The sequence below is a fragment of the Pseudorca crassidens genome, chromosome 3 (assembly GCF_039906515.1).
Source record: "Pseudorca crassidens isolate mPseCra1 chromosome 3, mPseCra1.hap1, whole genome shotgun sequence".
In the NCBI taxonomy this organism is placed as follows: Eukaryota; Metazoa; Chordata; class Mammalia; order Artiodactyla; family Delphinidae; genus Pseudorca; species Pseudorca crassidens.
The window spans coordinates 70,323,953-70,396,041 of NC_090298.1; the positions used below are offsets into that span (position 1 = coordinate 70,323,953).

Here is a 72,089-nt window from a genome sequence, read left to right on the forward strand (position 1 = left end):
AACACAGGAAATATTGTGGAAAACTTTGATTGGAATGGAGTGACTGAGGAAAACAGACTATGAGGAACACCAGAAATAACTATCATGCATAACATAATCTTCATAAACTGATTGTGTACAAGTAGCTAAGCCTATAAATAAAGAAGAAAACATCCGACCAAGGAGGATATAAGATCAAATCTTTAAATTCTCAGCATATAGTTCAGTTCTAGGATCCCAATTTTCTGAAAGTTTCCTTTTATCACATATGAATGTGCAGTGATCATTTCATTGGCTCTCTTCAATGAGTTTATGAATTTAAAGAACTGTAGACCAACAAAAGGGGTAGAAATAATGGAGTAAGCAAAGAGAAAGTGTGACTAACAAATGGAAATTCTTTTCCTTATCTTGAAGAATCCCTCGAAAAAGCCAGTTTCTGGTCTCTGAGTCTCACATCAGCTTTTCTGAATCAGATTTTTTTTAAAAGGCATGCTGGGGTAGGGAGAAGTATCAAAAAAAAAAAAAAAAAAGTTAACATACAAGATTGTGACCAGTAGGGGGCAGGATGGCTTTAATATTTACATCAAGAATATTTAAGAGGTGTACAAATGTATTTGCATAGATTCTGTGACAGATTACAAAAGTGGCTGCAATTCAACACTCCTCCCTATATCCATGCCTTTGACAATCTGACACTTAAGCTCCTCCAATCTAGAAGCAGACACTATGTCCCACCTCTTGAGTCGGAGTTTACCTCGTGCCTTGCCTTAGCCACTAGAGTCCAGGAGCAGTGAGGCTGTAGAGTTCTGAGCCTATGGCTCAAGAAGTCTTGCACATGCTCACTCACTCTTCTGGAACTCTGCCACTACATATGAAACAAGCCCAGCCAAGCCTAGCCAGATAGGTGCGTATGGCCAACCTAAACCAGCCAGACTCCAGCTGACCAACTAACTAACTACAGTACATGAATGAGCCCAGCCAAGATCAGTCAAGCTTGGCTCAGACCAGAACTATCCAGTCAATCCACACAGAGTCCAAAGCCTAATAAATGTTGTTTTAAGCCACTGAGTTTTGATGTGGTGTGTTAACAACAATTGTTAAGTGGTTCAGTCTCCAAACAAAAGTGTCATTTCATGTCACCTTTGTCATATAAATGCCCATCGAGCCATTCACTTAGAATTTTTTTCAGTGCCAATTCTATACTGGCTGTTAGGGCACAGACTATTCAACAAGCATTCACTGAACATCAACTTATCACTGTAAGTACTTAGAATGAAAAAATGAGGGCAGAAAGGTATACTCTCAAAAAGTTAGTTTTCTGGTAAGTAAAAACAGACGTTTGGGGAGTGACTACAAAGGAGTAGCACAAAGAAATTTTAGGAGTGATAAAACTAAGAAGTGCGGTGTTGCACACATAACTATTTGTCAAAGCTCTTAATACTGTATACCACAGTGAATTTTTCTGTACATAATTTTTTTAAATCAACTAAGATATGAGAGAACCAATCGAGTAGTATAACAAATCAATCCCATAATCACACTGAAGGAGGTGGAGAGAATAAAGGGGCTGACCTGAGTAACTCTGGAAAACAGCGTTTTGACTGATACGGTGAAATTTTAAAAAGAACTGTCACAAATATTGTACTTCTGTACGCTAGATAATACATTTTTTTCTCACAGGAATATGGATTAGTAATCCTAAAACTATTTTATATAAATAATAAGGTTGAGCAAGTAAGTAAATGTATTTGTAGTGTTAAGAGCTAAGCTTCTCACTGTCAAGAGAAATAAGGTATAAATAACAGGGAAAGATCAAAATGAACTGTTTTGTTCAGTATGAACTCATCAGTATGAATATCATATCAGTATTAATTTGTCTTTTTTTAACACTGTATAAAGAGATACAAAAATATAGATGTGTGTATGCATGAGTAACTATACATACATTTCCTAGCTCTGTCTTCTGAGAAAGCCTCAGCAGAAAGAAGTCACTAAGAAACAGTGACATCCCAGTAGGAATTAACACACTTAGGATCCAGATCTTGGTTTCTAAGGACCATTTCTAATAAAAAGAACCAGGGTTCCTTGGAAAAGTAGTTGATTCCAAGGCTAAAGGCACATAAAATACAAGATGAGCCTGAGGCATCTTGGGGTACTGAAAAATAACTAAACGAAAGGATGGGAGGATACGGAAAGGATACAAGCACCAAAACTAAAGCATCCCAAATGGCCAAATCCATAAGTTGAACAAAATAAATAATATTGGCTTACAAATCCAAAGAATAAAATAAGTACCCTTGATTTAAGATATTTACCAAAAAATAGTTTTTTATAAATAAATGGAGCTGAAGGAACAACTCCTCTTTACTTACAATTAATAAAGGTACAAGGAATGAGGGAACTGGACAATAGCCATTAGAACACAACAGTAATAATTGCTGCAGGCAAGATCCACTGATGAATGCTAAAATTAGTGGGTAAAAGTTAAGGGAAAACAGAATATTTGCCTAATTTCAAAGTTCTACCCCTCCAAAAATAAATATTTGTTCATTACAAACAGAAAAATTATAACTTTACAGTGGAGAAACATGGTAGACACCTCCTTAACCAAGTGACCAAGATTAATATTACCAGTGACAAAACATATCTACATAATGTACCCTCATATCATGCACTGAAAAGGATATATATCACCTTTCTGGTAATAATGTATTACCTCAATATAATCATGAAACCAAAACATCACACAAACTGAAGTTAAGGGACATTCTCCAAAATACCTGGCCAGTACTTTTCAAAAGTCTCAAGGTCATGAGAGTCAAGGAAAAACTGAGGAACTATCACAGACTGGAGGAGACTAAGGTGATTAGACAACTAAATTCAATGTGGGATTCTGGATTAGATTGCAGAAGAAAAAGAACATTAGTAGGAAAACCAATAAAATCCAAACCAACGCTCTTATTTAGTGAATAGTATTGTATAAATGTTAATTTCTTCATTTCTCCAACTGTGCTCTGGTATTTCAACATCAGGGGAAAGGTGGGTTATGGGTATACGGAAACTTTATATTATTTTTGCAACTCTTCCATAAGTCTAAAACTCTCAAGAGGTTTAAAAACACATCTCCTAATTAATTCCATTTTGTAGTAGACACCACTAAGGTAGTTTAGAGCATGTCTATGGCTTTATATACACCAGGTTCAAACAAGTAGAGTTTTAATATATATTTATTTATATCTTTTCAGACGATCAAATACATCAATAGAAATTTGGACTAGCTTGCCAGTTTAGTTGGGTCAACTAAATAATGCTAAACCTCCATTTGTTCATTACATTATATGGACACTGATCAAAATACATACTTAGTTTTACTAGTGTTTAGTGTCTTTGGCATTGAATCAGGAGAATATGATCCCTATACCATTAAAATCCCTATACCATTCAAGCACAAGAAACTGAACTAAAATAAAGTATAATAAAATAACAAAATAAACCATGAGCATATAAAGTGTGAGAGAGACTATGATTGGTACCAGTATAAAGTAGTATCAGGCAAAACAGACCTCGTCCCTGTCCTAATATAGTTTATATTTTACCACTAAGATGATTCAGTTCTTTGGGTTTCTGTTAAATCTTCCAAGACAATTATCAAAAAGTCTGTAATTGCACATGAATGTCTCAAGGACAAGAATTCCATCTTCTCCTTCCTTTAAACCCAGTGGAGTGTATTATGTATACAACTTAAATCCTCTATAAATGCTCTTGGGTAGTTGACCCAGACTCAGGATGTGCACACTTCAAAGGCATTTTTGTTTCAGTCTATGAGAACTCATTTATGCAAAGGTAAAAGATAGCTTTTGAAAAATGTTCTCCACATTACAGATTGTAGCAAATTGCTCAAGTTGGCCATGCAGCTTACCTTTCACCATGTGAACTAGAAGACCAGCTGCAGAACTGTCAGAAACAAATTACCTGTTAACACATCTACTTCTACCCAGCAAGAATGGAAGATTCCCTCTCCTCTTTGGTGATTCTAATTGTCAGATATTGATAAACATTATTGGGTAAGAAACTATACAAACTGATTCATCATTAGTACAACTGAGATCTGTGATTTAAAGACTAAGAATAAGTTGAAACATCTGTTCTGTTATGGAAATTATTCCTAATGCAGTTTCAGGTCATTCACTACCAAGTACCTCCTTTATTGTACTCAGCACTGGTATTATTTTCTGATTTGTAGCATTCCTAGTTCTATGAAATATGTACAATGCAGGTAACTCTTGATTCATGGAAATAAAGAAGTCTGAGTAAATCAGGGTCCCAGGAGAGTAATCAAGATGATCAGAGAGTTTGAAATCTTGTCTTATGAGGAACAGTTGAGGAATCAGTTATGTTGAATCTACAGACCTAGGGAGGATGGGATAACATTCTTCAAGTATTATATTCATCACATGGAAATAGAATTAGACTTGTTATGTACCATGTAATTCAGAAGAGTAGATCAAGGACATTTGAAAGTTACATAGGAGCAGTTAGCTAAATACTTAGACGTAGGTTTAGCTATAAACGCCATAAAACCAAAAATATAACCTATCTTAGAGGAGAGAGAATTTTGTTCCTCTCAAGTAAACAAAAATCAGGAAATAAACCGTTCAGGTCTTTGGAAGACTCCACAATTAGAAACCCAGGCTCTTGACATCTTCAACATGTGGCTCTAACTCAAAGTCTAAGATGGTCATTCAAATTCTAGCCATCAAGTCTGCATGATGTCCAGCCAGCAGGAAAGGAAAAAAAAGGGGGTGAGAAAGGGTTACAGCTCCTCTCTATTTAAGAATATTTCCTGAAATGTATGTACAAGTCCCATTTATATTCCACTAACCAGAGTAATGTCTATACTCAACTGCAAGAGAGGCTAGGAAATATATATTTACTCCAGGCATCTGGCTAATAATCAGAATTCTACCACTTAAGAAGGAAAAGAAGAACAGATATTGTGAGACAACCAGTGGTCTCTGCCACATGGATGTCAAATCAATATAGAAAATGTTTTCTGACGAATAGCTCTAGAATGATAGTTTCTTGGGAAGTTAAATCTTACCCAACACTAGAGCTATTCTCAGCAAAAGCTAAATGGTCACTTGCCAAAAATGCCAAAATGGAATCTAAGCATCTTTAAAGGTTTGGGCTAGGTCACTTCCAAGATTCTAGTAAACCAGAAGAAATTAAACTACAGATAAGACAGAACCATAAACCATTGGATTTAGCCTAGATTTTATAAAAATTTACATATTAACAAGCATGTCAACTCATTTCAGTCTTTTCCCCTTGTATTAATTTGTTAGGACTGCCATAACAAATTAGACAAGGTGGCTTCAACAACAGAAATTTATTTTCTTATGGTTCTGGAGGCTGGATGTTCAAGATCAAAGTGTCAGCAGGTTGGTTTCTCTTGAGGCCCCTCTTGGCTTTCAGGTGCTTGCCTTCCTACTGTATCCTCACCTGGTCTTTGCTCTGTTCATGCACATCTCTGGTGTCAGTTCCTCTTCTTATAAGGACACCAGTCATATTGGATTAGGGTCCCACCTTTATGACCTCATTTAAACTCTTTAAAAGGGCCTATCTCCAAATACAGTCATAGTCTAAGGCACTAGAGTTTAGGACTTCAACATACAAATTGCAGGGCAGGGGGTAAATTCAGTTCATAACACTCTTCATTATTTTCACACCTGCTCTGTTGTCAAAAAGTCGAAGAACACTGAAATAGACAGCAGGAAATGAGTAGGATGGAAAAATCCAAAGTATTGATGTAGTTTGTATAACAAAACAAGAGACAGTCCCAAAAAGTAGTGAGAGGGGTTGGGAAAATAGTGAAAGGCAGATTTTTGCCAAACCCAACTGTACCATCTTTTTCTCTTAAGTATACCTATTTCTACATCTATTTCTAAATATCAAATATCAGAAATCTGACCAATGTGCCTAGCCTGAGAGAATATTTAGAAAATGTATTAATTACCTTCATCACGTACTTTGTCAAAATAACTAAATTTTCATTTAGCTAAGCAATCGTAATTATAACATAACGGTACGTGTGTTTATGAAATTAAACTCTTATTTGAATTTCACAATTCTCTCCTTTGCAAGAGTGAGCCAAGCTTAGCCCATTTCTGTGCAAATTTCCCTAATTAGGGCATATATACTGTCATCATTAATGGATTTCATGGATTCCTTCATTTAACAAATATTTATTGAATGATGTTTATGTACCAGAAACTGTAGCTACAACACATAAATGAGACCTTCACAGCCCCTGACAGTCCTTGCTCTCAGAAAGCTTATAATCTGGAGAGATGTGCAGACAAATTGACAAGCAATTACCACACTGGGTGATAAGAACACATGGGGGCATGCAGGGGTGCCTCGTCTGGATCTGAGAGGTCAGGGAAGGATTCCTAAGTAATGTTCAGTCAGGCAAGGGAAATGGGATAAAGGTCACAACCTGGTGCTGTTCCTGCATTCCTTTTATTCCCAACTTCTTTTTAATTTTGAAAATGTTCAAAGCTATAAAGTTTTAAGAAAAGTACAATAAGCATTCCTATTTGTTTCACTTAAGTTCACTAATTGTTATGTTTGTCACTTTTGCAGGATCTGATTCTGTCTCTCCACATAAGGCCATGTGCACACACACATACTCCAAAATGGCAAAATCAGTTACCTGTATCATGATGTCTTACCCCTAAGTATTTTAATGCTCTCCTATGAAAGTTATCACACCTGAGAAATTTAAAATTAAATCAGTGTCATCTAATATACGGCCCACATTCAAATATCCTGAATTGTGCTCAAATTATCACATATATTTTTTTCTCTTTTAACCAGGATCCAACCAAGGTTTATCCTAGGTGGCCTATCAATGGCCTAGCAAGAAGCAGGAACAATCCCTCCCTTCAGAAAGAAGAGTCGTACCCCAACTTCACTTCCCAAAGAACCAGGAGTCCCAAATCTCCAGCTGTAGGAAGCTGGCATTTCTTATCATTGCCCCGAACAGCTAGCGCTGACACTCAGACTCCTCAGCGCTTGAGCCGAAAATACTTCCCTCCCAGTCCCCCAACCATGAACTCTCACGTTCACCTCACAAAAAGGAATAGCCTCAGAACAACAGGGTCAATCTCCTGGTGCACAATCAAACAGGGTGATATCAACTGTGCCCTGGCCCAAATACACCTTCCACAGAATGCAAGAGACTCGAGGAAATATGCACTTGATGACCTGGTGCCCAGGAGTTGTAGTCTGACCAAGTGAGTATGCAGTAGTCACCCAGAGCCTTCTGCATGAAAACACCCCTGTGAGACATTTTAAAACAGCTGAAGTTTTTTTCCTGTTCATCTTGGTATTGAGCCTAGCACAGTGCCCGAAATATAGTGGGCCTTTGATAAATGTTTGCTGAATGAGCAAATTACAAAAGGGAAGCATAGCTGTTCATCATCTTCCAAATGACCCTACAAAGTGTTGCTGCCCTCCGCAACAGTGCACATTCAGAAGTATTTATGAATCTGCATCATACTACAAACATGCAGTTTTACCACCAGTGAATTTCCTCCATCCCAGTTTGCAGTGAATAAAATGCCAGTGTGTTTTCACTGCTTCCCTGCATATGTTGGTAGTAAAATATTCACAACTTAGAGAATTATGCAGTGTGTTTTCAACAGCAGCTTTTGAAAGCCACTTTTTCCATTAAAACTGTCAGTTCGGTAATACAGCCATGATTTCAAAGCAAAGGAGCATTATGGCGCAAATCAAAGATAGATTACATATTTTATGTTTACATATTCTAGGACCTTCACGGTGTAAAGTCGTTGGATTTTTTTTTTAGGCTTTATGTAAGTCTCATCCATTTTGGAATTGGAATGCATCACCTTTATTATGAACCAAATAAAACCAGTGTATAATATATGTGGTATTGCTAGGTATTATACTTGCATTATTTACAAGCAACTGCAAGGGGAGAGGGTGGCAGTGAGAACTGAAAAGAGCCATTCCCTGTTGCTTTTTTAATTAATTAACCCTTGTGTATCTTCTATCTTCCTTATAATCTCTCAAGATATGCAGATATATCCCCAAAATGTCTGATTACAACTAACTTCTGGTCAGATAACAAAGCTAACCATTAAATTTATAACCATAGGACCTGAAAAGTGAGAGGAAGTTCTGATGCTATTTTTTATTAGTAGAAAATATATTAATATCACTGAAAATTAGTTGTAATAGAAAACTATTACTGGGTTTGTGGTGCAAAGAAAAAATTGCTTGGCAATAAGACAGCCTCTATCTTAATTATAGGTTCAACGCATACTTGGCCATGCTCAGTTTGCAGGAAAAGTAAAAGAAACTAAAGCTCTTAAAATAACAGTATTTGTCCATAAGTGGTAAGATTCTTCAACAACACATGAAAGGGACAAGATGATAGCCTGTTTAAATCGTTAGATAATATGCTTCAGAGATTTCCATCTTTAGCAATATGGTGGCAAGTGAGGACTGTATAAATTAAAATACTGGAACAGTCTTGTTGTCTTAGATTCAAATTTGATGGGAACTATTTTATTTAAGCATCTCTTCTGGTCATCCAGACCCCATAGGGGAAAAAAACTGAATGAAAAAGAAATGGAAACAATGCAGCCTCATGATTAAGAATATGGGCTCTGGAACAGGCTGAGTTCATACCCTGGCTCTGCCACTTACGAGCTCCTTTAAAATCCACTAAGCCCCTCTGTGCCCCACTTTCCTGATCTCTAAGTGGGAGCAGCAGTTAGTTTGCCTAACCCAATTCCATTCCTGACACCTTTCTCCCTCATCTCTGGTAGGTCAAATAGCTAATGACTTGGTTACCGGACTCCTGAACAGCCAGAGCTGGTCATATATATGATGTCATTTTGGCTACAGAGAGATGATGAGTCTGATGGGAGTTACTAGGGAAGCATTTACTTTCCTGTAAAAGGGATGGTGATAGCTGGCTCCACCTTTCATCGTCTTGCCTTGAGCACAGATGTCTTAAATTGTGGCAACCATCTTGGAACTAGAGGGAAAGGCCTGGAGAATCCTAGAGAGACTGGCCTTGACATCAATGAGCCACAGAATAATCATCCATAACTGCCAACCACCAAACTTTTTTTTTAATGTAAGAAAAATAAACACCAATATTTAACTTATAAGTTGAGCTCTCAGTTACTTGCAGCTGTAAGCATTTCTAACTCATGCAGTGGGATTAGAAATAACACCTGCTCCGTAAGAGTTATTTGTAAAGATTAAAGGATTCACATAAAGCACCTAGCACAACGCCAGCACAGAGGGATTAACTGAGTAAACTATTACTAGCTAGTAATTTAATCCAGCAGGACCCTTTGGGGCCTTCCTGGGACAGACCTCTCCCCCAGATCCTCTGCTTTGGCTCCTCTCTGAAGTACCTAGAGAATAGTATCACATGCATATTTCCTGAGTTTTTCAGTTGCTAAGAACCATCACCAAATGGAAGAAATTAACGACTTGATGATCTTGAGCCTGTAGCCCCCAGACCTGCTAGCGCATAAAGATGAATAATGTTAACCGCCCTGTTACCTCAACATCAACCAGAGAATTGTGCATGAGCTGATCGTATACCCTGGGACACACCTCCCTCACCTTGCCTTTAAAAACGCTTTGCTGAAACGCTTCACGGAGTTCAGGGTTTTCGGGGGGGGGGGGATGAGCCACCCATTCTCCTTGCATGGCCCTGCAATAAACCTTCCTCTGCTCCAAACTCCATCTAACATTTTGTTTTGTTTGGCCTCACTTGATCACAGTAAGAGTACTACACTAGTAGAAGTAATAGCAGTAGTGGTATTATATTTTAAAACCTGCTAAGAAAAAGAATATACTTCTAACATGGTAAACTTATGTGTGCTGCCTTTGGAGCCGTGAGCCTAGCTAGAGTAGAGAATACCCAAAGATTCCAGCAAGCCTCGGGTTGAGTTGGCCCTGAAGAGAATCCAGAGCCCTGAAAGAACTAATGTGGCTGCCAAAGGGGCGTGGCCTACAATCAGGGGTTACCTCAGGCATGCAGAAATCTGGGCCAGCACTAAAATCCGTTGTAAAAGAAACAACAAGAAGGTAAAGCAGAGCATATGCAATTAAGAATGACAAGAAATTTAGTTTATGAAATATGGAGTTAAAGAGTATGAAAGTAAAATACATACATTCATAATAAGGCTAATTCAATACAATCGCATCAAGCAGAAAATGACATGTAACTTACTTCTAAACAGTGTATTTTAGAAAACGTGTTCCTCAAAAATTGCTAATTAAAAGAAGTTGATCTTCCTCTCACCTTAGCCACAAAGAAGACAAATATTTGCTTCTCTATAACCACTATGTAATTCAGGCTAATCATTAGAAGTACACTGACTGCCAGCTTCGCTTTGGCAAAAGACAAAGCAAAATTCAGATCCCTACGATTGTCACTGAATAACCAAATGGCAAATTCCAAGGTATCAAAACAAAATTTTTTCCATAAAAATGCACTACTTTGTTTCAGAGCAGTGAGTCCATTTCTGAATGGCAGAGAACCTGATGTTCTGATATGCTTCACTACAGTGTTTACAAGACTTTGCTTGCTATTACTGCAGGCAGAGGAAATAGAAAGGCAACAGCAACTAAGCAGCAGGGTCGGAAGAAAAGCTGATGAAAACCTGCACTGGTCTTGCCCACACATTCACAGAGAGACTGCTTCCGTTTCCCATGCCCTGGTCTCTGCCACTGAGCGGCAGGATACTAGATACAGGCTTATTCCAACGCCTACAATCGCTCAAGTCGATAATGTGCAGTGTGAAATAAACAATATTATGTAATTCCCCAATATCCAGTTGGCCCTTCTGGAGAATAGATCCATTTCCTGTCTTCTGAGTAAACAGTGTGCAATTCAAAGCTCTGTGCCACGCTGGCCCATTAGACAGAGCTGTCCCAGAGCTGGCAGCACAACTGTAACCAACACAGTGCCCCTTTCTCCTTGCTTCTTATTCATAGTGGTGTAAGGATGAATTGTTAGCTTTAACTTTGAGCTTCCTGGCATTGGTCCATTTGTATCACCACCCTGGCATTATTTGAACAGTGTGCTTCATATTTATGAGCTTACAAAATTTCTGGTCTCCCGCTTCTGCCATTCTTAAGAACCATCAAGGGAAAAGGGTGTGACCATAAAAGCTACTGTGTAACAAACCTCATTCAAATGCAGGCAGGGTATTGGGAATCTTAATTCTATTAGAGCACGGACAATGAATGTATTTGTGTTAGTTACTTTCCCACTTTGAGGTTAAACAAACCAGTGAATGGGACTCCGGGTGGCAGCAGAATGAGCTACTGCATTGGATGACGCAGGCAGACAAATGCCAGGGAGCATTTTAAAAAAGCAAGTCTCTTTCCTGCCTTCCCATGACTTTTCGGCAATTTGGATTCCGTAAGTGGAAATGAATAGCTCCAGTCCTCCAATATCTTCATTCAGCAGTTTGGTTCCGAGGGTCATGTGATGCATTTATCTCTATGGCTGCTTCTAAGAAAATGTACCCCATTCAATAAGGGTCTGAATAAACTATAGTAAATGTGTTCCGTCTACTCTTAAATTGGTATCCTTTCCTGAATAAAGTTCTAATTTGCAATAATTGCCAGACTGAATAACTTGTCCACAAACCTCCTACTAATGCCACCACAAGCCTTCTTTCCCACAAATGTGATTAACTGAATAGAGCTGGGTTTAAAACGCCACCCATACACACACGTGCCACACCTCTGATGATGGTACAGGCTCCAATACAGGTCCTCCTCCATCGCAGCCTCCACCGTCCTTAATAAGCTTCACTTACGCTAAAGAGGCGCTGCCACACACTGTCTCTAGCACCCACCCAAAACTTTTACCTCCCACAGTTACTACGTCTGGGATCCAGCATGATTTTTAAGTAAAACTGGAGGAATATGGCTTCCATTTGCTTATTTTTCTGAAAATCTTCAGGTAGAGGATCTGGTACAGGATATGGGCACTAGAAATTTCACACTATATTGCCAATAACCTGCATTGCAGACCTGAAGCGGTGTTGACCACAACAAGCATTATTTAACAAGTATCAGAAGAGCACTAAGAATTATACCCTTCCAAATCAGGCAGGTATGGACTAATCAGACTGAATACAGACAACAGCAGTAAGAATAAAGAAGCTAACATGGTTGACATGGTATAAGAAGATACTTGGTGTGTCAGGGTTTTCACAGGCCTTCAAATCCAGTAGGAATCACTATAGATTCAATAGTCCACCCCTTACTTCGAGAAATCGCTCCCCATACAAAAGGATATTCATTCCATTCTTAAAATTTCACTAGAGAAGGAGAACGTAATATAAATCTTCTCAATTACATGCAGTGGTTCTAATTTGCAATAAATTTTAAAATTTTCTCTAAGACTCTTGGTTTGCATTGGTTCTCACCTAACTGGCACTCAATAAATATTTACGTTATCATTGATGTTTCAAAAAGTAGTTATTAACATTAATATAAAGCTTGTTTTTAAAAAAAGAAAAATTAACTATGTGTTGTCAAGATTCTAGTCAAAATTTTATCCTTCAAATTTGCTAATCACTTAGGATATCATGAGGGCATAGAGAAAATACCAAAGTTTATCTGCAGCTGGTCCCATGGGAATTCTGCCACTTGTTTTTTTCATCAAATACTTAGAAAAATGTATCATTTTCTCAATAGGCCTAAGGAAAACAAATACAAAAGCACAAGAAAACTGGCCAAAAGTATGCAACTATCTCTCAAGAAATGGTAAAATCCTTAATTTCAGACCTCTGGGCTCCTAGGTTTTTGTTTTGTTTTGTTTTGTTTCAGTTTCTAAGAACTATAGTTATAATGTTTGCTCTCGGATCTATAAAGAAACAGTATGATGAATTAACTGACAATTTGTAAACATAAGGAGAGATTTAGGCTTAAAAATGAGCTAGGAAGCCCATGACAATTATGGCTGTTAAAGTTTGTCATTCAATAGTCACTTTTAATAAGTTAGAAATACATTTAGCAATAAACTCCATCAGGATAGAAAATAAGTTATTATCTTTTTAAGCAGATAGAGACAAAATCTACAGAAGCAAGTGAACAAGAGCTGTATAACTCTGACCCAAAACACATCTTTGTCTGAAATATACAGTTAATTTATGCAGAAAACAGCATCACGTATTGGTGGTTGAAAACCCTCCCAAGAGTTCAGGGTTAAAATATCTGAGTCCTGTCTTCTGATCTTAAATTTTTCCAGAAATGCTAATAAATATAAATCCATATTTGTAGAATAGTGGAAGTTACAAAAAAAAGTATTTTAACCAGGTTTAAACTAGAGCAGTTTATCTCCACTTTGTAAATCCCAAGAAGCATGAAATACTTTCCTACATGTCTTCTCCCACCTCAAAAGTGCTGCTCTTCCAGTCAAAATAGCATATAATATTTGGCTATCGGATAACTTCCACCTGCCAGTTTTATCAGGATTTGGGGCCTACCTATATCACAGTTCTCCTGTGTCAGTGAAAAGTCAGATGCAAATGCTTTCTTGGCATGATGTATCTCTGTTGCAGTTAAGACAAACACATTTAAATTTTAATGTCCCTCGGGTCAGGGAGTGTATTTAGGCATTTTTTTTTTTTTTTTTTTTTTTTTTTTACTGTATGTAACAAATACATGCACATTTGAGGACATAATAATTTTTCATGATAGAAACTGCAAACAATAAAATCTTCATACATAGAAAATAGGCAGAGCATGAACAGTGACTATGGCAGTTTCTGTTTTTTCAACCAAGTCAACCAACAAAAGCAGGCCTGTTCTTTTTGAGAAAGTATTTCAGCCCCAATTCCTATTTAGCCCTTGACCTCAAATGTGACTGACAAGTGGAATGGTGAGTTGGGAATGCGAGCAGACACCTGTCCACTGAGGAATGGACTGGAGCCAACAGCTCCTTACACAGAAAACTACTAAAACAGCCATTGTAGAATGACGACTTTTCATCACCTGGGTCAGATACAAGTCAATAACCTAGAGGTGAAAGGCTGTCCATCAAATTCCAGTTCCCAATTCCCAGGTCCATTCAGTTCCATCTATTCAATTTTAAGGACTCTCTTCTATAGGTTTGTGCAGAAGAGGCTATGTGATTCAATAGTATTCAGACTGTTATTATTTATGGGATGAACTGAAAGGATTATAGATTCGATCACAATTAAGTTCTCCCCTAATGAATCTGCAGGCTTTAAATAATCTTCTCAAAGTGCACATCACTTTTCTTTTCTCCTTAGACGCTCTTGAGAGAAGGCACACTGGGTGATTTCAATGGTAGACACTCTCAGCCCTGAAGTGGATTTGACATGTAGACGAGGCTGCTAAGCCCAAGACTGTGAAGTCCACACTAGTTGCAGTGTTCCTGATGTGTGAGCACGTATTCATAAATTAGCAGCCCTAGTGTTTAATTTTCATGCAAGTACTTGTGTTTACTAAAGATTAGCATTTTAATTAGTCTATATTTTTCTCTCAGGCAACTGGCACGAAGAGTATTTGCAGATACCTGACTAAGAGGATGCAAAGTAAAAAAAAAAAAAAAGAAAAAAGGGGCATACAGTTTTATTCAAAAATCCTAATTAGCTAGTCATTCCCTTAGCATAAAAAAAATGACATGAATTAGGTAACCACTGAGATTTTGTATTTGAATGTTTTGGTTTGAGGGTTTTTTTTTTTAATTTTTTAAAATTTTACTTATTTTTTTAACTTTACTTATTGATTAGTTTTGGTGGGTTTTTCTTCTCAATTATAACTCTCTAGAGAGTTCAGCAAGTCTTTTCTCTCAGATCTCTCTGTATTGTGTATTTGGGTCATGCTTGGAATATAAAACATTTTGTCTCCTCCATTTTAGAGTGTAACATCATGAGGTGGCTTTAATTTAGTTAATTTCTAAGAGACATCAAAAGAAAATGATTGAGATACTTCAGCTCTGTTTCAAGTCTTTTTGCTGCAATTGGGTAAAATCTTCATTGTGAGGCTCTTTTAATGGAACACACGGAAAAGCGAAAAAGTTGCTAAGACATGACAAGAATCCTGAAAGAAACAGAGGGGCTTCACCTGGAAATGCTCGCACTGATGGTCACTGCAACGAATTTGGTCCCTTAAAATTCCTGCTAAGGTCTTTTCACAGATCCAAATGCAGCAATTCAGAGGCTGGATGTAGTCAGTCACGGGACACCAGCAAATCATTATCACAGGGGACTTCACTTTCTCCCCTGTTACCAGGTCATTAAAATTGAAAGCTTTTAAAAATTCCCCTATTTTTCTGTTTTTTCCAGGTCTAACTTCTTCTATTCCCTATTTGATAGTTTTCATTTTGTTCAATAATATTCCCTACTTTAATTGTCTTTTTCTGATATTACTTCCCGATAATAGTATGAGATTTGTACTTGCTTTGTAAATTTCTTGCAAATTTTCTAAAACAACATGCTTGGGAAGCATTGCTTTTTGCTCATGAATAATTTGTTTCAGAGGGCCTAGAATCTATGCATTGACCAATGTTTAATAGGAAAAATCTGAGGTTTTAGAGAATGTATCTTTAACACCGTAAAAGAAATTTTTGCTTTGCATTTTTCCATGTAACAGTTAATTTGAAGAAAAAAAGATGATTTTAAAAATTAGCCATAGAGATGAGCATGGAAGTAGCCTATGATGTAAATGTCATATAGACTTTTTAAAATGTATACTGGAATCTGATCATCTTCACTGGCATAGTTACAACTAGCTGTCACATATATATATTGTATGGTGTTACATACAACCATGTGGGGTTGTTATAATATATAACATGACAGGATACACAGTAAATGGCTCTCTGAAGAGGGCAGAGACACATCAAAGTTTTCATGAAATATAGAACAAATGAAAGGGCAAGTGATTAAACATAGTTATTCTCTCTCCTTTCATAAGATTAATCAGAAAATAAAGCCTCCAAATTTGGGTCCCCTGCAGTATCCTTTTTAAAAACTTAAGTGTCTGTGGGAAATCTCGACACCCATACGAAGACCCCATCTATTTTATAAAGTACAATGACCCCTCATTTTTAGCATTGAAAGGGGACAATTTTTTCCACACAAATGAATCTTAGCATCAAAACTTTTGTTGACTTAACTCTTTAAACTCCTTCTGAATTGTACTTCATACTTCCTTGCCTTCTTATACTGATTACACCGATGTAATCATTTTGGTGACTTGGAGTCATAATAAACATCAATTATTGTGCAGTAAGACTCTTATTGGCTATGGAGTTTCTGCTCTGAAAAGAAATTCTTCCGTACAGCTATTTTTATTTTCTTCTATTTATCTATTTAGCTGCATCCTCAATTAGTTTCAGTAGACGAATGATCTCTAGAGAAAAGAGGTATTCATATATTCAAAGATAGTTAAAACTCAATGCACTATCTTCTGACCACCTGATCTGGTCATTTTTAATCTCCAAGGAATTAACCACCCCATGATCATCTTTTTTCCTGCTACCTTTATAAACAATCATTGGTTAACAACAGATTCTTATCTTAGAACTAAGGAAAAACTGCAGCTGATTGACATCAATCTTAACCTGCTGCTCATGCAGTCACCTTCAAGACACTGAAGGACACTTTGGGACCTAGGCTAAGAAAACGTAAAAAACACAACCACTGATAGACACTGTGTGTACAAGCAGTCTGCACCTGCATATGACATTAGAATAGTAATAGCAACACAGCTTAAATGTTTTGAACTGTCTCAGCAAGTGAATATCGAGGTGCCAGCGAGTCAAAACTAAAACTCACAGCCCTTCTACCCTAAGCAGTACGTAGTCTGTAAAGTAAAGCATAAATTATTTCTCTAAACACAAGTAGTTTCTCACGTAAGATGACCAAGAGCAATTTACAACGCTCTCTAGAATGAAGTGCTTATCCAGAAAATAAAGAAACTCAACAAATTTACATAACAAAATGAATAAATGTTTGGTAACCCCAGAATTGCTAAGTGCCCTATATAATACCACTTTGTGCCCAGACTGTCATCTTTCTGACTCAGTTTCTTCTGCATCTGTGGAGTTGGGGCTACCTAGAAAGGGACAATTCCAGTCTTGTTTAGGGAGTTAATAGTGATTTAAAAATGTGGTAAATTTATCACTTCAAATGAGATAATATATGCACAAAAAGGCTATGAAAACTTGTTGAGCATCATCGTAATGATTAAACTCAGTAAAAGGGCTTCCCTGGTGACACAGTGGTTGGGGGTCCACCTGCCGATGCAGGGGACGTGGGTTCGTGCCCCGGTACAGGAGGATCCCGTGTGCCGCAGAGCGGCTGGGCCCGTGGGCCGTGGGCGCTGGGCCTGCGCGTCCGGAGCCTGTGCTCCGCGGCGGGACAGGCCACGGCAGTGAGAGGCCCGCGTACCACAAAAAAAAAATAAATTAAATAAAATTAAAAAAATAAAGTCAGTAAAAAAAAAAAAAAAAGGTATTTTTAAAATATACTTATAAAACAGACACATGCTGGATATATTTCACTGCTTTATACTGTTTTATGCATAAAATTTCAGTTGTGAATGTTATTTTACAAAGTAATATACCAAAAATATAGTATTGATAGAAATGTGAAGTGAATCCCTGTAACTATAGCAATAAGAATGTGAGGGCAATAACATATTTGTGAAAGTAAACCTCTTGAGGCTTTCTCCAAAACTTTCATCAAACTTCAAAAATGGATTCAATAATTTTAACAATTAAAAGGAAATTGCTTTCAATGAAAGGAAGAACAGCTTCATACAAGTAAGGTGATAATATATTCCTGGGGGAAACAGAACCTTTAAGTCTTCCAACCCATAGTCCCCTACATGCCCCTTTCCACTAGCTCCTTTTCATTTTTAGGGTCTCAAAATAGGTATCACTCCTTCAGGTAACTTTCCCTAGAGTGTCCCTCTGAGAACAGCCTGCATTTCTTCTTCCACGACGTTTTTCCCTGTGTTACAGCCATTGCTTCTTTCTCTCCCCCAATAAACTGTAGAAGCTCTGGAAAGACTTTGTCTTGCGGTATCAAAAACAATCTGCTGAATTAAACAGGAGGCCCTGTGCTAGGAAATAGGAATGCAAAGAATACAGCAGAGTTCTTGACCTCAAGGAGCTTGCAGTCCAGTGAAAGAGGCCCCGCAACTCAAATAAGGGGAATATCCATGGTGAGTATCAATAGAATGAAAGAGGTGTTTGAGCAGAATGTCAAGAGAGACTTTCTGGAGAAAGGGAGTAGAGAGAAGAGACAGCCAACTATTAAGTCACAGAACCCATCTGGACTAGATCCCCCTCAGAGTAGAACTCCAGCAAATTTTAAATTGAGACCATAAATGTCAACGTAATTATTCAGAATTAAGTTACAGGAAAAGCTGAAAGAGAAGTTCTAGAACATTGCTAAACTGTGTTTCTCAAAACACAAGCATCCCGGTAGAACAGTTAACAGTTATTTAGAGGAAAAAAAAGATTAAAAAAATCTTTAGCAAAGATACTTGGGAAATATTGTTACGAACCAGACTCGTTTCGCCCAACACGCAGCAAGCCAGCACGCTGAGATACGGAGGTCTGCAACAGTTTCTTCCGCAAAGCAAACAAGCGAGAAGGCAGAAAAATAAACCTTAGATCTACCTCCCCGAAGGCAAGAGGCTGGGGTATTTATGAGCTAACAAATAAAGCGGCTGGGCGGTCTGAGGCATGGGGGGCGTGGAGGGCGTGCGGGACGTGGGGAAAGGTGATTGGAAAAAGGTGCAGTAATTGGTAGTCAGTAATTGTGGTTTTGCTCATATGTAACTAAGCTACAGCACGTTCAAACGTGGAGACTCTTAGTATGATCTAAGGGTGGAGTTTTCAGTCCTGCACTGTCAAAAGATCACCATGCGGACACTCAGGCATGCCCAGTTGGAGGGTCAGTGGTCCTATCCAGTCTTAACCAGCTTAGCTCAAACTAGACACAGCTGACTCCAATTCCTGGGAAACAACTCGGGGCTACGAGCGCCTTGGAGGACGTGGAAGTCTTTTGTAACAACAATTAAAACAACCTGTGAAAGCAGGTGAAATAGATTTGACTAGTGATTACCCACAGTTTCAATATTACATCATATACTTCAACAGGGGGATTCACAGGGCTCATTAGATTAATACAGGCTCTAAGTAGCCCTATGGGAAAGAAACTTGTTGAACTTTCTCTAAGCCAAGTTTTCCAAATTTATTTCATCAGAGAACCATTTTTTCACAGACCACCACTGCCATCTCAATGGATATGATTTGAAAACGCTGATCTAGACATGCATATGTTAGCTACGTGTTGCCGTCTTCATCAACATCATGTAAATTATTGCTTTTATTAGAGTATACTATTTCAAAAGATGTGTACAGCATCAGTGAGAATCACTTCAGAAACTATAGCTAGGGATAATGAGATCTAACTTTCTCATATACATGGAAACCATAGTTAACACTTCATAAATTTTATATTTATATATTAGTTCCCCATATAAAAACATAAAAAATTTCAGCATTTAGCAAAGGTGATGTGGGACACAGGTACCCAATTCAATTTTCATCCCTAATGCTGAGACAATGGAGGCACATTCTCAGTGACTTCCTGTGGAACCCTGAGCAAGTCCCTCTCTGTCTGGTCTCTACGAGAAAGGAGAGACCTGACCTGGACTGTTTCTGGATGCTCTGACATCACAATCATCCCACATTGATGCTTTAATATACATGTTCCTTTACATAGCCAATTTTCATAATTGAAAACATGATAATCATTAATTTTTAATTGTTTCTTTTTATTTTAATCACCCCTTCAATGTTAACAAAAGTCTTTGGTGGATAGAAATGTTTAAAAAGTGCTTTTGGTCTCTTAAATGATTGCCTGGGCATGTTGTGTCAATCCATGGTGGACTGCTACTTTCACTCATGTAGGAAAATTTTGTTTCTAACAGTGGGCCAAACTACTAAAGATTTTTAGTTCCACTTCACTTCAGTTCTAGAAAAACTGTATTTGTTCCATCACAGTCTTTAAGTGTAGATTACATAATGTATTCCTAAATTAAGTTATAAATTGAACATCTAATCATGTTTGCACAAAAAAATCAAGAACATGTCTTCAGCTGATAGGAAAATTTAAAATAGCCCTGTTAAGTACAGGTTTTTCACCATCCAAAAGACAGAATTAGTTTCTCAGAGATTATCACTCTGTTTTTCAGAAGAAACCAGGAGATAACATTAAATGACGAAAGATATGAGGGCTACAGAAATCCAAAAGCTGAGAACATAGTGAAGACTAGGTTCTTCAAACAAAATCGGAAGCAGCAGAGCACACCAGAAAGTAATTAACTGGATGAGAGAAACTGTCCTCATTATCTGTTCCACTGAAGGTCAGTATGACAAACTCATGTTTAGGCAAAGTGAGGTAACTGATTCTTGAATATTTATAGATTATGAGTCTCAAAGATGAAAAGGTTTGGTTTGGTGCATTTGAGGTCCATAAAAGAACATTACAGTCTATTGCATTCCTCTGAAGGCAAGTTAGGTAGGCTCCCATATGGCCCTTTTTTTGAGAGTTCTATGCTTGGGAAACAGAATAAAATTTCAATTCTGGCCCATAAATCCAAAGTGGTTTTTCAAGGTTTGAAGATCTTAGTCTTTTTGAATTACAAGTCTGCCCTGCTTTGGCACTGGAAGGCATTCATGACTGCTGTCAAGGTGAGATAGAAATTGATGGATTGAAAGTCCATGTTTCTTTAGCCTGTGCCATTCAGACTTTGCTGGAGAGGGCTGGGCTTTATTAAGTGTTCATTAGTTCTAGGACTATGGGGCCATGGTTGATGCCTTTTACATTGATGAATCCCCTGATTCACTTATGAGGTATTAGAGATGAGAAAACCCAGGCAGCCTGGTTAACCCTCACTATAAATGAAATAATCTGTGTCCTACGAGTGCCCTCCTTAAAAAGTAGCATAGTTTTAAAGTTTTTATTCTTCCACGTTTGCCATATTCAGAAATAATGTTGTAATAAAGAAAGCCTAGAGTTGTCAGCCTCAAAAAAAAAAAAAGAATATTGACAATTGTAAGGAAAAAATAAATGTTCTAAGAGTAAAAGGTCATCTTTGGAAAATTTTCGCCCTATAAGATTAGAGGAAAGCTATACCCACTTTTGTGAGAAGTAAAAATTCCCAAAGAAGAATCCGTTAAAAATGGTCATAGCCGGGGCTTCCCTGGTGGCACAGTGGTTGAGAGTCCGCCTGCCGATGCAGGGGACGCGGGTTCGTGCCCCGGTCCGGGAAGATCCCACATGCCGCAGAGCGGCTGGGCCCGTGAGCCATGGCCGCTGAGCCTGCGCGTCCGGAGCCTGTGCTCCACAACGGGAGGGGCCCCAACAGTGAGAGGCCCGCGTACCACAAAAAAAGAAAAAAAAAAAAAAATGGTCATAGCCAAGAAAGGCAGAAAATGGCTGCAGGGTTGAATTTAAGAGTAGAAAACAGAGACTTGCCATAGAGGGAGTCTGGTAAGGTCCCAGTAGCATGACTCTGGGACAAAAGATAAATGATGGTAGAAATTTCTTGGTGAGTTTATCTTGGAGATTTGAGAGTTGCAAATCATAAAGAAACTGGAATGTGATAAAACTATTAAAGTTAGAGATGAGTTATCAAACTCTAAAAGTCTTACAGTGGACCCCATAGTCTTAGAAAATTGTAGGCAAGGCTAACCTTCTAGTAATGCCCAGAGAGCATGGTGTGTATTTTTTAATTGGCTGAATCCAAAGAGGGAGTTAGAGACTATTCAGAAAACAGGAGACAGGTCAAATAGCATAGTTTGTAACAGTGGCTTTTAACCTTCTTCATTGCCACTTCACTCACCTGGGAAACTTTTAACACATACTCAAACCCAACCCTCAGAAATTTGGATTTTGGGTCCAGGTTGGGTCTCCAGGCAACCCTGCTTCTTAAGTGCTCCCAAGTGATTCTAAAGTGCTGCCAGGGCTGAGAATCCCTGGGTGACAACAGGGAATTCTTTAAATTGAAATACCGTCATTTTCAGAATAACAAACACATGGCAAAGTGGCTGCTCTAAATATTCAGACTTAGAAACTAGCTAGCTCTCACTTACCTTTCTAGCCTTTTCTTTCCGCATTCACTCCTCACTCTAACCATTCTTCCCACTATCCTCCAAATGCACACAGATTTTTTATGCCTCCACTCTTCTTCCATGATGACTCTTCTGCTTCTAATACATCTTACCTGTCCAGCTTCCTCTTCTCCAGCTGGTGAATTATACTGTTTTGAAAGGTTATTTGAAAGTCACCTTTTCAGTGACGTTTTCTCAGCAGTCTTCTTTTCCTTTCTCCATGATTCCATAGTTCTTTATTCAATCCAGAAGCCTACCACATCCTATTGTATTATAATTCTTTGTTCAGTTATCCATACCTGGGAGACTAGCTACAACACTTACAGCCTCTACTGACAGCTAGTCCTTTGGCAGCAGTATTTTGAACACATGTTCTTACTTTCTCTGGCTGTGGTTGATTGGATCACGGCTGACAACTGACCCAGTCCCAATCATTCCAAGGATAAGCAAAGAGGCATGAGCCAGGATTCAAATGCAGGTTCAACAGATCCCAAAATCTGTGTTTTTTGTTCTGTGTTTCATTGCCGATTTTTTGTGTGTAATAAAAATATCTATAATAAGGGTAGGATAGATCATTAAAAATAGCATGTTTATCATAGAAAATTTAGAAAATAAAAATCGGCTAAAATAAAATTTAGATTACCTATAATCTCGTAATCCAGAGACAATCAAATTTTTAACATTTGGGATATGAGGCAAATTGTTAATTTGGGGGAACTATAGATATAAAATTTTATATATATACACATACAGAGAGAGAGACAAAGGGAGAGACAGAGGGAGAGAACGTTGATTGTATATAGTAGGGAAAAGATATTTTAAAATTATGTATATAATTAACACTCAGGGAATGAAATATTCTTTTATAAAATAGTACACAATACTATATAATAGTCTATATTATGAAATTATCATGACTTATTGTTGGACATTTACACTATATCTAATTTTTATAGGTAATAGTGCAATAAATATCACGGTTAAGTCTTTGTATTTATTCTTAGCTATTTTAAAAGACATATTAATAAAAACTGAAATCTGGGTTAAAGAGTACCTATATATACTTTAAGGATTTTTCTACAAATTGATCAGCTTCCAGAGGGCCTGTGTGCCCATTTCCCCATATTCTCTTCAGCACTTAATACACAAACTTTAAAAAAAAAACTTTGCCAGTTTTGTAAGTGAAAATGATATCTCACTGTTTTAATTTTAGTATCTTTGATTATTATTCTGAGTATTTTTTCTTTTTTGAGGAAAGGCATTTTTATTTCTTCACTGTGAACTTATTCCTTTAGCTTCTCTTCTTCTTGAATTGTTTTACTTATTGATTTGTAAAAGCTCATTATGCAGTAGTGCCATTAACCCTTTTCTGACATATATGTGAAAATATTTTTTTCTTATTTTATAATGTACACTTTTATTTTATTTAAGATGCTGTCTGATCCACAGACGATTTTGTTTCCTATTGAATTAAACCTATGAATTTTTTCTTTGTTGGCTTCTGCTTAGGGATCACTCTTAAGATTTTTCCTTGGCCCAAAATAATTTAAATGTCTACCTTATGTGTGTGTATATATATGTGTGTGTGTATGTTTCTGATTTTTCTGGGTTTTTAATTATGTTCCATTGATCTGCCTACATTCCTGTGCTGACCTACTCTGTTAATCATTATAGTCTTGCCAAATTATTAAGTATCATTTAGAGTACTCCTCCCTTTTATTAATACATTTTTAATTAACTATTATTGCTTGCTTATCCTTGCATATAAATTGGAATATCCTAAAAATTCCTTTGAAGTTTTAATTAAAATTTAATTAGATTTAGAAATTAACTTGAGATATAGCACCCCATTTTGATCTCAGTCATTGAAGATAGTGCCTGAAACACAGTTAATTCTAAATGAATGATAAATGTTGCTTAATTTAAACAGATCACTTTACCAGTTTATACAGTTAGTATGTCAGGTCTGTCCCCTACAGGAATGTAAAGTATATATCTATATGTATATATCTTTATTTGTATTTTGTTTTACATCTATATCAATAGAAAGATTCAACCAAACTGGCATGATTCTTTTGGGTTAACTGTATGAGTAAATAAAGTAGTTCATTAAGTGCTTCAGTATTAATCACCAAGGCAAAGGCCAAATTCTTTTGTTAGTCCTGGACTATCTCTGTAATTAAAAAATTTAATTAACCCCACTACCTTGGATTTGGATGAACAATATTCTTGGTGAGGTGGGCAGAATTCTCTGATGGCCCCCAAAATTTCTACTCCCTGGTGTCCACACACCCTCTACCAGTTAGTCAATCAAACAATACCCCAGCTAGGTACTGCTCTGAAGGGCTTTTGCAATTATAATTAAGTCCCAAATCAGTTGATAATCCTGAGTAGACCTGACCTAATCAGGTGAACCCTTAAAAAGGAACAGGGCTTTTCCTAAAAAAGAGAGATTCAAAATGTGAGATGGATTTGACACAAGGAAGTTTCTCGATTGCTAGTTTATAGACAGAAGGAACCACAGGGCAAGGGATGTGGGTAGCCCTAGAAGATGAAAGCAGCCCCCAGCTGATAGCCAGCAAGGAAATGGAATCTTCAGTCCTGTGACCACAAGGAACTGAATTCTGCCACAACCAAGTGAGCTTGGAAGAACAAAGCCCACAAACATGTTGATTTCAGGCTGGTGAGACCCTGAGCAGAAAACCCATTCTTGCTGTGCCAGACGTTTTACCTACAAAACCATGAGCCAAAAAGTGGATGTTGTCTCAAGCTAAGTTTGTAGTCATTTGTTATGCAACAACAGAAAACTAATATCCTTGAAATGCAGCTTGACTCCTACTTCATTATTATCCCAGATCTAAAGATGTTAATGTGACTTAAATCCAACAATAACTTAATTGCCCTACTGGTCAGAATTGGATACATCAAGAATCACTATCAAAACCAATATAGAATATTTGCAGTAAGGCAAAAAGCACTAGACTAGAAGGGATTCAGCAATCCATATTGCCATTACAATAACAGGGTGCGTGAATGGCATCCATCATGCTCTAATGTCTTTAATAATGAAAAACATGTGAGAGTTTAAAAAAATCTCTAAGGGTTCTGCACCTAGGCAAGGCCTTGCTGATTAAACATTTTAAAGTTATCTCTTATCTACATTCTATACCCTCTCATGATCTACCTCATCCTCTAATGCAATTTAGAGAACAAACACTGGGAAACTACAAGTCACACTTTTTTTGTAAAGTGTGTTTCTAGAATAGTGACATCTCAGTGGCTCCTTAGGCCCTTCCAAACACGTGATTGACAAAAGCCACTATTCAAGAAGGTTCTCATGTGCATTAAATATTAGAAGTAAGGAACAATACATGGAAACAGCAGAAGAGTTTCATTTCTTTTCAGAGAAGAGAAGTATTTTAAAGGTTTCACCTTGGTCAAATGATTTCAGTCTTCCTATACAGGAAAATGCCGAAGCAGATATACGAAGGCATAAGCTATCACAATCAGTGAGTGAAGCTCACCTATTCTATTGAATAGAGAAGTACCTCTTACGCATAAACACATGGCATGTGCACGCACATGTGGCAGCTCAACAAAACCTAAATGAAAAAAAGAAAATGACCATGGAAAACTTGGGCATATAAGGACATTATTTCCTTTACACAAAGCATGCTTCATTCTTTGGGGACTCCTCCAAAAAAATGAAGCCGTCTCTTTAATTGGCTTAGTAGTTATGTTTCAAACGAGGTTATTTTTTATAGCGGCAAGTTCAGCTTTCTTCCCTAGTAAAGTAGTTCTGAAAATAAAAGAACTTTCTTTAGCCAACATCCCTTCTATCAGTAAAGAACAGTGTAGCTTCTAGTCAACGACCTTAACCTCTCTTCTTCATTTGCTGGCCTTTTATGGGGATTAGTGGCTCTTTGAGTTGAGTCTCTAGAGTAGCTTATCACCTCTGACAATGGAAAATCAGGGCTTAGACTCCTCTTTTGAGAGGATGAACACAAATATCACCTTTATGGTGCAAGTTTAGGTTACTGGTGCAGGGTGATGTATATAATGAGTCTCTTAACCCTCTGTACCCCTTCATGCAAGCTCCTGGGATGAAAAACTACTTTACTCTGGCTTTCAACTAAATTGAAACTACAGGATCTAGCCCGATAACCACCACCAAACCAGCTAAAGAAATGTCCTGTTGCATGCAGACTAACTTTATAGGTAGTGTAGCAATATAAGTGAAAGGAAGAGGAAGCAATCCCACTTCTATACTATAAATTCTTTTTCTTCTGCCAAGGAACAGGATGGGGCCGCCCTGCCCAAATCCTCTTCAAATGTCACCCGATCTATGTTGAATCATGGTATTCTTGTAAACTCATTGTTCCACTCTGGAGCTACCCTAAACATAAATTCTTTTAAAAACCATCTACTATAATAATGCCTTCAACCACCTGTTTGAATAAATGATAAAAGGAAGCAAACTTGAACTAGAGTGTGAATTATTTTTCTATTTCCCTAATTTTTTAAATCTAAATTGAACCTAAATCATATAGTCATATTGACTCGGGTTTTGAGTCCAAATGAAAATTTTTAAATCTCCATATTAAATGCTAGTTGGTTTAAGAAAAAAAAAGAAAGTCAGAAAAACATTTGGTTTTCTTTCTCTCCAGAATCCTTGGTGGAAGATGATTGGAGTGATGTGCCGTCAGGGTAATGGGAGAGATAACAAAGGGATTATTGTAGGTTTGAAAAGCTACCACTGACCACTGCAAACCTGAAGAGGCTGTGAGAGCTTCGTGGGGCACTCACAGAGATCCAGGAAGGTTGTTTGGGACTCAAGTCTGTTTCTTTCTTTCTTTTTTTAGAGAACATAATGGAAATGATGCCTGTCTGTGTTTATGACCATTTCCCTGAAAATCTAGGGAAATATATGCTTTTGGCCGGAAATTGACTTTTGGTAACTTAGCCTCCTGATGGAACTTGAAAGAATGCTTCTACGTTTCCTGAATGTCCTAAAATGATGTCTGGAATGATGGACTTTATTCTGGAAAAAGAAAATCAGAAGTAAATTGGTACCAGGAAGGTGATCCTCTAAAGAACCTGGATATTTGCACTAGTAAACTAAAGTATAATATTATCACTTTTTATAGATCAACCTCTTTAAAGTAATAACCTATCTCAACTGAAACCATGCAAGAAAAAGGGTCATATATTTTCATTCGGTTTCTCTGTGCCAGGCCCTTCATGTACATGATCACATTTAACTCTCACAATATCCCTGAGAGGTAAGTAGTATTATCCCCACTTTAACAAAGAGGAAATCAAGGTTCCGGGAGGTTAAATGACTTATCCAAAGTCATACAGCCTGTAAATAGCAGGAGCAAAAGTTAACCCTTAATCTCCTGCTATTGATTTTATAACATGAGAACTTCCAGAATAAAGGCTTCACCCAAGCTGGTCCTAATAGATATAAATATGTATATCAGAAGGCCATGCATCAGCCCTTCACAGAGCATCAGATCAGAGAACTGGAGGATTATGTCTGTTCTTAGGTCAGAATAGGAAAAGGTGAACAAAGTGGAATAAATTATACCAAGAAATAGCAATGATGAGTATTATCAAAGAGACCAATCAAAAGAAATGGGGAATATAGCAAATAATACACAATCAATCAACAAAGCAATAAATAAAAATAAAATTTGAAATAAATAATAAAATTAGTAAAAAAATTTATAATAAACATGACATTGTTCTTAAATATTTCTCCTTTATCTCCTCTGCCCTACCATGCTACATAGAAGTAAGATGACCATGTAGATTATCAAATTAGGATATTTTTGAAAATTAAAGGAGGTCCTGTTAAAAGTTATTCTCGTTCAACACATGTAAGCCAGGACCCTAAAACACTGTGACAATGAAAGATGATGAAAGGTTTTATTCTATGGCAGGTAGTTGCTATCATAGTAGGGCTGATAATAAGCAAAACACAAATTTCTTGTATCTTTAGTACTATCAAACTTCCCCGGGCTTCCCTGGTGGCGCAGTGGTTGAGAGTCCGCCTGCCGATGCAGGGGACACGGGTTCACGCCCCGGTCCGGGAAGATCCCACATGCCGCGGAGCGGCTGGGCCCATGAGCCATGGCCGCTGAGCCTGCGCGTCCGGAGCCTGTGCTCCACAACGGTAGAGGCCACAACAGTGAGAGGCCCGCGTACCACAAAAAAACAAAAACAAAATTCCCTACAGTTTCTAACTTTTTTCCCCTAAAGTTACCAAAATGTAACCTTTAGAAAGGGAAAAGATCTTACGAGGTATTAATGACTAAATATATTACCCTCCCAGGAGTATTTATATTTTAACACATAACTCTTTCTTCAGCCAAAGGAATGAATTTCTAACTGTAGAGTATCAGGTATAAGCAGCACAGGTATTTGGGGAAGCCAACAGGCTCCTCAGCACCTGTTAAAACATACCATCCACAGGTAAGAAAAGACCTACTTGTTAATTCACCTCCAGCTATAAATACAACTGAGACTAACTCCAGGGATATGTCTCTATGAAAGACCAATGTTATTTGGAAACAGCCATTGAGCAATTCAATTGAAGTTGTAAAATATAAGCCGGAGAAAGCCTTGTAGGTCTCAGCTCTCGATCTTTTTTTCTATTGACAACTTGAAACGTTGTCATTAAGAAAACAGTCCTGGTATTTTCCTAGGACTATGGTGGCACAGATCAGACACTGAAACATGTTTAATACATTCAGTAAGTAATGAATGAGTAAGTGACATAAGTGAATCTACAGCTAGAGATTGAGTTAGGCCCCATCCAGATCATCTAACTCCAAGAGATGCACTCCTTCAACTAAGCAAGACTCAATCTCAAGTTCTTAAAAGTAGTTGCATTATACAGAGGACAACAACTATTAAAACAAATCACAACAAAATCTGCAATCAATAAAATCTTCCCTTAAAACTAGAAAGAGAGAAGTACATTTATAAAAAGAGAAGTGAGTATAGAGAAATTGGGATTTAGAGATGGATGCACTCATGAAATAGACAGCAAGAATTATATCTGATAAGAAGATTAATAAAAAGATGAAATGCTTTAAAAATAGGATAAGGATGGAAAGAAGATTGAATAGTAGATAGAGAAGAAAGACAAAAAGAGTGTTGTTTTTATTTAGTTACTATAAAATGAATGATTCTATAAAAAATAATTAAATGAAACCATATGACAGAGGGTTTGAAAAAAGGAAGAAAGAGGAGCATCAGTGCCGAGGATTAGAAATATACAAACTTATATCACATAGGAGGAAGAGAGGAAGAGATATAGCTTCAAAATCTATGACAGCTGATAAAGGAATGCAGAATCAGCAAAGGAAATATGACTTGAAGTAACAGATAAGCAACAGAATCTATCGGAGAGAAAATCCAAGCATGACATTTTAAAATTGAGCATAATTAGATGGAAGGAAAGCAAACATCAGAAGTGATAAAGGCAAATACACAAGACCATACACCAAAAATAATGGTAATAAAAGAACAAAGGGCAGAAAGGAGGGGGGAAAAAAAGGAGAGGAAAGAAATACAAAGTAAATTTTTTTCTTCAGAAAATTCTCTCCTAAAACTTCCCATTTCCATACGCACACTCTGTAAAGAACCAGACACGCAACTCTTTTCCCAGACGTTGAGAATGTCTTTGCCCCCAGACGTCACCCCTAAGCCCCCCTTGCAAAAATTCTCCTGGGAAAAGCAACTGTTCAGGCAGCAGTGCCTGGGTTGGTCCTTCATTAGAATAGTTCCCACAGGCATGTGTCCTCGCTAATACACAGGAATCCCATATGGCACAATCTGGATCTCGCAGAGGTGGAATCTGCATAAAGTAGGACGAAGCCAGAGCCTGCACAAAAGCGGAGACATGCGTGTAACGACATTGGCTCCGTGCCCTCTGACCCAGCGCTGCGCCTGTTCCCACACTTCCAGCAAACCCAGGCAAGTGTGTCCAAGAGCTTGTAGGTAGCAGCAGTCTGTCACGGGGTGAGGATGGGGCTGAAAGGAAGTCCAGAATTAGTCCCTCGACAGTGAGCAGATCAATTTTCAGGCAGTGCCCTGTCAACCAAAAAGAAAACCTACGTGTGGCTGCAATTAACCCTGTTAGCATGTGTCTAGCATTGTCCTACTGCCAAGCAGATGACCCTGCAGGGAGATGACCAGAGCAGAAGATTCCTCTGATATACCAGTTGTCTGCAGTTTGTGACTAGAACTGATGGACTCAACTAGTAAATGTTTCTTTTGTGTATGTGTGAGTATATATTTTGGGGTGAAGTGGCCTTTGTTGTTGTTATTGCTATTGTTTGCTTCTTTTTTTTTTTCATTTTTGATGTTGTCTTTATTTTAAGTAAATCCACCTTGAAATAAAGTTATACTTATATCTCCAGTTCCTGGGGAAGTAAACAGACTTCCAAGGATTACAAATTAGGTAAGTACACACGGTACTGGAAACTATTAGGAAAAAATGCATAAACTTAAACATATTAACTAACAAGCATCTCTTAATAGAAAGCCACATAAATGTACATACACACACACACACACACACACACACACACACACACTCTAGATACCATTTCCCAGCTGTTCAGTGCAAGAGAATGAGGCCAAAGCTACCCTCCCAACGTAGAGGTCAGATCTCCAGCTTGTGCCAGTGTTTGTGGGATGCTTCATACTCCTTGAATGAAAGAAACTAGAAACATTTAAACAGTATAAACTAGTCACTTCTTGGTACCACCTACTTACCTCATAGTTGGCATTTTGATCATTACAACTCAAAAACACATGGAAAACTAGGACAAAAGTTCATGTTTAAGTTCAGGGATGGGCATTCTATTTTTTGAAACAAAAATGCCTCCTCAATTGTCATGATCTTTTTCTACATACATTTTAAATACTTCAATGCAAAGGGCTTAGGTGAGGCTGTAGGAAATGTAATTGCAAACCTCCTTATTCAAGTTTTTTCTTTTTGGGGTTTGAAAAAAATATAACATCACAGAATCTTTATCTTGATGAAAAAGAAATTTTAAACCTTTTCCAGAAAGTTTTTGTTTGTTTGTTTTTTTTGATGTCCACCGAATGCTTGCAAAGAAATAAGGGCTGGGAGGAAGTGCACTGAATTATTCAGGAACAAGTGGAAACAACCATCTCTCCTTGCCAGGCATCCTGGGCTCCTAAGAAATGGAGTAGTGGGCCCTCCCAGTTCACACGTTCTCTCAGTGCTCCGAATTCTCCGCTAACAGAACATCTTCTTTATGAAGTCTATGCAGTCCTGATTTGCTATGTATCTTCATATACAACGTAAAACCCAGGCGGACGGCCTCACTCGAATTTTAAGACATACCACTCACAAAGTGGCAAAAGAAAGCTGTTGTGGGAGCCACTAAAAGACAAAAGAATTTATTTGTTAGGAAGCTGCAAGCAACAGTTATCATAAACGCCCACTCTGCCTACCTCACGTTGGGGGACAGTTGGCAGTGCTGCCAACTACAGGGTCCTGCAGCCCACTAACCTCACTCCCCGGAGCTGGGAGCTGCTTCTACGGGAGAAGAATGGCTGTCCTGTTTTGTCAGAATATGTCTGAAAGATTCCAACATGGGGTGGACAGTGAAATAAGAAACCAAGAAAGGATGGGGGAGATGGGTAAAAGAAAATTAGGAACATTATTTTTTAACATACTTAATAATAATACGTAATTTGAAATCACAGAAGGGACTTGTTTGGTTTTGGTTTTGGATTGTTTATTGGTTGTTTTCTGAATCGTACCATAATCATATTTTTAATCAAGAATACTGCTTAAACATTGTACAATTTTAAGCAGTTTTTCAGCATATTGTATTACCCTCTAATACCTTCTAATACTTTTCTAAGCATATTATATTGACTTCTAATCAGAGTAAAATGATATAACATAGTGCCCATCGTGTCTTTATCAAGATGTTTACTACAATGGTTTCTAACAATATTATCTTCTTTTATCAAGTAACTTAAATTTAAAATATACCAAGGCAGATTGTGTAGATAGGCAAAATTCTATACCTGAAACGATAGATTTTTACTAAGTTGAATGTTCTGATAAAAAGCTTGGAAGCATTGAATGTGTTGTAAGGCCTTCGGCACTCAATTGAAAGATGGAGTGCAGTTATACTTCTAGGCAGTTTGCTGGCATGATATAATTTGAGGGATACTGGACTTGTCCTCCATCAAAATAAGACTCCTTCACTGGGATGCCAAGAATGACATCACCAGTGTTGTATTTCTTTGGGTTAAATGATACCTGCTCCATGCGTTTGCTTTTAAGATGTAGATACCCAACTAAGGCCGGAACTGACAACTCCAACACAGTAAAGTTAATGAGAGTTGTAAGGACACTGCTTCCTTGGAATAAGAGGGATCTATGGAAGAGGGAAGGAGGGCACAACCCTGACAAGCATTAAGATTCACTGAGGGCAAAGGATGCCCACTTCACCCTTATACTTGAGAGCTATTCTCAAATTCTTGGTATAAAACTGCAATGTGGTCAGGGCCACCCTCATCCTGGGCTGACAACAGGGCCACTGCCATGGGCGAGGGGGGCATTCACTTACCTATAGCATCCTGTGGTAAACCTATAAGGGTCGTTTTTTGGTCTGTCTACATAGAACTTTGAAGGATTTTTTTTTTGTAGTATTTGGTATTTTTTTGTAGTATTGGCATTTTACAGTATAAAACTCACCAAGTTCAAATTTGATTTTAAAGCCACTCAATCTTTTTTTAAATTGATGTCCATCTGTTCATGGCTATTTTCAGATGAAAACAGGACCATGGTCTCCTCAGAGTGATTTTCCCAATCCCTGACTCTCGCTACAGTGCTCTAAATCCATGAAGATTTTAGTCAATTGTCTTCATAATCTGCCCTAGGATTTCTCAGTTTTGCTCTTAACATTTTTCCAATATATCAGTGGTCTTTTAACAGAAAGCATTTCAGAATAGGGAAGAGAAAAGTTAACTTTTTTGGACCCACACTTAAAGTCACACCCTCCCTAAAATTCCACACCTGCAACAATAAACAGGCTGATTCTAATGCACTGAGGGGTGCAGCCTTTCTGTGCCACTGTCCTGAAGGGCTCTTGCAAATTCAGATTCAGCCGTCTCTCCCAGCCTCCCATCCCATCACCTCAGCAACAGAAACCCTCGGATGCACAGGTCACTCCTCCGCAGCTTTGACAAGATCACATTCCCCATGGGTGGTCTGGCTTTTACAAGTGTTTGGGCACAAATACATTAATGTGGCCTTTTTAAAGCAGCTGATTCTTCTATGCTTCCATGGAAAAATAATCATGCCAGTGCTCTACTTTCTAAAATACTTTTCTTAAAATTGAGCAAATCCAAATACTGCACAATTTCAGATTGTTGTTGATTCCCAGATTCCCATTGCCGTTCTGCCATCCCATCAAAAGCTTATGCATTGTATTCATGTTTTCAGCTCTGCTGTCCTTGGAGCATCTCCATGCTTTGCTGCACTGCAACGATATTTAGTATCCTGTCAGTTCCCCCGTGGCAAGGAATGCAACCAAATTTTTTGCTACTTAATCGGAACAAACTGTGAGCACTTAGAAACCAGACACAGGAAGGACTGTTCCTGACTACGATATCAAAATGCTTCCTAAATAGGTAAAATTGCTTTGGCCTATTGATAAGTAAGATGTGCCCTTAAATTTTTATTCTAATTGAGAAAAAAAACAGTATTTCAAGAATCAGCTTTGTATTGATATTTGCAAATGAAGTTAATTCAATTTAGATTAGACACTGGGCACTTTTTTCATATAACAGGTTGTTCAGAGTCCCAGAAAATATTAAAATATTTTCTCCATGGTTGGAAGGAAACATTATTTGCAACAGCTGTAACCTGAAGGCAAAAATGCCTAATTCACTCGTAGATTATTAAAAAGCAGCAGGATGTACTCAAAATGAAAGGCCCTTAGTTCTTCAGATTGAGGTGACTAGTTAAGGACAGAAACAGCAGGACTTTTCAAGGGTTCTTTTTGAGGTCTGAGTTCTAAGAAAGTAGCAAAGGCTTCTTAAATTTCCAGTGGCTCAGGAAAGAAGCTACCAAATTAAACTGATTGCTTTTAAAAGAAGAGAAAGAAGGGAGAGTGAATAGTGAATTATTCACAAGGGCCAATTAATGAAAATGTATGTGTGTATGTGGATGTGTGTGTGTGTGTGTGTGTGTTTAAGTAGCTGGTTTTCACAAAACACAAACAGGTGGGTCAACTCAAAAGGAAATCTAGAATGAAGGGCAAGTGGACATAAAAGTCCGTTTTAGATACCTAGCCACCAACTCTTGAATTTCCGGTCTGTTATCAAAAATCAGCCCACCACCTCCTGTTTCATGGCTATACATCTTTTTCAGGCTCGACCACCTTGTCCCGAGAGACATTCTTTTTTCCTCCTTGGTTCTGTCCAGCTTCTATTTTACTCTTTTTTCTCTTCCCTGTAACCTCTGTCATTTTACAGCAGACTCTTGCTCTGTGCCATGACCTTGCCCGTGTTCTTTCAGGTCAGAGCTCCTTAACTTCTCCCTGACCCTGACTCCGGTTCTGGCTTCATTCTTGTCCTAGAACTGCTTGCCAAAGGGCTTCCTGACAGCTTTCTCTGAAGGTCGGGGGCAGTGTCAGCATGACTAAACAGCCCAATCAGTGCACATAAGCCCCTTGTTGACAGCATCTTCCCAGAGGTGGAAAGCACGAGTCAATTTCGAACTTGAAAATTTTGCATGGTTTCCAAATGTCCTGAATGTATTCTCCTGTTTCATGTGATTATCGCTTTGCAGCATGCTGCTGGCTACCTAAATCCCATGCAAATTGCTCGGAAGAGGTAGACTCAGTGAAAAACACTCTCCCAAATGTACCATTAGAACCAAGGATTATTCCCTACAAATCTAGCTCTAAGAAATGAAAAAGGGAGGTTATTATTAGTTTTAATATTAATCACAACTATTAACTGTTAATTTAGCCTAAATCATCTGCAAGGGAAATCTGTGCTGCTTGCTTGTTAGTTGAGTGGAGTGCATGATAATATTCTGTTGTGTGCTATGTGGCATACTTGGTTGCTAGGTTACCCAGAGCATCAGAAATTCAGGGAACAATGTACTTATATCTTTTTCAATTTTGAAAAATAAAATAGGTATTGACATAAAATACAGTGTGGCACTGAAGTAATTTTGTAGTGGAGAGATCAGAGGAAGGGGGCCTTTCATCTCGGTGACAGCAGTTTACTCCTCGTTGTGACTTACTGAGGGCAGTGGCAGGACAGCACAACAGGATGTCAGTCTCTGGAAGAATGCCTGTGGTCCCTGTACCCCAGCAACTGTTTCTTGAGTCAGGCTCCCCAAAGCCATCCAGCAGCTGCTGTTCTGAGCTGTGTCAACTGGTCCTACAGAAACCCATGACAGGCCCAGTGATGTATGGGCCTGCAAGGGAACAGCCAAGCCTTTCATGTTCAGAACAAATATGACAGATCTGGCTAAATTCCTTAGCCGGCTGGGGCCATGCCGAGAGCTTTTTTTCCCTTAAATGATTATTATTATTATCACCTTCCTACTCAGAGATAATGTCATAATTTACAGTCAGGCATTGTGTGACCCAAATGATTGATGCCACTTGGATGTGAATTGGTAGAGTTAATAATGGTCTTTCAGTAGGGCCCAGCATGGGAGGAATCTCTCTCAGAAAGGCCGTCTTCACTTTGATATTCTGCTCAAGACAGGAAGGTGGACTTCTGGGAGCCAACACTCCATCACGCTCTACTTCTGAAAGCATCCCCTGGGCCCTAGTGAAAACTAGGGATCGAGAAACCTCAAAAGCTCCTTTCTGTTCTTTCCAGAAGTACTTTTGATTTTGTGTAACCTTCAGCAGTGGATGTCACCACAGAAGACCCATTGAGATGTGTAGCCTTAATTCTCTGATGAAACAAGAAGTGGCCTTGGAAGGTATGTATCAAGACTCCAGACAAGGAATCTGCCCCATACCCTGCAGCACTATTCAGTGGGAACTCTAACTAAAGTAGATCGCTTCCATGTTCTTTATTCAACATGACCTTGGACTAAATGCTAAGAGGGAGTCAACAATGATTAAGGTCTTTTTATCAGTTTACTTGTTATTTATTTTAACAATGATTAAGATAATACTCTAACGTTTAAACTGATTAAAACCAGTTGGAGCTGGTGTAGTAAATTTAAAGAAAGAAAAAGCAGAATGAGGGAGATTAGCATTCATTCACTCTGTGGTTGGTACTTCAATGCAATTTTGCAAAACTCACAAAAATTGAAATGGAATCTAAGAGATGTTAAGTACCTTGCCCTAGATCGGGCAGTGAGTAGAGAACCAGGATTCTAACCCAGATCTCTCTAATACTTTCCCTTGCTCTACATCTCAATGTAAAGATAGCAGTATGTGATGAGAATAATTCTTCAAAATCTGATACAAATTTCCGTGAAAATTAAAGAAAGGAACTATTCCTTCTGAATGAGGCCATCAGAGAAGTCTTCAAGGAAAGAATGGTGAAAATGTGGACCTTGAAGGATGAAAAAATTTCAACAGATGGAGAAGAGTGTATCTAGCACCGTAAAGATCAAGTCTGAGCAATTTTTTTTCTGTTTGGAGAGTCACTACACCTCTGTTTTCAGCACTGCCAAAAAGGAGAACTACTCTTTAAAATGATTAAACTTGGACAGCTTGTGCCATTAAGTAGCAACATTCATTTTTCTCAAACACTGCAGTTAACCCGTCCCTCTGAAACACATTATTAAGCTACACCATATAAACATCATTCATCTTGAATTTCCTTTCTAACTTTATACCTACCTCCAGTAATACCTCTCCTCCAAAGGCTCTGAAGCACTTTAACAACAGATGATATTATTACTATTTTACTGGCAATGACACTGAATCGTATCCACAGTGTCTAACATTCTCTGTCCTTGGAATTATCAACATGTACTAGTGATAAAGATTATTCTTTATGAACAGAAAAAACACAAGTGCAGTGAGACTTCCTAAGTAATGAAACGAGGCAAAATTGATTTACAAATACACAGTAGGTGGGCAATAAATAGTGAATAAAATCAAGTCTAACAATATATCAACATCCTCAAAAGCAACTTAGCTGAGGGTCCTACAGCTTTCAATTCTGAACTATTAATGTTGTCAGTTTTCAATAGCCCTCCATAGCCAACCCAGCAAAGCCCAAATGCATCAGCTTGGCATTAAGGTCCCTCTATAATTTGGCCCTAATCTGGACCTACATTTTCCAGAGTCTATATCCTGTGTGATTCTGGGTGAGTAGACCACAGAGAAAGTTTCATGGGATTTGGAAGCCAAAAATGAGACAGGAGTCATTATGTTCTGAAAGCCAGTCACGGGAGGTTACCAGGCTCCATTGCCATTCACACACAGTGACGCTAAACCTGCTGGGATCACCTTCTTGCCTTCAGCAGGGCACTCATGTCATCAAGGTTACAGGTGGTGGTAGACGCAGCTTCTAATGCAGCATCTGTCTTTGCTCTCTCCCTCTTTATGTCCAGCTTCTCTTCCCAACTGCCAGTGCCGCTGACCCATGGGCCCACCCCCAGGAGCAGAGTAACAACCTTCCATAGACTCCTTCCCCAGCTCCCAAAATTGTGTGTAGTCACCTCCCTGCAATATGCCCCGTATTTCCTATCACTCTTAGTGTGTCTTCTTCCCTGATCAAGCCCAAACAAATACATTAACTATATACACTAACTATCTTTATATCCCACTCCTGTTTTCACACACCATACCTCAAAGAGAATTCATCATCCTGTTTCATTCCATTAATTTCCCCTAGGATGCCATTCTTTGCTTCCCTACTTTTGAGGTAATAATAATAGCCAACATTTAACATAAAACTTACTGTGTGATAGAAACTGTTCCAAGTACTTTAGAGAAAAAATGGCCATAGGATATTGCAGGCCTATTTCTGCAGGATAAGGGCCAGACCTAGAAATGACTTACATCTCTTCTATTCACATCCTATTGGCTATAAGCCAGTCACATGGGTCCATTCTAACCACCAGGGAGCCTGCACCATGTAGAGGAGTACATGGTGATTGTCAAACATTGACAGCCTCCATCATGCTCATCCTTCAGCTTTCATTCTCCTCCATGAATACTGCCTTCTAAGCAGAATGAATCTCTATTTCCTCAATATCCAAAGAACTGTGTTTACAAATGTATTTTATCAAATTAAAAAAAGAAAGAACCCGAACATTTTTAAGTCAATTTATCATGCCACCATAGAATGAAAAACAGTACTCTTTTAGTCTTGGTGGGAATGTAAATTAGTGTAGAAAACAGTATGGAGATTACTCAAAAAACTAAAATTAGAACTACCACAAAATCCAGCAATTCCTCTCCTGGGTATACATCCAGAAAAAAATGAAAACACTAATTCAAAAAGATACATGCACCCCAGTATTCATAACATTATTTACAATAGCCAAGATATGGAAGTAACCTAAGTGTCCATCAACAGATGAGAGAGTTAAGAAGATGTGGTATATATATATATATATATATATATATATAGTCAGAGAAAAACAAATACTGTATGATATTCATACAGTTCATAATATATATATGTGATATATCATATATATATGATATATAATATATGATATTCATACAGTTCATAATATATATATATAGTCAGAGAAAAACAAATACTGTATGATATCACTTATATGTGGAATCTAAACAATAAAACATGGCTAGTGAATATAACAATAAAGAAGCAGACTCACAGATATAGAGGACAAACTAGTGGGGAGAGGAAAGGGAGGAGGGGCGAGATGGGGGTAGAGGATTAAGAGGTACAACTACTATGTATAAAATAGGTAAGCTACAAGGATATATTGTATAGAATATGAACTATAGTCAAATTTTATAATTAAAAATGGAGTATAATCTATAAAAATTTTTAATCACCGTTATACACCTAAAACTAATATAATATTGTAAATCAATTATACCTCAATAAAAAGAAAAAAGTAAAACAATTCTCTTTGTCCCAGTTCTTCAAGAACCCTCCATCCCTCTGCTCCTTTCTAGGCTGTCCTGTAGACTTGTTACTCTGTTGTCATCCCAGTTACTCCTTCCTCTTCTTTCCTGTGTGGAATCCATGTGTCCTACTTCCCATGTCTTTTTCTATTTTAGCTATGCCTTCATTTTGTTAAAGCAAGTCATAAGTGGCTTCTACAGATGGGTGCTTTGGAAACAAATATTCTGAGATCTTTTATGCAAAATGTGTTTGGTCTGCTGGGTACTTAATTTTAATTTATAGTTTGAATGGATATAGAATTCCAAGCTTCCTTTGTTGCTACTAAGAGTTTGATGTCATAATTCTTGATCCTTTCTATGTGAACTACTTTTCCTCTCCTGCCTTTTAAAGATGCTTCTTTATATTCTTCTTGTCCCCAAATTTCCTAGCAATGTGTGTGGGTGTGAATCCTTTGTCAGCCCTCATTCTGAGCACTCACTGGGCTCTTTCAATAAGGAAATGTGTGTCTTTTAGCTCTGGGAAATTTTCTCATATGACTTTTGTGTTCAATTTTTCCTATTCTACTTCTGGAAATTTTATGAGTAAGACATTAGCCTTTCTGGTTTGGTTTTCTAATGTTCTTATCTTTTCTCACTTTTGGTCCATTTCTTTGTCTTTTTCTTCCACTTTATGAAAAATGGGTTTAACTTCCAAACTTTTTGTCCAGTTTTTTTGGTTTATTTGTTTTGGGGATTTTTTGGTGATTTGTTTGTTGGCTATCTTAAGTTTAATTTCCAAGAGTTATTTTTTTTTTTGTTTTCCAATTTTTTTTTTGAAACAACAATTTGTTCTTGATTTGCAGATACGTTATGTTCTTTCAGCTTTCTGAGAATTTTATTAATGGCTTTGAGAGTGGGGGAAGGTTGCATTTCTTCTGTTTCCTGTCATATCTGTATTTTCCTCTGAGTTCTTTTTGGATCGCTCGCTCTCTCTTTTCCTCCACCTTTCTTGTTGGAGGCTATACTCATATATCTGCTGAGTTGTTGCCCATTCACATTTAAGAGTGAAACATTAAAAAGTTGTTTGAAAACTGTGTAAAGTGGAATTTGGCAATTGGTGGGTTTCACTGTTGGCTAGAGACATGGCCCTTTAAATGAGTGGTTTAGATCAGTGTCTATGAACAAATATAGACAGACATTCTATGATACTTCAGAACCCCCAGAGGAAATTTTCCACTCTCCTGCCTGTAAGCTGCTTCTTACAGCCAAGCAGCCCAAGGAGGTCAGCAAGTCTCACCAATCTGTACGCAGACTTTCATTCAATATTCAATGTTATCAATATAATATCTTCCCTCCCACCATTCACATTAGCCTTTCCAGTTTAATTTTTTCAAAAACTGCTGCTTCCTTTTAACATTGGAGAGGCAAAGAGGACCAAGGAGTTCTAGTTTCTTGTTATAGAAATTTCCAACCAATTCCTCCTGTTTTCAATTCCATGTTTTACTCCTGTCTTCAAGGATACCAAGTGTCTTCAATTTCGGAGACTTTCTGGAGTCCTGTAACAAAATCTGACTTGGTTTTCATTGCTGTTACCATCTGTAGGCACGTAGAAACAGTTTTCCACCTTTGCCAGTTTTTCCATCCATTTCTATCTTCTAAAAATGGTTTACTCTGTTGTTGTATCCTCTCCCTTTATGGTTATGCTTCTCAGTTCATACCTTTTCAATTTCTTTACTCTCATTATAGTGTTATTTCAGGAGAGTACAAGATAAACATCTATATTCAATTCACTAAGTTTAACCTGCCTGTGTTCTATCCATGTACATATTTTCTTTACCCCAACAGAGTTATAAACTCCTTAAAGGCAGGTACCTTATTCAGCCTTCTATCTCCCATGGGGCCTTTCACATAACAGGCTCTTGATAAATGTCTATTTCATTGGAGAGTTGGAAAACTACCTGAAATTTTATCCAGAAGCTCACAAAACCTTCAAGGCATTTGAATAACATTTTTTAAATAATAAAATGTTTAGATAAAAACCTTCTGTCACCAATCCCTACCATTGTGTAGACCGGTTTTTATATCTCCTCACCTCACTGTTTTGATTTTTCTCATTGGCTAGATAAATGTTTTCCACTCAACTTCTATTTTTTAGCCAAAAGCCCATAACAACATAATTTACAGTCAAATAAGAGGCAAAAGATCTCTGGTTATTTCAAAATATTAAAGACAAAGTCAGTCAGGATTACAAGGTAACTAGAATTCTTACTTGACAGAAAAATGTACTTCTCTTCATAAAGGATTTCACTCTCAATCTTTAGGTTTCTATTGGCACCCTCCGATTGTAATTGGAATGTTCCTGCCATCAAAAATACTTTGAAGATAGTGACTCAGTCTCTCAGTTTTTAAAATAATGGTATGAATATTGACTGCTTACACAATTAGGAATTAGTGTACACAAAATAAGAGATGACGGGGCTTCCCTGGTGGCGCAGTGGTTGAGAGTCCGCCTGCTGATGCAGGGGACACGGATTCGTGCCCCGGTCCAGGAAGATCCCACATGCCGTGGAGCGGCTGGGCCCGTGAGCCATGGCCACTGAGCCTGCTCGTCTGGAGCCTGTGCTCCGCAACGGGAGAGGCCACAACAGTGAGAGGCCCGCGTACCGCAAAAAAAAAAAAAAAAAAAAAAAAAAAGAGAGATGACGATTTAAAAAAGCAAACTATAGGGACTTCCCTAGTGGTCCAGTGGTGAAGAGTCCGCCTTCCAATGCAGAGGAAACGGGTTCAATCCCTGGTCGGGGAACTAGGATCCCACACGCTGCAGGGCAGCTGAGCCCACATGACACAACTATTGAGCTCACGCACCTCAACGAGAGAGCCCACATGCTGCAAACTACAGCGACCACGCACCCTGGAGCCCACATGTCACAACTAGAGAGAAGCCCAAGCACCACAACTAGAGAGAAGCCCGAGTGCTGCAATGAGGAGACTATGTGCTGTAACGAAAGATCCCACATGCCTCAACAAAGATCCCGTGTGCCACAGCTAAGATCCGAGGCAGCCAGAAAAATAAGGAAAATAAATAGATAAATATATTTTAAAAAATAAATAAAGAGGAAAATATAAATCTGCATCTGTTCTCTATGATACAAAAAAGATTATTTTTAAATCATTGACATTTTATTTTTCATAGCTTCTTCTGTGTGTGTGTGTGTGTATCTTTTTAAATTGCCCCTCCCCATTCAGGCATCATTTTAAGCTGAGATTTATCAAATATGTTATTTTAACTGCTGCTATTTTGTTTTATGTATTTTAATTGAAGTTTTAAATTTTGTGCTTGCACTCCATGGAGTAATAATAACCACAAAGGGTATGATTTTATTAATTAAAAAAATAAATTTGAAAACAATGCCCTAAATATGTTAGACAACAAGGTTATAGATGCACTTCCAAGAGATATATGGCTCTAAATGTGTGCCTGTGTATCCTTAAATACATGTGAATTTTTTATATAACATCAACAGATAGAATGGTAAAATAAAAGTCTAAATTGCTTTCCTAAAAAGCATTACATTTTTGAACTAGTTGGGTTATAAGGTGTTTCTAAAGGGAGAATTTCACCAAGATTATATTGTTATTGTTTGTTCACAATTATTGGATAGCCACTGTATCTAATACTATGCTATACACTAGAGAAAAAAGGAATGACCCACCCAAAAAATAATTTGCCATCAAGAAGGTTGCAATCAAAAAAACAGACACACAGTTGCAAAACCATGTAAAAACTGCTAGGGCACAGCTAGATATGGAGTTCTACAGGCAGAGAAAAGGAGAGACCCTTGAGTTGAGACTTGCAAAATAGTTAGGCATTATCCAAGAAGGTAAAAGCTGTAGTGGGCATTCCAGAGGAAGGGTGCAAGTGTGAGAGCACAGAGCAAAGAACCATTCAGTGCAGCTGGGGAGCTGTGAGAGATGGAGAAGGAAGAAGGAACTCGGCAAGAGGCAGGGGCTAGACTATGAGAGACCATACGGGCCATGCTAAGGAGCTTGGACAGTAAGCAATGGGAAATACTCAGAGAATTTTATGTAATGAAGTAACAAAATCAAATCCATAACTGAGAAAAGTCATAGTGATATGAAGGATGACCTGCAAGGGGACAAGTACAGAGGTAGAGAAGTCATTGCACTACCCAAGAGACAATGATAAGGGCCTGAATGAAGGCACTGTCAGAGAGGCTGGAAGGCAAATTTAGACTACATCTCAGAGATGGGGTTGATAGGAATTGGTGAATGATTAGATGAAAGGCATGAAGGAAAAGGAGGAGTTGAGGATGACCATGACAGTTCTGGCTTGGGTGCCCATATAGATGGTAGTTCCAGTTTGCTGAGACAGGAAATAAAGAGAGCAAGATGTTGGTGAGTAGGAGGAAATGTAAGGAGCTCAGTTTTAGACATGTTCTGTTTAATGTGGTCATGTCACACCCCAGTAGAGATTCCAGTAGATGGTTGGCTCAGTGTGTTCTGGCCATGGCTGCCTTTCTGATCTGTCTCATTTCCTCCAACTTTACCTGCACTCCAGTCACTAACCTTCCACTTTCATCATTGGGACACTCCATGTTTGGCTCTGCTTTAGGGACATTGGGCTTCTTGTTCCTACTAGGGACCTTGCATGGCTGATTCCCTCATTTCATCCAAGTATCTATCAAAGGGCTCTCAAAAAGACTTTTCTTTCCATTGTATATGAAGTTACCTCCAACACCTATGTCACTCTCTACCCCTATATCTGTATTTTTCTTTGTTTATGATATTTATCACTGCCTGAAATTACATCGTTCATTTATTTGCCTTCTTGCTTTTTGACTGTTTGCCTTAGCAGAATGTTTCATATGGCAGCAGTCTTACCTGACATTCTTTTCTATATCCTCAAGTGCCTAGAAAAGCTCATGGCATGTAGTCAGGAATCAACAGGCAGCATTGAGGGCCCACCTGAGGACGGAGGTCACCAGGTTGTAGTTGTACCAACTTTGGTAGTTTCCTGGTACTCTTTATCAGCACTCAGAAATTTAGACACGAAGAAGGTGGGTTGGACTAGTCCACAGCATACAAGAGAGCAAAATATCTGTGTCAGAGAAATGAGAGAAACGGCAAAAGAAAAAAAAAAAAAAAAGAAATGACCAAAATTGTATTCAATGGCCTCAAGACTAAAGAAGAAAGGAAGTGTATGAGGTCCCTGACTCAATTTGGCTTAAGAAGAAAAACAGGAATTTGCTGCCTCATGAAACTGAAAATTGAAAAAATAAATGTCCCTTTAGGTTTATCTAATTTTATTTGCTTGAAAATTATCTCTAAGCTCTGATTTTCTCTGTATGTGTGGGCTTTATTCTTTAACATGTTCTCCCTAAGTGGTAGCCAACATTTTCAACGGCAGGAACGACTTATGTTTCACCAACATAGCACCCCAAGAGAAAGTGGATCTCTCTTCCCTAATAATGCTGACAAAATATGGCTTGACATGTGCACCCCTGAATTAATCACTATGACTAAAGAAATGGAGTGCTATGGCTGGCCACGCCTGGGTCACATGCCCATCCCTGGATCAGAGGATGATATCATCACTATCCAATCCATAAACTGAAGTTAGGGTAGGAGTGTTCCCCTCACGGAATACTGAGTAGACAAAGAACACATGTGCACTACAGAACAGAAAACACTGAGGAACCAGTGGGGTGAAAGGAATCAGAAGGAAAGTTCAAGTGCTTGAGGACCTCAACAAGATCAAAGCACATTGTTGGAGGAGGAAATGAGGGAATGAAAGAACTGTCAGGATGGAAGAACTGTAGACAGGCAGGAGCAAAGTCTCAGCAAATATGGGGGAGCAATCTGTGATGCAATATCTAAAAGCATAAAAGAAGGAAAGAGGATGGTAAAACCAGGTGCTGTAAACCAAAAAGTAACGTGATTAATTAAACAAGCATTAAGAGTAAAGCCTAGGCAACAGTAAATTTGAGAAACAACTTACCCATTAACTGAGCCATCAAACCAATTCTTTCCCTCAATCTATTGGTTGTTTAATTGGGTTGATCAGTTAATGGGGCCAATACAAATAATAAATATAGTAAATAAGAAGAAAGATACAGTAAAATATAGTAAATATAGCAAATAAGAAGGGATTTTGTCAACAGTAAACATGATACATATGTACCCTTAAAAGTTTTAGGGAGGGACTTAACTATGGGCCAAAAAATGCCTGGATGTGTTTTGTCCTGGCTAATTCCTTCTATTTGTATTAATCTCATATCAATAAAGTATTCAGTTGTGTGGTGACATTGCAGCCGCCACATAATTGTTCATCTAGCTATTTAGATTAGGGACTGTTATTCCCATGCGTTATGTGGTTGAGCCTGGCAAAGTAATAATGTACATCAGTTGGGTTTTTTTCTAAGAAGCTACTTATTTTTCACCTAATTTTAATGTCTTAAGAGTATCTAATAAAAGTGGCAAAATAATTATACTATCTGGTTACTATTAGAAGTACCACCCAGAATGTAAATTGGTGCATCCACTACAGAAAACAGTGTGGAGGTTCCTCAAAAAACTAAAAAGAGAGTTGCCATATGATCCAGCAATCCCACTCTTGGGCATTTACCCAGACAAAACTATAATTCGAAAAGATACATTCATCCCTATGCTCATAGCAGCACTATTTACTATAGCCAAGACATGGAAGCAACTTAAGTGTCCATCAACAGATGAATGGATAAAGATGTGGGGTGTGTGTGCGTGTGTGTGTGTGTGTGTATCATAGAATATTATTCAGCCATTTAAAAAGAATGAAATAATTCCATTTGCAGCAACATGAATGGATCTAGAGATTATCGTACTAAGCGAAGTTAAGTCAGACAGAGAAAGGCAAATACTGTATGATATCACTTATACGTGGAATCTAAAATACGACACAAATGAACATATCTATGAAACAAAAACAGACTTACAGACATAGAGAACAGTCTTGTGGTTGCCAAGTGGGGAGAGGAGGGGAAGGATGGACTGGGAGTTTGGGATTAGCAGATGCAAACTACAGTATTATATACAGAATGGATAAACAACAAGGTCCTACTGTATGGCACAGGGAACTATACTCAATATCCTGTGATAAACCATAATGGAAAAGAATATGAAAAAGAAGATAGGGGCTTCCCTGGTGGCGCAGTGGTTGAGAGTCTGCCTGTCGATGCAGGGGACGCGGGTTCGTGCCCCGGTCCGGGAAGATCCCACATGCCGCAGAGCGGCTGGGCCTGTGAGCCATGGCCGCTGAGCCTGCGTGTCCGGAGCCTGTGCTCCGCAACGGAAGAGGCCACAGCAGTGAGAGGCCGGCGTACCGCCAAAAAAAAAAAAAAAAAAAAAAGAATATAGATGTGCAAAACTGAATCACTTTGCTGTATAGCAGAAATTAAACACAACATTGTAAGTCAACTATACTTCAAAAAAATTTTTTAAAAAAAGAAGAACCACCCAAGACAGGGACAGAAATGACTCAAGTGCTCATCATTGATGACCATAAGTTATCTCATAGGTGCAAACAGCATATCATCATGTTCAGGAGTATTACATAGGAATGCTCTTACCCCATTCTTGTTTCCATGAGGAAGTGTTTTTCCCCAAGCACTTACATCTTTTTGCTCCACCTTGCTTTCTCATTCAGTAGGAAACCTACCTGTTTGCAGGTATAGGGAGAGATAGAGACATGTGTAGCTCTTCTCTAACACTGGAAGGTGGCGTTCTGCTCTGCTCCTCCATTCTGGAAGTGGTACGGGGCAGCCCCCATGTGGGGAGGCCTTCTCGGACCTGGCACCGCCCGTGGCTGGCTGAGAGGTCTGATTCTGCAGTATGATAACAGGAATCCCACTGTTGTTCATATTCTCCAAACATCAGCTTCATTGGTAATAAAGGGGACACCTGGGCACTCCATCTGACTATCTTTTGTCTTCTTTCTCAAATAATTCCATACTCAGGCTGTGTTAGGGTGCAAATCCCAGAAAGGTAGTATCTGCAAATCCCAGAAAGGTAGTATATACTTTTAAACCAAATGTATTTCAGGAGACCAGAACTTAAAGCCGCTTGCTGTAAGACAAAATTCTATGCATAAGCTATTGTTTTTATTGACTCAGATATTAAATAAATAAATAAAAAGAAAAAGAAATGAAATATAGATCTTACTTAACCAGCATAGAAGAAAACTACAGAATTCAAGCACATAACATGAACTAGGACTCTTTCACATAACTCTCACTGTTCTCCAAATATGTTCAGTCTATGGGCACCAGCATCCAAAACTGCAACAGTTACATTAAAATTTAAACAGTAAAAATAGATGAAAAAATTTACCTTTAATATTATGTTTACTTCTTTTGGAGAAGAAAAGGAAAAAACCTATTTTCCAGCCACTTGACTAACATTCGTTTCTCCAATACATTCACCAAACATCAACTGATCGTCTATCTACAAAGGGCAACATATTATCTATAAACACTATGTATACAAACCACCATGGTTTCTACTCTCAAGGAACATACAATAAAACTGGAGAGATGGTATAAATGTACAAGTACCTAGTATAAGGCAATATTTGCTAAGTCCCGTAAGAGGTAATAAAAATCCCATTGCTGTTCATAACAAATCGAGACCTCTCTCAGAGGAGAAAAGCCTGTGGAAATTAGGTGGCATTTTTGCTGGAGATAACAGGGGACAGTATAAAAGGAGGAGCAAACGTGTAGAGTTTAGAAAGCACAAGGCAAGAGCTTTTGGGGAAAAGTGAGAGATGAAACTGGAAAGGTATTTTGGGGCCATATCTGGAGCGGGGCTTGAATCTTAAAGAGAGTTAAAAATGTTTGGAAAAACTGCTGTGTGGGATGAGCAGTGAGTCAGCAAGAGATGAATAAAAGAAGTGCTGAGCAGAAATGACAGCTCGGTTAAAGTAAAGGAGCATGAATTTGTGGCAGGCTCAATCAGTACAGCTTTCTCTAGCAGCACTGCAGCCCATGGAGGAAGCATTTGCAAGTTCAAGGTCAGTGGGGAATTTTAGGGGATAAGCAAAGGCACTGCTGAGTTGGCTGCCCAAGGAAAGCAGGATATCAGGAAAGAAATGAAGTCAGAAAGACTCTAACAGAGAAGAGGAAAAAAGAGCAGAGGCAGGGTTGTGATGAAAGTGAAGATCAGGGTCAGTATGAATAACAAATTTAGATTAACTGATGTATGATGGTAAGAGGTAGGATACTCAGAATTGGACATCGTGGAGATAGATGATGAGATCCAAGGATGGAGTGGAGGTGGGGATTGTTGGCGTGAAGGAGGTAAGGGGCTGTGGAGTCACTGACATGATGATAGTGATGGACAAGGTTAAATTGGGTGCCTAAGGAAAAAAAGGACCTCAGGGCTTAGTGTACCATAGCAGTCAGGATAGAGGTAGGGAGGTATCAGACCCTCAGAAAGAGGAGAGATTGCTGAATTTCAACAGCCAGAACAATAACCTAGAATTGGCAACGGAGAACAAAGAGCCTTGACTCTTTTCTTTGTCCCCTGTATTAGTGCTAAAGGAAAGGAAAAGGAGAAGGCTGTACTGGGAGGAATTTCATGGACAGCAATATCATTAATGAGAAAGCAGGGTGCTTTAAAGAAAAGAAGCAGAAAGGCAGTTGTGAGAAAGAAATAGAGGATATAGGCAAGTTTCATAAAAATAGGGGGGAAATCACAGAGTATAACCCATAGGACCTGGTAACACAAAAAGGCAAAGTCTAACTCTAGGACTCATTAGGGTTAGTCACAAACATTCTGATTCACAAAGCAGACATAACCTGAACTTGCTTTGGCCAGTTGAATGTGATCAACTAACGTGTGTCACTTCCGGTGGAAGCTTTGCAAGCTGGTACACAATTCACCAAACTCTCTTGACCTAAGGCAAGCTAGAAGCTCATGTCATAATGGAGCTCCAGTCATCTGGCTCCCTTCATGACTCTGAAAAGCAGAGCCCCTTGCCAACCTATGATACACATGTTGCGTGAGTGAAAAATAAACCTTTGTTGATTCGAGCCACTGAGATGTGGTGGATGTTTGTTACTACAGCCCAACCTGTCCTGACGGATATACAACCCAAGCAACTGGAACCAAGAAGCCATTTTACAAAGTACTTGAGATGTATCCTACTCATGATTCTCATAAAATAAAACAGTATTTAAGAGTCACAAAATTTTCATCTAGAGAAATAACTCTGAGAGTTTAGGCAAGAATACTCCCAAGATTAGGATTCCCTAGAGCTCTTTGATAGTTTAGAACCAGCAAGAGCCTCTGGGACCTACTCCCTCCTTCAAACTCACTGCCACCCCAATCTTTTAGCATCATTAAGCCTATGCCACAGACTCCAGGGAAAAGTTCAGCCTAAAGGGATCACTCTTGGGGAAAGATTTGCCTAAAGATAGAGGAAATAGCCGAGAGGAAGAGTTCATGCCTGGATAATGTGCAGAGAATAGATAAGAAGCTATCAAGAAATTACTACAGAGGCTCACTAGACATACAATCTGAATTCTGAGTGAGAAAGGTAACTAGGGCTCACTTAACAAATATTTGGCAATTTGGCAATGATCAGAAGACAGAATTTACTGACTGGAAGATTTCAGGAGCTGATAGGATCAACCAACTTCAATATTAGATGGGTAACCTGCTGTTTACTTTTTTTTGCTTTTCTTTCCATCTTTATTTACTTTTCACAGACTGGGAGATATGGTGAGCAGGATTTGGTATGCCTGTGATGTTTCCAGTTATATCGGCCAACACCTATAGAAAATTTCATCAGTTCACAACATTTTAACTTTTTAATAGAGCCTAGTAGTAATGGTACTATGTGAAGGATCTTATCTCCTGAATCAAAGAAGCACTATATATATATGTCTTCCTCTTCCCATTTTTAATCAACTCTCTTATACTTGCTCCAATTTCTAGTCCCATGGGTGCTGGCTTTTCTACCCGACAACATAGATGTTTGGTGAGATGCCAGTTCCCGCCTTCTTTGGGATGATTCCAGCACCAAGTGACAGACTCCCAAGCAGGAGAGTCTCACTCAGAGCTGTCATTTATGGCTTATAATATATGGTACACTAATGACTTTGTGACACTGTTATTCCTTTTCTTAGCTTCTCAAAGGACACCTGGCTCAACTGAACAACTAGCTTATTTTGTCACACTGTAGGTCATGCCGACACTTAGAAAGAGAATTGAAGAGAGGAGGGAGCAATATGCAATTGTCACACCATTACTCCTAGCCCTAGAAATGCAGTGATACAGAAGTTCAGAGATACAAAAGAGACTGCTGGGAAAGTTGGTTGCTTTCTTAGATCTGACAAGGATAATTCCAGAGCCTATGGCTTCCAGTAATAAGGTTTCAGACTGGCACTATTTAGATGTATGTATGTTATTGACAGTTTTCTTTAGGTTACACTAAAAGTTCCCAGGAGTTAGCACCATAGGCCATAGTCTAGAAGAGAAAATGAGACTCATTTACGCATTTTAGTGAGATGTGCATTGATAAGAAAAAAGGAGGTAGATAGAGAAAATTTTGCATTTGAAGATTCTGAACAAATATCGGATATCTATTATTGTTACCATTAGATTATTTTTCCATTTATTTAGCATTTTCAAAGCCAAACACTATACCACAGGGTTTCTTTTGTTGACTTTACATCTTCTCTTTTCATAAATGAGTAGGGTCTGCCATCTTAATTATATTGAATAGTATGTCTTCTCCCTTTTCATTTAAATTCTGTTTAAGCCAGACATAAGGTACTACTTCCATTTAAACAAATTAGATTAATGGAGTTTTAATAACTCAGCCTCTATTATTCAAAATAGGCCTAAGTCTGACATATGTGCTGGCAACTCGGAAATGAGTTTTATTTGGAAATTATGGCTTTGGATGGATAAGATGTTTTCCAACTCTTATATAATACTTGATTTTGACATGAAATCACTTTTTATACATATTTTTCTAATATAAAACCTGGACAATGGTTAACTTTTGCCCAGACAAGAAATTACAGTGGACAATAATTTGTCAGAACTCTGCCCACAGTATGGAATATTTTCTCTTTCATTGTCAGTTCACAGTACATACCAGGAGGGGTTTGGGCATACAACCTTAGTAGTAATTCCAATTCTGCCATAAAACAAGGAAGAAAGGATACCAAGAAATTCTGGGACATAACTGTGTAGCAGAACATGAGCGTTCTTGTTTTCATGTTTATCTTCCTTTTGCTGCAATAAGAAGGATGAAATAGAAACATTTCCATTCTTCTCCAAAGGACATTTGAAAATTAAACCCTACCTGAATTTGAGGAAGGGGGACAACTCCTGCCATTGATGCTGGTTCTAGGTTTTACAAGCCATCAAGATCTATTGAGAAAGAAAATGAATGAAACAATTTATTTGAAGAGTAAAGAGATAGGGATTTCCCTGGCGGTCCAGTGGCTAAGACTCCACGCTCCCAATGCAGGGGGCCAGGTTCGATCCCTGGTAGGGGAACTAGATCCCACATGCCACAAGTAAGAGTTCCCATGCAGCAGCTAAAGATCCCACATGCCACAACTAAAAGATCCCGCATGTGGCAACAAAGATACCGCACGCTGCAACTAAGACCTGGCTCAGCCAAATAAATAAATATATTTTTTAAATACCTAAAAAAGAAAAAGAGTAAAGAGATAGACTAGAAGGAAGAATGAAGGACAGGTTTCACCAGATGGGCTCCAGACACCTGGGAGCTGAAGCCAGTGAGAGGAATTAAAGAGCTGCTTCCAGGCTGGCTGGAATGCCCTGGATTGTGGAGGGAGAATGCTTTCACCACCAACCACCCAGGCTCAAGCCACTCAAGCCAGATGCCTGTATTAGTTTCCTATTGCTGCTGTAGCAAATCACCACAAACACAGTGGCTTAAAACAACACAAATTGATTCTCTTACAGTTCTGAAATTCAGAAGTCCCAGGTAAGTCTTACGGGGCTAAAATCAAGGTGTCAGCAGGGCTAGTTTCTTCTGGAGGCTCTAAGAGGGAATCTGTTCCTTGCGTTTTCCAGCTCCAAGAGGCTGTCATTCTTTGCCTCATGGCCCTCCCTGCCTCATGGCCTTTTCTCTCCCTGCTTCTGCTGTCACATTGCCTTCCACCTTTGACCTTCTACCCTCCTTGTAATAAGGACTCTTGTGATTATATTTAGGGCCCATTTAGATAATCCAGGATAACTTCCCCATCACAAGGTCTTTAACTCAATCACATCTACAAAGCATCTTTTGGAATTTAAGACAACATTCACAGGGGCCTGCAAATTATTTTACCAGAATAACGCATATTCTTCACAGAGAGGAAAATAATTCTCTTGTTATAGTTGGTCACAGAAAAACTAAACCATTTAATGCCCACCAGACGAGCTCATGGCATTGCTGCACATCAGGTCTGGGTGGCCCAGCGGCAGTGTAAAGTTAGTTATAGATTCCCATGCTCTCTAACGCCCTTCCAGCCAGGATGGCAGCACCTCGCTCCTTACCTTGCAGAGGTATAAATCTGAAGCACAAGTGAGCTACCATTCCAATAATCACAGATCCTTTAAAAATCTCAACACTCAAGAAAGATGTGGAAAAGGTTATGTTTGAAGTCAATACACAGCACAGGCTTCTTACAGTCAATTTTATTAGGTTTTTAAAGAGAATTATAGATGATAATGGATCCGTGGAATAATGGATAGCCCCAGAGGAACTACAAAGCTGTGGTGCATGTGAAGGGCTCCAGTAATGCCGTAGGAAGTGTAGGCCCAGCAATTTATGAATAGCCAATGTATTCATAGAAGAAATTTAGCTTCATATTAAAGTTGATATAATATACTGGTATTTAATTCTCAGTAATGATTTTTATTGATTTCCACATTCTGGTAATGCAAGCAAATAAAATGCCTTAGAACCTCACAGACACTATTATGGAAAGAAAAATATTTTCATTCTTATAATTAGGTCATTGTGATAGCTTTTCATTCACTCATTCATTCATTAAACGAATCTTTTCTGAGTGCCTACTCTCACGATAGATATTATGGGAATATAAATACTGGTAATTATTTAATCATGTTTTACAGTTTACATGGCACTTTTTCAGATATTATTTCATTTAATAGTTCTAGGTGCCCTGTGAGGTAATATTTTTACCATCACCTTACAGATGGGGAAACAAAAGACTCACACAGTCAAGTGTCTTCCCAAAGGTCACATGGTCTTGGGGAGCTGATAGACCTATAACTTAATCTTAATTCTTCTGCCTCCAGAGCCACTATGCCACATCATATCATTTGCTCCCTGTCTTCTGAAATCTAACAGCCTTTGAGGGGTATTGTACATAAATATTTGTAATACCAGGTAAGAAGTCGTCTATAGCACAATCTCAAGACAGTGCAAGTATTTTCCCAGGCTCCTGGCTATCTCATCAGTCACATTTTTCTGGAGAATTACTCCTTTCCCATTCCTCTACTCAAACCAAAAGTTAACTACCTTTTCAGCTTTCATCTAAAGTTTTATCTCTCGATTAACAGCCATTTTCCACAATGGAGCACAGCTTTCAATGAGTTCACCAAACTTACTGCCTATATTACAACAAAGAAAGAACAGTGAAGCCTTGCTGGGGTCTGGATACTAGGTAGCCCATGACTCACTTCCCGGTGAGAAAATTCACTACTGCACATCCAGCTTTGCAAGAGATAAGATTTGGATTGTACCTCAGCAATGTTGAAAATACCTTTGAATTGGACATTTTGGGGTCTTGTGAGTAGTCAAAATTCGAAATGTTAAATCCATGAGTGGGCAGGTTCTATAGTGCGCAGAAAGTGCTGCTGAGGAAGTTGAGAGAAAAGAGTAATCACAGTTGATGGAGGGAAGCTGAGAAGGCTTCACGGAGAAGGCAGCTTTGGAGTTGAGCATTCATGTCTAAGTCAGCAATCAACTGGAGATTGTGGAGAAGAGATTCCAAGAGGAAGAAATGTCATGAGAAAAGGTGTGAACATAGGGATGAGCTGGGTCTGTTCCAGATTCACTAAATAGCCACAGGAGAGTAAAGTAGGAGGGGGAAGAAAAGGAGCTGGATTTTATTGTATTTGCTAGCAATAAAAGCTACTGAATGATAAGCAACAAAAATGTACTGTATAGCACAAGGAATTATATTCAGCATCCTATAATAACCTATAATGTAAAAGAATCTGAAAAATAATATATATAATACATATATGTATATATATGAATCACTTTGTTGTACACCTGAAAATAACACAATATTGTAAATCAACTATACTCCAATTTTTTGAAAAGTGCAGGGAAATGACATTTTCTTTAGAAATGTACTCAAGGAAACACATTTGGCAGAAATGCAGGATGGATTTAAATAGTACCTACCTGAGATCTTTCCCAATCTTCTTCTTTTTGACTAACAAATATAGAGACTAAAAATAGCAGATACTCACCGTCCTGGCTACACTTGCACTAGAACAGAGGAAACTGACCCAGTGCTGGCTAATAAAATATCAAGGGAAGTCTTCCAAGAGTTATCTGAGAAAGCTTTTCTCTGTTCATAAGAAAGACACAGGAGGAGAAATTCTCACCCTCCCTTCCTGCTGTTAAATGCTCTTGTGTGAGGACCTGATGCCTGGAGCTGCTGCAGCCATATTGTGACCATAGGGGAAGTCAAGGGAGTCACAGAATGCCAACTCAGAACCCTGACATAGCTGAACTATTAAAGCTACCTTGGATCCTCCTACTTAGGATCTTGAAATGGGAGGAAAATTAAGTCCTACCATTTAAGCTGTGTTTAGGTGTTTTATTTGTTTTTTGTGGGGCTTTTTTTTCTGTTAGTTTTTCTCTCAGTTTTAGCCAAAGCAGCCTGATACCAGTGGTCACCACAATGATGCTGGTGAAAGGTAATGATTGCCAAGATGGTGTCAATGGTTCTGGAAGTAATAGGATGTATGCAAGAAAAATATATGAGGTAAAATTAAAATCTCATAGACTGATTGGCAACATTGTATAATGTAGTAAAAGTAGGAGTGGTCAATGTTTACCCAGTACAGACTGAGGAGAGAGTCCTGGACCCGGAGGCTGTGGACAGATCCAGGACAAGACTTGGAAGCTGCTGACCTCACCAAGCAATTGATCTCACCTTTAGGCACTGTTTGGGGGCAGGGGAGACAATTGGCTTTCTACTCTGATATACTAAATCAGTTCTCCCAAACTTCACAAACTAAATGTAGATAACAAGAAAAAGAAAGTGAGTAAATCTTAGCCCATAGTCTTTGGACTCATTACTACTGAATGGTGATTTTAGTAATAAATAAGGAATTCTGGAAGGGGGGAAAAATGGGCTGAAAAGTTAACTTTGGTTTTGGTCAAGTCAAGTTTTAGGTGAAAGTAAGGATACACAGGTATAGATCTCTGGGAGGTGACTGGAAATTTATAAGGTCTGAAGCTTATGCAGAAATGCTGACTGAAGGCAGACCCATTTTATTGAGGCTATGAAATCAGTCAGATTGCCAAGAGAACAAGACAGAAAGCCAGGGTAGAGGAAAATGCTCATTTTTGTAGGTGAATATCCTCCACGTCCTGAGCACACCATTAAAAGTTACATGTGTTATCAAATTTAACCAACAACAAAATAAGGAAAAAACTACAAATTCCATTTATAGGAGAGCAAACAGGAGTCCAGAGAACTTACGCATTATTCCCAAGGTCCAAGGGGTAGCACAACCAGGATTCCAATTCCAGTCAAAAAACAAAAGCCACTGGGCATATATCTGGAGAAAACATAATTTGAAAAGATACATGCACCTCAATGTTCATAGCAGCACTATTTACAATAGCCAAGACATGGAAGCAACCTAACTGTCCATCAACAGATGAATGGATAAAGAAGATGTGGTATAAGTATACAATGGAATATTACTCAGACATAAAAAAGAATGAAATAATGCCATCTGCAGCAACATGGATGGATCTAGAGATTACCAAACTAAGTGAAGGAAGCCAGACAGAGAAAGACAAATATCATATGATATCGCTTATATGTGGAATCTAAAAAAAAAAAAAAGATACAAAAGAACTTATTTATAAAACAGAAATAGACTCACAGACATAGAAAACAAACTTATGGTTACCAAAGGGGAGATGGGGAAGGATAAATTAGGAGTTTGAGATTAAAATATACACACTACTATATATAAATATATATATATAATATATATAAATATATATATATAATATATATGTATGTATTACTGAATCACTTTGTTGTACACCTGAAACTAACATTGTAAATTAACTATATTTCAATTTAAAAAAAAATTTTAAAGCCTCTGTACCTTATTCTTTTCAAATGCACATGTTAAAAATTTAGTTGTAAGATTGCTAAAATGCCTATTCTTATTTTAATTTTTATTATTAAAAAATCATTCTCAAAAATCATTCTCAAATCATAAATATAAACTTTGTATGAATAGTGTAGAAAAGGTATTATTCTCCCAATATTATATTTGGGGAAACATGCTAAAGGTCATATACAAAACCACTCAGTGAATCACGAACCTAATACTAACATTTAATAAATGTTATTGACTCCTTACCGTATGTGGGGAATGAAAGCTACTAAGAGCCCAGGCACTCTCAACAAATTTACAGTCTAGTTGGAGAGATGATACATATATACATATAAAAACTAACAGTACAATACCAGATAGTATAGGATAAGCTATGAGAGTCAGATATTCACATTTTTTAAAATAACTATCTTCCCAACAAATCACTCTTGTTCTGCATAAAAAAAGTCAAGAAAGACCAAGACATTTTATAATAAATTGTATTTAATCAATTGTATTATGCCTGTTTGAACTTAAAAATTATTCCTAAATTGGAATGAAAATATATTCAGATATACTTGCAAGTATCTAAGCAAGTTTATTCAAACCTACATTATATTTTTATGTAGTATTTTCACATTAATAGTCTAATATATGGATAAAAAATCACAAAGTTTTCATGGAGTATTTTCTTCTACCCATGTCATATTTACTGACCTAATCGTACTTATTTACTCTTGTTACATCACCACTAAGTCATTGTTTCAACATGTCAGGGAATATGAACCTTAAGTACATTAGACATTATGCTAGGCTCTGGAGCCAGGAAGATGAGTAGAGCATGTTCTTACCTCGAAGGAGCTCATAATCTCATAGGGAGAAAACAATTTAGATGGTTGCTCACTTGGAAACATATTTCACAGCTTACAGTAAGAGGTACGTTTCCACTAAACACACATTTCAACATGCTAAAAAAAAAAAAGGAATGTATTTGATCTAAGGAAATTGCAGACTTCTGACTGGAACCAGTATTAATGAGATGCTAAACTAAATTCTTCTCATTGCAGAAAACTAAAAATTTTTGGTATATTTTCCACCAGACTAAAAAAAAATTTATACAAGTAAAAAAGAAAACTTGCCATCTTTACACAGCATTTTATATTAATACTTAATGAACGTGGTGGTGTATTTTCTGATTTAAATACAGCCACTTAACAGAAACAAGCATTTGAGTGTGTACTAATGTGAGACCAGGAAATCTGAAAGAGAGAAATTAGAAAATAGCTGAACATATTATTCAGCTGTGAGAAAGAAGGAAATCCTGCTGTATGTGACAACATGGATGGACCTTGAGGGCATTATGCTAAATAAAATAAGTCAGGCAGAGAAAGACAAATATTGTATGATCTCTCTTGTATGTGAAATCTAAAAAAAAAAAAAAAACACACAAAACTGAACCCACAGAAACAGAACAGAATGGTGGTTACCTGGTGCTGAGGGATGGAGGAGATGTTGGTCAAAAGGTACAAACTCCCAGTTGAAAGATAAATAAGTTCTGGGAATCCAAAGTATAGCATGGTGACTATAGTTAACCATACTGTATAATATGCTCGAAAGCTAAGAAAGTAGATCTTAAATATTCTCATCACAAAAAAGAAATGGTAATTATGTGATGTGATGGAGGTATTTGCTAACACAATGTTGATAATCATTTTGTAAAATATAAGTGTATCAAATCAACAGGTTGTACACCTTAAACTTTCACAATGTTATATGTCAATTACATCTCACTAAAGCTGGAGGGAAAAAAGAAAATTGTTGGACAAACAACAACAAAAAATTTTAGGAGTCAAGAATGTCAAAGATCATCTAAGAGCAGAATTCTGTGAATATATTCATCATGCAAATATTGGAAGATGTAACTAAGCACCTTTAAGTTATTGATAAATACTCTAGAGATATTTCATACCAAATGTGGTTCCCCATCTTTACAATCAAAGAAAAACTCTCTTTAAACTCCAATAAAAGAGTTCATATAGTAACAGGAAAACAATATCCCACCATTACCTCATGCCATACTTGAAAATTGGTTTTAGCATGATTTTTAAGTTTCTTTTGAAGACAGAAAACCCACGAGGTCTCTAATATATGTGTCTGAAACATTTACACAGTAAAGTAACATGATAAATAGCTCTCCTTCTCCTTTCTATGTCTTCTTTCCTCTTTCCTTAGGCTGACTGCCTTGACCATTTTTTATATTGATTGAATCTATTCAATTAATAGGAATAAGGCATAAGGAATTCTGATAAAAATTATTCTCTCTGTTGTTAAGAGAGAACAACAGCAGCAAAAAAAAAAAAGACAAAGAAAAATAAAAAAATATGTTCAACACATGGAAATGAATCACTTAATGTGGAGTTCAAGGAAAGAGTGGGAGACATCTCTTTGCCCAGACTCCTTCAGGATGTCCCCCTAAGTCATATCCACGTATGGAACCACCTTTTATTACAATAAACAAGGTCTGCCATCCTCCAAAAATATAAAAGTTTGAAAAATGAATAGGGGTAACAATAAACTGTGTCTGTACCACCACGTTCAGAGAGAACCAGATGGAGAAATTGAGTCAACATGATTGCTATATTTCTTGGATGTCCTAAAACATTAGAACAATAATAAATATTCTGCCTATTGTTGTAAAAACAGAAAAGTAAAAATGTCCAGGAAATGTCAGTATGTTGGCCAATTTCCCAGACTACTTCTCCTATATGGAAGGAACAAAAAAATTCTCTGCCAGTTGGGGCTTAAGAAAATGTTTCACCATACGTGAGCCACATAGTAGAATAAAAACTATGATTAAGAAAAATCAGTGAAAAATTCAGCCAAACACATTATGGTCCTGCATTTTATTCATGGTGTTCATACAACCTGATCATGAACCACTAGTCTCAGAAGGCTACTTATAGAACCCCATACCTGCTAAAGTCAAGGGAAAATTCAAACTAAATCTTATGTATCTGTGGTATAGTGGTGACCATAGCTGCCTTGCAAACTAAATCTTTTTAGTTTTAGGAGTCCTTCCTAGGGTCATATAAGAGTATAGCCTGGAAAATTTGAGGAAAGACCTCCAGTCTTGAGTGCATTCTGTTCAACAGGCCCATACCATTCATTCAAAAGCAGTTTCCAAAGCCTGGGCATGGAGACCTCTCTCCATGGTTCCCTAAGACTCCAGAACCTAAGCATCCTCTCACCACTGCATGAGAGGTCCTGCCCCTTCATAGGGCCGTGTGTGGCAGGGTGGCCCAGGTCCTCTCTCTCACATATCATGCCTCCATGACCCTTCTCTTTATTCTGGGACAGCCTCCTCTAGGACCAGGAAAATCTGCTCTTCCCCTCTTAAACTCAACTCAAAACATCAGCTTCTGTCTCTACCTGCTCTAGGGCATTAGTGGATCTAAAAAACAAAGAAGAAAACATTAAGAGAAAGCAAGTAAGGACATCTAAGATATTTAGAAATACCATGCTGGATTCTTCTTCCAGGAATGGATAAAGAAACACCATTTTTCTCTTGGGAAAACTTCAATAGAATACATTAAAAGAAAAAAACAGGAAGTTCAAGAGACCATCCATATATGAGCTTGAAACATACAAAACTGCCATTTTCTTATTTCAAGATGTCTAAATATCAACAAATTCATGTGGTTCAGCCTAATACTTTCTTAATAACTTATCTTATTATATTTGTTTGACTAATTTCCATTAAATCAATTTTTTAATTGATCAGTTAATTGAGTGTCAACTTCTACCTAAACATAAAAACATGTCAGTGACTTATCAACCTTTCCCCAGAAGCCATTATTATCTGGGATAATTCTCATAGATGTTTCAATATAATGTTGCCTAGTGTGTAGATCCTACCAGTGTGTAGTGTGTGCCTACATTTAGGTTGTCACCTTAGTTACATTGGCCCAGCCGGTAGGGAGAGGTCCAAAAGAAAAATGGAATCCAGGTACCTGAATAAACTGCAGTTTTTACCTCTCCCCTAAATCATCTGAACCTCAGAAAGTAATTTTTTTTAAATTTTATTTATTTATTTATTTTTGGCTATGTTGGGTCTTCATTGCTGCATGTGAGCTTCCTCTAGTTGCAGTGAGCAGGGGCTACTCTTCGTTGTGGTGCATGGGCTTCTCATTGCAGTGGCTGCTCTTGTTGCAGAGCACGGGCTCTAGGTGCAGGCTTCAGTAGTTGTGGCATGTGGGCTCAGTAGTTGTGGCTCACGGGCTCTAGAGCACAGGCTCAATAGTTGTGGCACACGGGCTTAGTTGCTCTGTGGCATGTGGGATCTTCCCGGACCAAGGCTAGAGCCCGTGTCTGTTGCATTGGCAGGCGGATTCTTAACCACTGTGCCACCAGGGAAATCCCAAAAAGTAATTTTAAAATATTTTCTAGCTGAAAAGCATTTGGTACATTTCTCTTCTCCTTTATAGTATCAGAGTAATTAATGCCATGATGACCAGAAAAAGGCTAAAGGAATAAATAAAAAGAAAAGTTAATTTTTTCTATTTGTTGCTGCTACAAGATGCTTTGATTTGTCTTTTTTTAATTTTTAAAAAAATTTAAAAATTTTTTTAATTTTTAAAATTTATTTATTTTTTTGGTCACACCTCACAACATGTGAGATCTTAGTTCCCCAGCCAGGGATCGAAACTGCACCCCCTGCATTGGAAGTGTGGAGTCTTAACCACTGGACTGCCAGGGAAGTCCCAAGATGCTTTTATTTCTCTTGAAAATTATTTTCAATAATTTAAAAAATATTTTGTTTACTTCAAAAAGGAAACCTCAGTCGAGTTCCAATCATCTCAAATGCCTAATCATTTCCCATCAAGTTAACAGTTTTAAGGTTCTCCAGAGCAGAAAGCAGGAGTCTCCTTTCTGTCCAGTAGAGGATGAGTCTAACATCCACCCAGGGGAAAAATCAGAGGAAGGGGGCCACAGGATTGCTCAGGCTGGGTAGCCCTTGCTGGTGGTCTAGAAATGGGCAGACTGGTACTCACTCAGATTCAGACTGATATTCATTCCAGAACCCTTTCACCAGAATGACACAAACTAGACTGTGATGGACATTTCAGCATTCTTTTACCAAAGGCTTAAGGGGTGTCCCAGAGCAGCGCAGGATCCCAAACTTCAAGGTCATTAAAGTCTACACTTATCTAGACCTTTTGTAGCACCTGAGTAGAGCAACATCTCCCTGTTTAGGCCTTTGGAGGGTGTTCCTGTGGACACTCTCCCTCCCATTCTCTCACCTTTCTCCCAAGCATCTTTGGGTTTCCTTCAGCCACCTTCTTTTTAGGCCCTCTCCACACAGGACATGTAGCTCTTCCTCTCAGGAGACCTAAATCCTCAGCCTGGTCTCATCTTCTGTTTTGCAGACTCTGCCATCTCAGATTTTTTGGAGAAATCAGAGATGTCTGTCTCTGCTTAAGCTTCCTCTGAGTCAGTGGTCTATGGAAAGGGTGGGTATTTCAAGGTCAGTTAGGACATTCTTCAACCATAATGTCATAACTCACTTCCTTCCTAAATACTTGAAGGTTTACACCCCTTCTCACAGAGAGGGTTCATTTTCTTCCAAAGACTCCATGGTGTGGTCTCCTTGAGCAAGGCCCTCTCTATTCTTCATAAGGAATGTGCATATTAACTATTGCCTTGCCTTTGACCCTTATTCCTTGTGAAATAACACCTTTAACCTTATGATGGTAAAAGCTCATGGCTTTTCTGGCCTGGTTTTTACTGGAAGGTCTCCACATTAATTGAAAATGCTCCTACCTGGGGACTTCCCTGGTGGTCCAGTGGTAAGGAATTTTCCTTCCAAAAATTCCTTGGAGACGTGCAGGAGACATGGGTTCAATCCCTGGTCAGGGAACTAAGATCCCACATGCCGCAGGGCAACTAAGCCCACACCACAACTACTGAGCCCGTGTGCCTCAGCTAGAGAGCCTGCATGCAGCAAATTACAGAGCCCATGCGCTCTGGAACCCACATGCCACAACTAGAGCCCACGCGCCCTGGAGCCTGTGCACCACAACTAGAGAGAGAAAACCTGCACACCACAACTAGAAAGAAGCCTGCATGCCACAATGTAGAGCCCGCATACAGCAACTAAGACCCGACACAGCCAAAAATAAATAAATAAGTAAATAATAAATAAGTGTTTAAAAAAAGAAAAGAAAATGCTCCTACCTGAGTCATGCAAGATGAATCTTTCCAGGCTCAAAGAGTGTCACACTGACAACCTAGTTTCTCTCATGACAGCAGATGTGACATTTACCTGATGCAGATCTAGCTAACCTCTGGAAATCAAGCCCAAGTAAATTCTATTTAGGTATAATCCTGAAAAAAAAAAAGAAGCTGGTTTATGTGACTCAGGCTAGCTTCCATATCCCTACCTCCCATTATCAAAACTATGATATACTTATTCATACTCACTCGAAGTACCTGAAGAAAAGCATGATTATTGATTCAAAACATTATTAACCTAGATCAGGGGTCAACAAACCTTTCCTTTGACAGTTTAGCTATTAAATGCTATCTAAACTATCTCTGTCACAATTACTCAACTCTATTACTGATGCTTGAAAGCAGCTATAGACAATACATAAATTAATAGATGTGACTGTGTTCTAATAAAACTTTATTTACAAAAATAGGCAGTGGGCCACATTTAGCCTGCAGGCAGTCATTTACCAAGCTCTGTTATAGATTCTCATTCTAAACTGTAGATTTTCAATAAGACTTTAGGTTTATATTGATTCAAAGATTATTATCAAAGGTATATAAAGGTATTTATCAGGATAGATCTATTTACATGCAAGATATTAATAAAGAAAACAGCAACAAAATTTCAAAACTCAAGAATTCAAGAAAATTGAGAATACTTAGTTCACGTACCTTATTTTACAGATGATAAAAATGTGCAACAGGTTTTAGCAAGAAACACTTACTCTAATCCAAAATTATCATAATCCAAAAAATTTATTACAAAATTGAGAAAGCAAAACACAATGTGCACGTGAGTAACTCTGGGGATATAAGTGCTATCAGTTATATCATAAAGGTTCTTTGGCCTACAAATACCTACAGAGTTAGATGGAATTCCAGCTATTTCTCCTTACTCCAGTCTAAAGGGCCCTTCAAATATTAAGAGCTGATCCCAGAGAAAACCCCCAATCCCCACAATACACACAAAAACATACACACACAAACATATACACATCATGTATACAGTTATGGGTTTCCAAAATTCAGCTCAGGCCAACACAGGTATAAAAATTCAACTGAAATTTACCTTGACACTGGCCAATAAGAGTTACTTCCACAGTTAAAAAATAATAACAGGGCTTCCCTGGTGGTGCAGTGGTTGGGAATCCACCTGCCAATGCAGGGGACGCGGGTTCGTGCCCTGGTCCGGGAGGATCCCGCGTGCCGCAGAGCGGCTGGGCCTGTGAGCCATGGCCGCTGAGCCTGCGCGTCCGGAGCCTATGCTCCGCAACGGGAGAGGCCACAACAGTGAGAGGCCCGCATACAGCAAAAAAATAAATAAATAAATAAATAAAATAATAATAGTGATAAAGTACATCAAGATGTGAGAAATAATAATACTTGGAATTAAGTCAATGGAAATTTAAAATACAAGATAAAAATATTAACAGTGGTTGGATCTTTAATAACATATATTTTACTTTTGTAATTTTTTTCTGTATTTTCTAATATTTTTCCAATCTGCATTTATAATCTGAAAAACATTAACCAAAAAAATTACTTGACACAGGATATATTATGTAATAAAAAATAACCCCTTGAAGAATGACTTAATGTCACATTCATCTCTGTTATCACTAGTTCCTAGCGAAATACACATAGCAGGCATTCAATAGGTGTGTATATGGTAGGTAACTTGAGAACATTCTCAGTTAAACAGGTAACATTAGTGAAAGTAAACACTGAAATAGCCTAACAAAGTCATTCTCATCTTTATTTGTAATATCCATTATTAGCATGCAAAGCTATTTGGCTTTATTAAACTCCAAAGTTATGTTTCACAGCTGTGTTTTTGTAGCTGGGAAATTTAGTCCCCCAATTACGTCTTAGCTGTTTACATTTTAGCTGTGAAATAGGATTTGTTTTTAGCTAGCTAGCAAGAGAACTTTTGTAGCATCAATTTCAAAAATTGTCAAATCAGAAATAACAGCTTTAAATATATCAAAATGGACCTTCCTTTTTCTCATGTGATAATATCTGCCATGTAATAATTAGTGAGGTTAAACATTTAAATTACTTTTTTCCATAAAAACTTCTATTACGTTTTGGTAAAGAAAACATCCAATCTAAGAAAATGGCACAGGGTCATTGCTGCTTCTTCACTGAAAAAGTACACAGAAAATGCTCTGTTCTGAGGCAAAGTGCACAAGTACATGAACACAAACAAATATTTTGCTAAGGAACAAACCAACACATTGTAGCTTAATGTGAGTAGCAATATCCATGAAAACCAAGATTTAACTGGCTTACCAGGGATGTTTAGAGAGTCTAGGGCAGTGATACTCAGAGAAAGGTCCCTGGATCACCACATGGGAACTGCTTAGAAATGCTTAGTCCCAGGCCCCAGCCAGAGCTCTTGAATCTGCATTTTAACCTTAGAGAATTCATGTCCACATTGAATTTGAGAAGCACCAGTCTACTGAGAGATGTTTTCAGCAAGAATTTTGGACATAATGTGCAAGCTGTACCTTCAGAGACAGTAATGAGAATAGTTAATCACAAATATACCAGAATATTTGTATTTGTATTCAGATTTGTGTCATTCTTACCATAGTTACATTTGAAAACCACATACTTTTTTCCCTGATATTCCATTCTTCACACTGTATTTGGAAATTCCTTTTGGAATTTGGTAAGACTCACAAAATCAGTGTCATTACTTTATAGTTTCACCTTCTTTGGGACCAAAGGCAACTTTTCACACTGATTTTATTCATAAAACCAAGCCAAATAACTTTGGGCTCTTTGCAAAATCAAAACCATTTTCAAATATAAATATTTGCTCTCTTTGGGAGTAAAAAGATTGGGCTGCAGGCTCTGAAAACCAGAAGAAGAATTATTTTTTTAATATTTGAATGATGGCAGCATAATTGTAAAAACGTACAGCAAGTGACTCCTTTAAAAAGGGCAACTCTCACTTATGCGTAAGTTCTGGCTTTTTTGTGTTTTAAACTGGGCGCCCCACTGAAAACTAACTGATTAACAGGATGAACTGATGAAAATCTTAAGTGGTGCTTTGCTGTTGCCTCTTTAGCAAGAACATACCATGAGATTTCCCAAATCTAAACAGACATTTGCATTTTTATGGTCTGGACTGTTCTATTAACAAATTAGCTCTATTGTCAGAGAAAGGAGGGGAATAGATCCTTTGTTTGGGGCCAGGGAAAGGGAAGACTGCTGGTACCTGGGGGTGAATCCTCAGAGGTTGAATGTGGGACAGTGGATTCTGAGATGGAGAATACAGTGGGGGAGGGGGGAGAATGGGGAGCACATCTACAGGGGGTCCTTGGATGGTGCATGAACTCAAAGGATAGGCACCAAGATCAGAATCCTGGGGAAAATCCCCTTATTCAAAGGATGGTCCTAGCTCAGAGCTTTGTGGAGCACAGTGTGGTGACAGGAAGCAATGCTGCCTTGGTCCCAGAGGTTCTGGGCCCAGAGTGGCCAGGTATCTTCTTTGGAGACTCTGTAAACCCAAAGAACTCTTGGATAAACCAGAAGAGGGGAAGAGGTGCTCCAAGGGTACAATATTGATGTTTATGCCTATCAAAAAGATCAGATGCAAGCCAATTCCAACTCAACTCAGAAATATATAACAGAACAACAGTTCCTGCAACCCAAGTGTTAGAGAGCAAATCCTACCTATACCATTATTTTCTGGCCATACCTACCAAGGATGTTAAATAAAGATTCTCACAGGCAACAGCTGTCAAGATGGTCTATTCTGTGAAGAGCCACTTTAGAAGTAACATGGGAGCACAGTGACGTAGCATGATCCAGATCTGTGGAGTGGGATATGATGGGCCAGGTGAGGGAAATGTAGCCCAAGGCCTAGGAAACGTGCAATATCCATTCAGTCTTTAACTGTGTGCACAGAGCTCTTTCTCTATTACAGACACTGTGCTAGGCAGAAAGGATACAAAGCAAACAACCACTTTTCTGGGGTTCATGTTAATGAAAAGAAAGAGATACATAAACATGCAACTGATATGTGCTATCAATGGAGCAAAGCAAAGTGGTTAAGTTCATGGGTTTGGGGCTCAGACACATCTGTCTGAAAACTTACTACACAAGTGATCTTAGGCAAGTTATACAGAGCCTCTGATTCTTGTTTTTCTTCATCAATAATAAAATTGTAGCACTTGAGAATTCAGTAGATGTTAGCTATTATTATTTTTTATTAAATTAAAGTATATCTTAATGGAGTGATATATTAATTCTACCTGTAGGATTAAAAGTCTGGAGAAGGAGGCAGAAATGATGATGAAAATGTAAAAGAGGGCTGTCATGCAGAAGGCCATAGAACCTGTAAGTAAGGGAGAGAAGAATCAGATGCATATTTTAGAAAGATAATTGTGGTGCCAGATAGAGACTGGACAGGAGGAGAAAAAGTCAGTAGGCCAGGGCATCTAGGATAGGAAATACCTGAGGAAATCAAATAAAGATTCCCCAGAAAACCTTTGGGAGCTGTTGGTGCGGGAGACCGGGAGGCCAAACAATCTCTACTGCTTTCCTTCTCCCTCATTTACATACAAACGCACCCCCAGATACATGTATTTACGGGTTGGTCATACAACCTCCGTGCCTCAGTCTTCCCATTCATAAAACAATAATAAGAATAGAATGTTCTAAGGATTAAATGGGCCGATACGTGAAAAGTGTCAGGCCCATAGTAAGGGCTGTATAAACATTGTTACTATCTCATGTCTTCCTATCATATCAACACTTTCCCTTTTTCCCTGGTTTAATCACTGTCCCCTTCCCATTGTCAATTACTTTCACGTCACCAAAATTCCACTCGTAAATTTTTAGGCCTAAAATGTTCAAGGAGTTCCATAACTTTGATTCAATTCAATACATTTTAACTGGCTCCCTCTTAACTTAGAAGTTCCAGACAAGGTACGGAATAAGAAAAGGAATCAGTTTCTTCTCCCTGCACTAAGGAAGCTCACATTCCAGTCAGGGAAAATGAGAAGTCCATAAGGTAGTAAGTAAAATGTAGTGTGTTATAAAGCAAAAGATAATGAGGTAAGGTACAACCAAATGCAAACTGGAAAAGCACTTTGATGGGAGTGAGAAGACCCATGAAGGATCCAACACCTAGTGGCCAAGTTTCCTGGGACAAGTTGCAAAAGCTTGGCTAGGCAGAGAGGTGAGATGGTTAAGCACTTGTGTCTAGAACTAGACTAGATGAGTTCTCATCTGACTCCACTACTTACTCACTGTGTAGCTTCAGAGGTTACTTAACCTCTCTGCACCTCTGTGGTTCAATCTGTAAAATGAAACGACAATAATAATTTCTACTTCCTGCAGCTGCTATCTAGATCAAATGAATTAAAACGTGAAGTTCTTAGAAGACTGCCTCACACAAAGAAAGCACTCCATAAAAAAGTGATCTATTTTCAATATTTCTGAACCTCAGTATCCTTTCCTATAAAATAAGAATAACTGTCATCGCCAACCTATCTTATGAAGTTGCTGTGAAATAACTTACATGAAACGAGATAACTTATGGGAAAGTATTTTGTCGATTGTTGAGTGTATAATATACAAATGTATAATGTTATTTGTAATACAAAGTGAACATTAATACCATAGGTAACAGATAATTCCTTCTCAGAGTGTCCTTCGGCCACCTTGTAATCTGAATTCCATTTGGAGCCCTTCCTAAATGCATCAGAACTGGAACGAAATCTTTAGATCTCTCTTGCTGGAATTCTATTCAATGAGAATTTGCGACAGTGTGGAAAATGACAAAAAGTATTGTTGGATTTTTGTAATAATCATTTGAATGGGTTGTCTTAACCAATGAACCTGTAGGCATTGATGACCATATTTTTGAGATGATATTAGAGTAAATACAGGAAATTCAATCTTTTTAAAATGTTATCCACTTGGAATGTCTGTTGACATTTTGCAAAGCAAACTATAAATGTACTTAAACCGATGAGTAAAACATTAAAATTAAAAATCAGCCTATCTTTTCTCAGAGTTCCTTTTTCAAATAGCACAGAGAACTTTACACAAGCTCCAGGCACCTCTGTATTTAATTCCTAGGGGCAATGGTATTCATTGGTGCATTAAGCAGCCTGGTCGGGTACTGCTGAGTCAACCCTGTTCTGGGACTTTCCTTGCTTGTGAATGCAGCACACAGGCCTTGAGATGTCATTATTCCAACGTTATGATAAGGCACTCACTTATGCTGCTTTACAGGAGAGAGAACCAAAGTTTAAAAAGCCAGAGCCACTGATTTATATTATACTACTGTAACACTCTTAAATAGAATCTCATTTTAAAAGACAGGACCTGGAAGAGAAAAAGCTTTACTGGCTTAATCCACAATCATAGAATTGGTCGTCATTTCAAAGGTGTTTCTTTTCTCTTTTTACCATCAGGAGCTTCATTTTCACTAGATACCACAGTCTTGGTACTAAGGCAGCACCAATTTATTTGTAGCACAAAGCATGAAGACGATCTTCCCTTAACGGGAAAACTACTGTAAGTCACTGGAGTGGTAATCTTCACAGGCCAGTACCTCGTGGCTTGGACATGTTTACTAAATACAATTGCAGCAGTGATGACAAAAGGCATGAGTGCATGCTTCTAAATTATCTTATTTGAATAAATGGCTGCAAATTAGCTTATTTAGGGAAAATGGACACTTTCTCAAAATCTTCAAAGTGCACTAGAAAACATGAAGCTTTGGTGTATTATAATTAACTTAAGCAGGAAAATGTAGATGGTAGGTACCTCCACCAATGCAATTTGGGATGATTCACGAAAGAAATCTGTAACAGCAAAGTCTATGGCTCATAAAGTGCTTCTTGCTGGGGGGATCTTAAAAGCATAAAGAGTAACATGTTTACTTTTTTGCCCTTTTATAAGAAAATTGTGGTACAAATGCTTTTTCCCAAGGTATCACAGGGCCTTAACAAAGCTAAAATGTGGCATCTTCACCCCTTGATTTATAACCTCTATAACCTTTACTTAAGAATTTATCCAAAGTAAATTCCGAGTGCTTACTTTACTAAATATTTCTTTTGTTTGACTACATAAATGGAACTTTAGTTTCTAGAGGCATTTGCCAGACGGTGATGCTGATTATGAGAACTGAAACTAAAAATGACATGCAAAGTCTCATAGGTAGCAACTAGATACAATTTTAAGTTGGAAAAACAGCTTGCTTTAGCAAGAGAACTAGGGGTAGAAACAGCACTCCTTCGATCCTTCGATCGCAATGCTGTTATCACTTTTTACAGCTGAGATTGTCCTCTTCTCTGCTCTACACCACGCCCAGAAAGCAGTCAGTCTCTGAACGTTTGTTTACCACTCTCCTTCCCATCTTATTACTGCCACGGCTGCCCTTGACAGGACAGCTTTCAAATAGCCATGAGAGGGCTAGAAATTTTTTAAATAAATAAATAAGGCTTTACGTAGGTAATTCACAAACAATTGATATTTGACTGTGGAATTCTGAGGCATGCATGAAGATATGCCTATCTGCCCACAGGCTCACACACTGTGCCTGAACTCAGCACCTATTTTGTACAGTCCAGCTGTCAGCTTTTCACGATACCAGCAAGAGACGAACAAGAAGAAACTAAACACTTGAGGGTTGACAGTGTAGATCCGGATCTGGAATGACTGAATCCTCACAAGTGTTTAGAACCCCTAGACTGGTGGTGTCAAGTAGTCATCCTGTATCCAATATGTGGGAATTCAGCCTGCCAGTAAAGCTCACCTGGACCTCGCAGAGCTAAGAGCAATCTTTCAACAAGGATGGAGGAAATATTTAGAAACAAGTCATAGTTCTATACTCAGAAGTACATAGATGCTCAAAGAGTTAGAAATCTGGGTAATCGGCTACACACATGTAAATTCACACAAGCTGATCTTCAGCACCTCTAGTTAGTCTCTACTATTACAGTCACTAAAACTAAATTAGTTGAAGGGCAACTCCCAAATGACTGTGAATGTGTGTGTTCTCCTATACATTTAGCTAAGTAGGTTTTATCTAGTTTAATGCCACACAGTATTTAACATCAGGTTACACATTTAGCCTCTGGGGGCAAGTAACTGAACACCTTTACCAATATAATACAACAACCATTTACAAACAATCCACATGATACGTGACAACACCCTGGACAACTGTGGTTCCAGTCCCTGGAATCAAGAAACAATACACCAAAACGACTCAAACAGCCTTCAACTGGTAGAAGGATAAACAATCTATAGCATGTCCACATGAATGTGTTATGTCCAATGAATGTAGTATGTCCAATGAGATACTGCTTAGCAGTCAAAAGGAATAAACTCTTGATACACCCAACAACATAGATGAAGATCAAATTCACTATGCTAAGTGAAAAAAGCCAGGAACACACACACAAAAGCTACCTACTGTATGATTCCATTTATATGCTGCTCTGGAAAAGGCAAAACCATAGGGATGGAGAACACATCAGTAGTTTCCAGAGTTTAAATTTATGAGGGAGTTGACTACAAAGGGCAAAGGTTGACTACAAAAGCAAAAGATAGCACAAAGGAATTTGGGGAGTGGGGTGATGAAAGTGTTCTGTTTCCTACTAGTAATGGTGATTACAGGACTCTATGCATTTGTAAACCTCATAGAATTTTATAACCCCCCAAAAAGTGAATTTTCCTATATGTAAATTTAAAATTATATAAAAAGTGTACAAATTTTAAAATTATTTGTTCTAGTTCTGTGAAAAATACCATTGTTGTTTTGTTGTTTCTTTTTTTGCGGTACGCGGGCCTCTCACTGTTGTGGCCTCTCCCGTTGTGGAGCAACAGGCTCCGGACGCGCAGGCTCAGCGGCCATGGCTTACAGGCACAGCCGCCCCGCGGCATGTGGGATCTTCCCGGACCGGGGCACAAACCTGTGTCCCCTGCATCGGCAGGCGGACTCTCAACCACTGCACCAGCAGGGAAGCCCAGCCATTGGTATTTTGATATGGATTGCATTGAATCGTAGATTGCCTTCGGTAGTATGGGCATTTTAACAACATGATTCTTCCAATCCAAGAACATGGTAT

General features: G+C 38.2%; 1 long non-coding RNA gene across 1 annotated transcript; it reads right to left on the reverse strand.

Annotated features, from left to right (window-relative positions):
• Positions 1 to 30,862: 30,862 nt before the first annotated feature.
• LOC137220741 (uncharacterized) lies at positions 30,863 to 57,688 on the reverse strand. Its single transcript, XR_010941773.1, has 4 exons — positions 57,570 to 57,688; positions 56,082 to 56,160; positions 47,021 to 47,353; positions 30,863 to 31,649 (listed from the first exon to the last, which is right to left on the reverse strand). It is a non-coding gene; the product is annotated as an uncharacterized lncRNA (long non-coding RNA).
• Positions 57,689 to 72,089: the final 14,401 nt, after the last annotated feature.